This window comes from Halichoerus grypus, chromosome 2 (genome assembly GCF_964656455.1).
Source record: "Halichoerus grypus chromosome 2, mHalGry1.hap1.1, whole genome shotgun sequence".
Taxonomy (NCBI): Eukaryota; Metazoa; Chordata; class Mammalia; order Carnivora; family Phocidae; genus Halichoerus; species Halichoerus grypus.
Window position 1 is genome coordinate 98,273,901 of NC_135713.1, and position 71,893 is coordinate 98,345,793.

The 71,893-nt window shown below is 45.1% G+C and overlaps 1 protein-coding gene and 1 long non-coding RNA gene across 2 annotated transcripts; one reads left to right on the plus strand and one right to left on the minus strand.

Moving 5' to 3' along the window:
- Nucleotides 1–23,298: 23,298 nt before the first annotated feature.
- Nucleotides 23,299–35,385, plus strand: LOC118531592 (uncharacterized). Its single transcript, XR_004915279.2, has 4 exons — nt 23,299–24,168; nt 26,828–26,953; nt 32,459–32,584; nt 35,184–35,385. It is a non-coding gene; the product is annotated as an uncharacterized LOC118531592 (long non-coding RNA).
- A 28,001-nt stretch (nt 35,386–63,386) lies between these two features.
- TMEM174 (transmembrane protein 174) lies at nt 63,387–64,419 on the minus strand. The gene is made up of 2 exons (XM_078066407.1): nt 63,681–64,419; nt 63,387–63,492 (listed from the first exon to the last, which is right to left on the minus strand). The coding sequence occupies exons 1-2, from the start codon at nt 64,304–64,306 to the stop codon at nt 63,387–63,389; spliced, it is 732 nt and encodes a 243-aa protein (XP_077922533.1). The 5' UTR covers nt 64,307–64,419.
- Nucleotides 64,420–71,893: the final 7,474 nt, after the last annotated feature.

Below are 71,893 nucleotides of genomic sequence, written 5' to 3' on the forward strand. Positions count from 1 at the left end.
TGAAGTCAGTGTTGCTTGGGCGCCACTCCTACGAATTCTTTGGCAACCAATGGATTCCTGAAACATGGTCAAATGACCACCAGAGTTCACTTCTGGAATGAATTAATAGTTTTCTCACAGCATCTCTCAAAGCTGTCTCAAAGCTACACTATTTTTGTGACACGTTCTATTCAACTTTGTTTCCAAGGAGAAGCAGTGGGCCACTGTTCTAAACCTTACTTCTGCTCCTTCTGGCTACAGTAGGCCTCCCGTCGGAAGTTTATAAAGCTGTGGTGTGAAGGGCTATTTTGTAACTGAAAATATGTGTTTGGTTTTGACGTTGGTAGAGTGAAAACAACCAGACCCAGAGCCCGAAAGGAGCTGCTCCAGCCCTGCTTTGCAACCAAGAGGCAAAGTAGAACCAGGAGTGAGAATAGAAATGAGGTATTGACCTGACACAGCCATAGAAGTTGCCAAGAAAATCCTGGAGACTCATTTCACTGGAACATGCAGTGACTTCATAATAAAGGGCAGTTACGCTTAGAGAAAGAAGAAAACGTTTGCAAGTGGTAAATTAGTCCAATAAAGAGTAAGGACTGCTGACCCCGGTCCCCAGAGACAGACATTAACCCATTAACACCCAAAATGCATGTGAGCCTCAGAAGTTACTTCACAGAGCATAAGATGAATGATCTCTAGGGAAAGGAGGAGGAAATTCAGGCAAAGAAGATCACCCAAGCAAAGACCTGGAGACAAGAAATAACACAGATTGTTTCAGGAGGGGCTGTGCATTGTTTCTGGCTCACACTGTAGGGTAGGCAGTATGAGGGACAAGGTTGCAGAGGCAGACAGTGTTGATTTAAGAAACTTGACTTTATTCTGTAGGTACGGGAAATCAACGAATGGCCTGATTTGGGTTTGGCTGTTGATGGGAGACAATCCCCCCTGAGTTTCTCACTTTTTTTGCATGTATTGCGAATGAAGTACTAACTGCCCTTTGGTTCTGGATTATTCTTTCAAGGATGTTTGTTCCAAGGATCCTAGGTTCCAAAGTGTCCTTGGAAGATGGAGATAGTGACTCTCTTTGGAGCAAAAGGCAGGCAGCTTTGCTTACAGCTGCTATAAATATTCCCTTATTCCCTAAGCTTGGGGTTTCTCAGTTGAGGCAAAAATCCCACTGTTTGTAGCTTCTGCCTGAGTCACTCTGTGTTGTCCCTGTGGTTCTCAGGGAAGCAAGGGGAACTGAGATGAACACGGGCTTCAAGGTGCTTGCTATGCTGGGAGTTATTAAGCCCTTTATCTCTGACCCAGGAATCTTGTGTATTCTGTCAGCATCCATGAAACTGCTAGAATCCAAGCTAACTTATTGGCTCACAAGTAGGGTAAATCCTAGAACCTTCATGGTTCTTTTTTTTTTTTAAAGACTTTATTTATTTGACAGAGAGACACAGCAAGAGAGGGAACACAAGCAGGGGGAGTGGGAGAGGGAGAAGCAGGCTTCCCGCTGAGCAGGGAGCCCGATGCGGGGCTTGATCCCAGGACCCTGGGATCATGACCTGAGCCGAAGGCAGACGCTTAATGACTGAGCCACCCAGGTGCCCCGAACCTTCGTGGTTCTTGACAGCTATATGTTGGTCCAATATTCTGGAGGCTATTGCAGTGATCCAGGTGAGAGATAAATTCCTTAACTAGGGCTGCGAAAGTAAGTATGGAGAGGAGGCAGTCGATTCCAGAAGTATGTAGAAAGTAAAACTGCTAGGACTTGTGATGGTTTGGATTGGAAGAGTTGGTGAAGGAGGATGGTCATGGATGATGTCAGCTTCTAGCTTGGGTGTTTGAGTCACCTGGACTGGAGCTTCTGACTAAGAGAGTGTTAGGGAAGGAATCTGGCTTCTACTCCCAAAGTAGAATGAAGAGTTCAGTTTTATACAGGTTGCCATTGAAGTGCTCGTGGGACCTTTAAAAGGGGATGGCCAGAAGACACCTTAACGATGGGTGTCTGAAACTCAGGGGGAAATACCAGGACTGTACAAGATTCGGGAGGCCTCAGCCTGGCAGGGGTGTGGTAGCCAGGCTCCAAGATAGCTCCTAATTGTCCCTGCCTCCTAGTATTTTCTCTTGTGTAGTTCATCCTTCATTGTATCGGAACTGGTCTGTCTCATCAGTAGAACACAGCAGAAGCGATGGGGTGTGACTGCCAAGCTTAGGTCATAGAAAACACTGTGGTTTATGCCTTGGTCACTCTCTTGATCATTTGCAAGAGGGGAAATAGGCTGCCACGTAGTGAGGACCGCATAGAGAGATCCATGTGAATGACCCACTGTGGAAACAGATCCTCCAGCCCCAGTGGAAACTTGAGAAAACTGCAGCTGTCTGTCACCTTGATTGCAACCTCCATGAGAGATCTTGAACCTGAACCACGCAATTGAGCCAGTCTCAGATTCCTGATTCTTAGAAAGCAACTATGTGAGATGATAAATGTTTGCTGTTTGAAGCTGCTAAATATGGGGGCAATAGAGTGATAGAGGACTAATACAGGTGGTAACTGAAGTTGTGACCTCGTTCAGCCCCCTTCACTCTCAGCAGGTGATCCCCTCCCTGGCTTCTTAGAGCAAGGATGCCAACAGGCTGTAACTGTCTCGGTTTCCCCCTCCATCACTCCCACCTCTCAACATACTAGCTCTGCGCTATGCTTACCTTGCCTCCGGTCTTAAAGAAGACTCACATGTCTGGCTTTGCAGCAAAATAAAGGCTTTCCCACTCTACTCTGTGTGTTCACTTCCCAAGGCTGCCATCACAAAATACCACAGACTGGGGTGGCTTGAAACAACAGGCGTTTATTCTTTAATAGTTCTGGAGGCTAGAAGTCTAAAATCAAGATGTCAGCAGGGTCATCCTCTCTCTGAAGGATTGAGGGAAGGAGATGTCCCACATCTTCTTCTTGGCTGCAGTGTTTGCCAGCAGCCCTTGAGGCAGCCGCATCGGCCCTGTTTCTGCTCCATCTGCACACAGGCCCCCTTCTCTCTTGAACTGCCTCTTCTGTTCTTAGAAGGACACCAATCATATTGGATGAAGGGCTCACCTGACTCCAGTAGGACTTCATCTTAGTTGGTGTCTTATTTATATCTGCCACAACCCTGCTTCCAAAAAAAGGTCCCATTCTGAGTTTCCAGGGGCTGAGACTGGTTCAGGCTCTCATCATTTGTCATCAGACCAAAGCCATGTTCTCCTCACTTGTCTCCCACCCTCTACCTGCCCTCGCTCGATCTTCCCCACTGCTGCCAGAATCCTCTTGCAACTCATTTGGCCTTGTTGCTCTTGTGCTTCAACCCCTCGCTAGCTCTTCTTTGCCTTCAGGATACAATCCAAAATTTCTCCACAGCCCATAAGGGCTGTCGCTAGATCCTGGCCCACCTCTGTCCTCTGAGGGCCACTTCATACTCATCTACCAATCTCTTGTCCCTCCTACTGTTTAGCCTAATCTCCAGCCACAGGATTACTTACTTCACACATGCTGAGTTCCTTCAGGCTGGGGTGGGGGTGGGGGCTCTGCCTCCTTCTCTCCTTCTTTCAAAACTTGGAGAGGCCTTGAAAATGCACCTCTCAGATGTCTCACGACAAAACAAAACAAAACAAAACAAAGCTGTCTTTGTTTGCAGATAACATAACCATCTATGTGGAAAACCCCAAAGAACGGATAACAGCAAAAACAAACAAACCCTCCCCAAACAAATTTGCCACTGTAGCTGGGCGGCAGAGCTCAAGGTGACTATGCGAAGCCTATCTCTTGATTCTTCCTCGTTCGCTATCAGACAGTCTTAGTAACTCCTCCTCTGGCCCTTCAATATACTTGCACAGATCTGTGTTCTAACACTTTCCACACTGTGAGGTCATGACTCGCTGATACTTGTTAGCGACCCCCCTGGTCTGCCAGGTCCTTGCATGCACGAGCGAGTGTGGCTCAGACCCCTCTCTGTCCAGATACTCAGCACCTTTCCCAGCGCGTACAACTCCTGAACTGTTGGTTCAGTGTTGTGTGCGCGTGAACAGAGAGTGGGTTACTCTTCCAAAAAGCCTCCTGGTGAAAATCTCATTTCACCTGCCATTTTCCAACAAAGCTCTTTTTGCTAAAGGAAAGGAGAAATGCGTATGATAGTCTCAAGAGGGTCACTTCTCTTTTGAGAAACATTATTTTACTTCACTCTTCAGAAACATCAAAATCTGTGCTAGAACCAACTGTGCTAGGACAGTGCTATTCTATTTGATATGTCTAATCATCTTAGAGACGGCCAGCAAACAATTAGAATTCAGCCCCCAAATGTGTATACGACAAATAGATGACATCACATCACATCTGGATTCTAACATCGTCTCAGTCCTAACGTCAACAGAATGGTTTTTGATACGATTTCATGCTGTATGGAAAATTGTTGCCAAGTGCCATACCAGAGGAGCTGCCAAATGGCCTCAGGAAGAGGAATGTGCCAGAAATCATGAGTCCGTGCTGACATGGAAGGAGCCCCGAGAGGGGAGCCGGCCAGGTGCAGCAGCGGAGTCCGTGGGAACAGGTGGCACAAGGAGGGCGAGAGCGTAAGTGCGGTGTGCGCAGCTTCCTTCCCTGACCGCGCGCGCTGCCTGGGGCTCTGAAGGGGCCAACGTGTCTGTTACACTCACCGGGGGCTCACCTTTGCAATCCAGGCCACACTGGTGGAGAGGGACGAGAATGCCTGCATGGGGCTCATCCTTGTCAGCGTCAGCTACTTTACAACTGCCCCATTTCCTCTCCGTGGTAATTCAGGTCAAAAGTAGGACAAGTTTTGGGGCGCCTGGGTGGCTCAGTCAGTAAAGCATCTGACTCCTGATCTCAGGGTCGTGAGTTCAAGCCCTGTGTTGGCCTCCATACCCTACATTAAAAAAAAAAAAAGTAGGACAAGTTTGTCTCCTCCTCCTTCCTAAATTATTCACTTTTGTCCTTTTTACCTAGAATCGCTTTTTTTTACTACCTCCATGCAGTACTCATTAGGCATAGAGGAAAATGGGCTTATCACCAAATGAATGGATACTTTTTTAGAGCAATAGCCTGAAATAAGACCTAATACACTGCCCCATATCATGTCTACTTGAGGTGAACTCCGTGTGGTGGGTAGCGTTTCCTGTGGGGGTGTCTTCTTCTCTCTAGGAACCACATTACCACTGGCACACAGCAACTGTTTATATGAAATTTTGGATTAATACATTTTATTCACTTTTACCTTATCTGCAACAAACTTAAAAATTAAGACTCATTTTTGGGGCACCTGGCTCGTGCAGTCAGTGGAGCATATGACTCTTGATCTCAGGGTCGTGAGTTCAAGCCCTACGTTGGACCTAGAGCTTACTTTAAAAAAAAGGGGGGGACTCACTTTTCATTTGCCGATTACATCATATCTGAGATACTTCCCCACACCAGTAGTTTATGAACACCCAGAGAATGAAAATTAATTTTATTTCAAAACACAAAGACAATAAGCCTGCTGAGCAAAATATGATTACTCTCCCCACCCAAATATAAATTTTCATCTTAATCAGCCCTATTGTCTAACAGCTCTGGTTTTTCAGTTCCCATTGGTTGAACGGTCTGCAGCACAAGGCTTGCCTCTTGGTCTGCGTCCTTGAGGGTTAACTAAACCCTTTATTGGTAGCTTTAGACGCAGATCTTACTCTAGACCTTGGGAGAAGATTTGGCCCAATTTAAAAACTGATTGTAATGAAATAAATGAATTTTTGGACAGCTTATTCTCTCTTAAAACCCTAATCCACCACTTTAAAATTTAAAAGGACCTCACATCAAGAAGTCATGGGAGCTCCTTAGAGCCCCATTTAAACTCTCTGTTAGCATCAATTAGGAGGGGTTGTTAATGTGTCTCTACAACACTGATTTATTTAGAGAATATCATATGTTTGAGAGCTGCCTTGGCAAGGAACTCTTTGCTAAACATAGAGATACACGCTCCATGCCCACTGGGCTCACATAAAAGGGAAAAAATACGCAATAGGGGTTTACCTCAGTGGGGTGAGGCTTGATATTTTCCAGATGGTGACACCACAAGTGAGTTCAATAGAAATATCTTTAGAAAAAGATGCTCGAATATTAAATAAGCAATGAATATACATCAAGCACTGATCTGCTGCGTCTCTTGACATCTGGGCTGGGAGTGTCTCTTGTCCCCAGCTGCAGATGGGGTGGTCTCCTCTGGCAGTGGGAGGCCCCATTAGATTTCCCATTAGGGAGATTATTCTGGCAGGGTAAATTCTAGAACTGGAACGTTGTCCACAAATAGATTCGCGACTTTTCTTGGAGTGAGGAAGGGGGAAAGAGGAGAAAGCTGCAAGGGAGAGATTTTTCTTGATAGCAGGAGTGAAATTGTATGCATCGAGTCTGAAAGATCAGGCATTTCCTTCTGAATCTAGAGAAGGGGTCAGTAAACACAACAGTCCGAAAACATAAAATGGAGTTGGTCAAAATGGTGTTCATGAAATAGCTCAGAAACAAGCTGACCAAGACTCCAGAGAGTCGTCAATAAAACAAGAGACCATCGAAAGGGAACATGAGCGCGTTCTTCGGGAGACAGGGACAGGCAAGATGGCTGCCTTACATCAGGCACCCTATAGGTCTATGTCCAGGGAAATAGAGGCCATGACCATAGTCTCACTGTATCACCTACTGTGCCAGTCCGTATGTGTGCGCGTGCACTGGCAGACAGAGTTCAGGAGGCCCCAGAAGAGGAGGGGGAGGGGGGACGTCCTTGGCCTCAAGCACTGCTTGCCTGGTGCCTGCCCGATCTCCTTCTACCCTTATTAAGAAGGCCTGAGGCCTTTCTTCCGGTTTTTGCCTAAGGTATATAGAACGTTCAAGATAAATGAGTACTGCCAAACTATTGGGTTTTGACGTCACGCACTGTCAGTGGACAGTTTTAGAGTTGTGTGCATGTGCAGTGCTCTCAACCACTCCAGCCCAGTTCCCCTCAAGAGCAGCGCCAATGAAGTTTTAAGGCTCACCCACGTGAGCCAGAGCCAGAAATCTTCCAGAGTCTTCATACCGTCATTGATGGATTGCCCTTTAAGGACCTATTGAAATGTCTTTGAAACCCTGACCTCTAGCAGTATTTCCCAAACTCCCTTTAAGATGAAAATTACCTGGGCTGCTCCTTACACCACAAACTGCTAGGCTGCAACCCCAATCTGGTGAAACAAAATTTTCTGGAAATGACACATGGTAATCAACGTATTTAACAAATGCTCCAGGTGACATTTATCATCCGGGTTCTCAACCGTGAGGGGCTTTTGAAAAATGCCTGGGCCCGAATCCAGTGCCCCAGCGGTGCAGCAGTTCAGCCGTGGGACACACAGCTATCAGTGAGTTTTCCTTGGGGGGTTCTGGTCAGTAGTCCAGCGTTACTCTGGGGGGCAGCCGGCGCCTTAGCTGCGCTTGGAAGGTGCCGAGTCGAGTTGCCTGTGTTTGACTCTGGGCCGCGTGGTGGCTTGCTGCCTGTGCACCTCCAGGCTGAATTCATTTAATTTCCCCAAGCTTCTGTCTCCTCAGCTCTGCCACAGCAGCTACAAATATGACTTCTCTCCTGTGGTTATTTTGAGGATTAAAGAGAGAATTTGTAAAATATCTGGCGCATTGCAAGCACTCAGTAGATTTTTAGCTTTAATTATTAAGAACTGGGGACACAGGGGTGCCTGGGTGATGCAGCTGGTTAAGCGGCCGACTCTTGGTTTGGCTCAATTCGTGATTTCAGTGTCGTGAGATCGAGCCCCGCATCCAGTTCCATGCTCAGTGCGGAGTCTGCTTGAGTTTCTCTTGCCCTCTTCCTCTGTTCTTCCCCCTCCTCTAAAAATAAATAAGTACATCTTAAAAAAAAAGAACTGGGGACACAAAGATGGATAAGATGTGACCCCTGTGCCCTCAGGGAGTTTGCCGTCTCTTGGGAGAGACAGACATATGCCATAGGAGCAATATGAACAAAGCCAGTTGAGCTCAGAAGGGATGGTGAGTTTCACTAGCTGAAGAAAGCGGTAATAGGAACATGCATGGGAGGTGACATTTGAAGAATGGGGACTATCTAGCTTGGCTGAGAAGGTGGCAGATAGGCAATCCCAGTAGCGAGAGCAGACCATGAGCAGAGGGCGTGCATGGTGTCTCAGGAGATGATGTCTCGGGGTGGCCAGCCTTAGTGTACAGGAGATGAGTCTAAAAGGCAGTTGGGATCAAATTATGAAGTCCCATAAAGGCTGTAATGAGAGTTTTGTTCTTTTGTCAATGGGACCACTCACCGGGGGATTTGGGTTTGATAAGTGATGTAACTGGATCTCTGTTTTAGAACCATAATCCTGACAGAAGCACGCAAGATGAGGATGCAGAATGGGGGGATATGGGAGGTGGGGTGAAGTCTGAAGGGAAAATTTCATTAATTCATTCAGCATATATCTTTGAGTGCCTACTGATGCCAAGTACTAGATGCTGATACACAGCAGTGAACAGAACAGAGTCACCACCCCCACGGTTAGAAGGTGGCTGCAGTAGTCGAGATGGGTGATGGGGAGGCCTGACGGGGACAATATATTTTCCTCGGGAGGAAAAGTAATCCAGACAAGACTAATACATCAGAAGACGAGGGAAACTATATGGCATAGCATGGCACCAAGGGGATGCATCCGGGAGACCACAAATCAGCGTTTCCCATTCTAAGGCTCCCACTGATAAGGAAGGTCTGTGAACTATTTTCAGTTATTTAAAAAGCTGAATATAAATACACACTAAGTCATTCGTATTAAGAAGGCACATGCTAACTATGCTGGCTGTATGTGGCTGTGTAACAAACTGCCCCAAAACTTAAGTAGCCACCACTGGCCTAAACAAACCACCGTGATGCTGTATCTCACATTGTGTGGCAGTTCTTCTACTCCACGTGGCCTTCACTGAAGTCATGAGGCAGTGCTCAGCGGGCGGTCAGCCTGGTCTGGAGGCTCCAAGATGGCTTCATTCACATGCCTGGCACCTTGATGAGGATAGCTAGAGGCTGGGCCCCACTGGGCTCCTCTCCTTTTCCATGTTGTCTCTCTGGAGGGTAATTAGACTTCTTCCACGGCAGCTTCTAGTTCCAAAAGGCCTCCAAGAGGAAACTGCTGGTTCTCTTCCAGGTTCAGCTGAGAACTTGTGTTACATCACTGTGCTGCATTCTGTTGGCCAAAGTAGTCACAGGCCAGCCCAGATAAAGCAAGGGGAAGCGAGAAGATTATCAAAGAATTTGTAGCCATCTTCAATCCAACACATCAGTTAAAACTGGTCGTTTCTTTGCCTTTAAAAGCTGGAATTATACTGCCCTAAATTGTAGTCTAAGTTATATACCCTAAGTTATAGAAGCATAAGACATCATCAGTAGTAGTGTCTGATTAATTCAGGTGGACACAAATTTATCAACACATGAGGCCCTTGGAAAACATACTTCCCCCACCATGGTCTACCAACCCTTGCCTATCCCCTCACAACTTGTGCTCCTTCTCTGTCACTGTGACCCAATCCCCATTCCTTCCTTTAGTTCCTTGATCTCTCCAAGCTTTGTCCCACAATAGGGCCTTTGTGCATGCTTACTTTTCTATTTTTTATGGACCAGCCCATCTAAGTAGGCTCCTCATCCAGTCCTACCATCTCAAGTCATTCTCTAAGGCTGCCCTATTTATGTTTCTCTTAGTGTTTTCACAGTGCCTCCTCACACACTAGGATATAATTCCACTCAGGTAAGAGATTTACTGTTTGGCTCCTTGCTGTATCCCTAGCACCTGGCACAGTGCCGAGGTGGAGCAGGCAGTCAATAAATATTTCTTGAATAAATGAGCCTCTGTCTCAAGCGTCCCCATAAAGTTCTGCCATCACCTATCAGGAACAGAGGAGGAGACTGCCATGTTGGAAGGATGCCACTCATGACTTGGCAGAGACCATGCTGAGGGTGCCAAGCCGTGATCCTGGCAGAACATACTCATTGGCCCACAGAGGTTGCAAGTGAAAAAGACTAATGGGAAATGCTATCAGAAATGTCAGCCTGAAAGTTGGGCGTTTATAAACCATAACAGATGGCAAAGCTCCTTCTATACCCATTTCCTATACCCTATTTCCCATAATCATCCCTGTGTTGCCCTGTGGACCTTTGAGTACTTTGGTGTGAGGCTGAAGGGGTGGGAACTGTTTTGGAGGCTGGACTTGACATTTGGTATATGGAGTTATCTTCATCTGGAATCAGCTGGGTTGTAAGGGAGAGAAACCTACCTAAAGAACTTAATAAAATGAGCAAGCAATCTTACAGGCATTCAGAACTAGAAAACCAACGTCATCTGGCCATAGGGGTCTGAACCAGGAAATCAAGAACTAGGCTCGTCCCTCCTTCTCTCATGCCTTGGCTCTGCTCTCCCACTTCTCTGCACAGAGCAGCTTCTGCTGCTTCCTGGGGTTGACCACCTCGTGACTTCAGCTGGCAGAGGGACTGACTCCAGCTCTGACTCCCTATGACCTTTGGTTCATCACCATCCATCAACAGGCTGACTCAGTCTTTGTCACCACATGCAAATGCTCTTGGGAGGAGGATTGGCTCAGCTGGTCCATAAACTGACTCCCCATTGGGTCAGGTGTCTGTCCTGGGTCCCATCATCTCAGGCCAGATCCCTGAGTAAAAGAGGCAGCTGAGGCTAGGGGTGCGGGCAGGGTTTCAGCAGTGGGGAGAGGGAAATGGACCAAATAAAACAAAGTTCTCTTGAATGTAACCCTTGTACCACCTCACCTCTAGTTGTACTGTTAAAAAACAGCCTCAGTGATGTGAGAAGAAAGTAAAAATAGCATTACCATCATTTAAGAACAGTTCCCAAATATTGCTCAGATTTAATAAATCCAGTGGAGTCTTAGTTCAAAATAGTAACTAAAATTTATGATTCTACTGCCCCTAATCCAAGCAAGTCCCATTTTAACCTTCTAAGACTTCTTTAAGACTATTTATCCTGAAGTATCTTTAAACTCCCTGAATGACTCAAATGGAAACAGGCCAAGTAACATTTCATTTGCCTTAAATATTCCATGAACTCTAAGTGATTTTTGTGTTTGAATTTTAAAATAAAATATATTGTGTTTTTTATATGTATTTGCTCAGTAGGCATATAGATTGTACAGTTTTGTAAAGTTAACCAAAACCCTAATGATTGAGTCTAGTGATGACTTTTTACAAATCTGTTTCTTAAAAACCACCTTCAAAAAGAATGAAGTCGTGCTTCAAGTTAAACCAGAACGACACCACAGACAGAGTTCAGTGGCGATCCAAAGCTGAAGGGTGTCATAGTTTCTGCTTCCTTAATGATACATTCACAGGAAAAATAAAGAAAGTTATTAAGAAGGAGGACTTTGGTCTGGAAGACTACATGGTAAAATGTCAGTGTACTTTGCCTGACTCAAAATGAAACCTCCAGAGCCTAGATAGCGAGGTGCCTGTCTCAGCTCTCACGCACTTCCAGGAGCAGGAACTGAGACAGAATGTCCTGAGGAGCAATTGGCAGCACACTCTCACCACTAATCAACTCCTGGAAACTCACCATCAATCACCATTCCACCACCTTGAAACAGATCTGATGAGTAAACCAATACTCAAGGAAGGAGGTAGGAATCAAAACAGAGAATAGCAGCATGGCTGGTAGAAAAGCGCCTTGGAGTTACAGAGGAAGCGTAAATCTCAGTGTTGCTGCTTGCTGGTTGTATTTTTAGAAAACACCTTGTACAAAGGAGGTACTCAATCAATAATAATCATTACTATTATGAAAATGCAAACACAAAGGTAGGTCCATCAGGGTCCCAGCCTTGTTGATGTTAAGACCCTTTAGGTAATGGTTTCTGTCCGGTTGTCAGGTGGCTGTGTGCTTGTGCCACACTTCTTTAATCCCAGATTTGTGTCCTAAAAGCACAGCACCCCTCCTGCCTCCGAGTCTTCTTCACTCCCACCCAGTGAGTCCCTTCATCCAAATGCCTTCCCACCTCCCTGCCCACCATCTTGTGAGGCTCAGCCCAAACCACATATCCAATGGTGTGCTAGTACCCAGCTCTCCAAAAAGAGCCCAGATTTATAGAGTTTGCTGATTTCTATGTTGTACTCTCATCCCGGCTGATTTTTAAGATACCAAAGATTCAACAACTGGCTAACAAAATTCTTGAATATTCTCTTTAAGTGTGGACTGTGCATAATGACCTCCTTTCAAAGAGGACAGCATGGAAAGAGGGGGGAAAGAGTAATTTTACAGTGGGGGAATCTGACAAACACTATCTCAGCAAGGTGATCAAGATCAACACCAGCAGTGATAACCCATGGTGATTGTATGTACCCTTGATATAGTGTGATGAAAACAGCACTTTAACTCTGAGGTCTTCTTCCACAAAATGCAAAACTCCACTCTAATCATGAGGAAAACCTCACAAAAATCTCAGTGGGGAAAATATCTGAATCAGTATTCCTCAAAATTGTCGAGGTCATCAAAACCAAGTAAAATCTCAGCAGCTGTTGTAGTCAAGAGGCACCTCAGTAGAAATGACCACAAAATGTCATGTGGTATCCTGGACGGGATCCTGGCTTTGAAAAAGGACGTTAAGTACAAAGTAAAGAAATCTGAATAAAGTATGGACTTTCGTTGGTAATAATGTATCAACATTGGTCCATTAATTTTAACAAATGTGTCATATAAATATGAGACCTCAGTAACAGGGAAAATGGATGCGGAGTATATGAAACTCTGCACTATCTTTGCATTTCTTTGTCAGTTGAAAACTATTCGAAAATAAAAAGTTGATGTAGAAATATTCCTAAATATTTTAACCATTGGGTCTCAGAGGTTAATATGCCACTCTATCCCCTGAGTTCATCTGAGCCTTGCATCTCACCGGAGCATGAGAACCTGGGGAGCGGAGCATGAGCTCTTCTCAGCGGTGTGACCCCAGAGGTCCTTACAGCTGAGGGCACGGAGGACGTGCCCTGGGTGCTGAAGCTGTACTCTAAACTGCAAGACACCTGGGAGTAACTAACCAAGAACATTCAACTTAACTCTCTCTCTCTCTTTTTTTTTTTTTACATCTTCCCATCTGGATTCTGATCAAGTATTGGGCGCTGTGGCACATTGGAGCCAGTAACATGGCTTCTAACTAGAATGCCCAGCTCTGTTGCTTCCTAGCTGTGTGGTCTTCAGCAAATGAAGTAATCTCTCTGAGCCTCAGTCTCTTTGTCCAGACAAGGGGAGTGGTAATGATATCTTCATCACAGGTTTTTAGGATGACTAAATGAATGAATCCGTGGAAAGTGCTTAGAATAATATTTGGTGCGTGGTACAACTTCTGGGAAAGTTGGCTCCTATGATTCCATTGCTGCCATCCATGCCCTGGAGCTGAAAATGTTTAGCCCAAATGCATAACCTGCTTTAAGCTCTTGGCTCAGCTTCAGCTGGGCTTTGCTCGAACTAACTCTTCTGTTGCTAACACTTGGTGTCCTGACTTGTTCCCTGTTCAGTCAGTATATAGGCTCTGGGCATTCTCTTTTCGACATCTTTGAACCTGCAAACTGCCAACTTCCCTTCTATTTTAGTTTGAAATCGCTGTGTGGCATGAACTGGTGAGAACTGTCACACAAACATGTTTCCGTTTACTCATGAACTCAAATATTTAGATTCTAAAGGAAGAGAGACTTTTCCTTGCAGTCTCTCTTTTTAGCCACCTTGGAGGAGTGGGAGGATGAAGAAACTTGCAGAAGAAAGGAATCCCAAAGAAACAACTTTAGGAGCTGAGATGAGCCAGAAATTCAATATATTTAGGACTCCCTTGTGAAAACACAAAAACAAAAATAAAAATGCCTCCCACTGCTTCAACATCTCTATTCCTCTGATGCCCCCCACCATTCTCTTTAAAAACAAATGGAAAAAGCCAAGTGTTGATGACAGTCGCTGGGGGGTTAGAGTATGTTCCAGTAAAGAAGAGGCAAGCTCTTTCACAAAAGATGAGCTCTTGTCTTGACTGACAAGGCCTTAAAAACAAAAACCACAAGTTAACTCTGGTGTGTGTGTGTGTGTGTGTGTGTACTCACAGATAGGTGGGAGGAGGGTTCCACAAGAGTCTGGATTTGATTTGCAGGATTATAAATTATCTCAAATGTTTTGAGAAAAGTTTTGAGGATTTGGTGGGTATTTGAGAATGAAAAGTTTTATTTGAGAGACATTTAAGGATTAAGCATTGGTTATTTGGGAAACATTTAGGGCAGACTCTGTCCCTAGCTACTTTCATGAGTCTTCTTTGTCTCTAGGAAAGTCTGAAGTTCTTTAGAAGAGAAATTTGCTCCTGAGATTCCGGAGTGGTAACGAGTGTGGTCTTAACTATAAAGAAACAGACAAGTGAAAAAAATCTCAAATGCTGCTTGAAATTCTTGAACTGGATGACCGTATCATCCACTCTGAAATTTGAAGATTCTGTATGTTGTATACATATTTTAAAACATCACACCAACTTTTGGACTATGCGGGACAACTTTCTTCTTTTAAAAATTTTTTAATTTAATAAATGTGATTGGTATTTCATTTTAGTCTTAAATTCTTTGCTTACTAAGGGGCTATACATCTTTTTGTGTGTGTATTTCCTGGCCTGTGAATTGTTTGTTCATATTGTTTTTCACATACATATTTTGGAGTTTTAAGGTTTTTTTTCTTAGCAATTCATAACCCCCCCCTTTTTTATTATGGAATATTTCAGATTTAATGAAAATAACAGATATACTTAGAACTCCTCTATAAACTTCTCAGATCCCACTTCCCACCCCTTCTTTGAGAGTTAACCACTTACAGTTGCTGTATATCTTTCCTTTCCACATGTTAATATTTTTAGTCTTTGGTCATCACACACACAAACACACACACACATAGTGTTGATATTGTAAGTTTATATTTTATTTGAGTGATAATATACTAAGCTTAGCATTCTGCAAATGGCTCCTTTTAAACTCAACATTATATTGCTAGATTTATCCATTTTTTGATGAACTGTGAGATCTAGTTCAGTCATTTTAATGGCCAAATTGAATTCCACTGTATGAATATACCACAAACTATGTTTTTCATCTGAGGAACTCTTTATATGATTATGTATATTAACCCTATTTCTGGCTGGGGTGTGTGTGTGTGTGTGTGTCTGTGTGTGTGTGTGTGCATGCACACACTATCAATGTATGTCTCCATGTCTCATTTTAATTATTTTTATTTATGTAGAAGTGTAAACTTTCTTATAGAGTTAAATCTGTTGATTTGTTTTTCTCTATAATTTCTTCCATTGCCTCAAAGCATACAGTGTGTTTACTCTTCCAAAGAACTAAGATGTATTCATCTTTTCTTGTACTTTTTCTGTGATTTTTCTTTCTTTTTAGTTTAATTCTCTGGTTACGCTTAAAACTAAGGGGAAAGGTTTGGTGGGAACACATACCTAAATTCCCCCCAATATAGTAATCTGTTGTCCCCACAGGGTTTATTAAATTTTACAGTTCTTTGGTTATTACTTTTTTTAATCACATATTACATTTTTATAATACGATTTATTTTGGGACATTCTATTCTATTTAATTGATATCTGTGCTTAGTGTTACTTAGTATTTGGATCTTATTTTATTATTGTTGTTTTAAAATATATTGTCAGAGCTGACAGCCCCATTGCTTCTCTTTCTCAAAATATTCTTTGATATTCCTATCCATTTATATTTCTTATCAATTCTATTAAAATTTCAATTTCTAAAAAATTGTGTTGTTTTTTTTTCCCACTGGGGTTGGGTTAAAAACTAACCATTAATTTTGGGACAAGTGACATTTCCTCTGTTTTACTCTTTACTCCAAGGCAGTTTCCAGTTAGTTCCTTTGTCTTTTCTTCTTAGATAGTCATCTACCAAAAATGACATTTTGACTGATGAAATATTTATTCATTTTGTTTTTAATCATCTTTTATAAGCCAAAATTTCCAAAATGATATTAATGTTATTGAGAACAACTCTGTTCTGGATTTTCATGTGAACATGTCTGATACTTCTTTGCATGAATTTGGATACTGACCTAAGAATGTATCCTTCTCTTCTGTTGTCCTTTAATGTTTTTCTATGAACCTCTATTAAAATGATCATATTCTTTCTTAGTGACTTATATCACTATATTTAATATATTTCTCTAAACTGTAATGTTCTTGAATTTTGGGATAAATATATTTATGTATTCTTTTTGTATTCAACATATAATATTCAATTCTGTTTCCCAAATTTTTCCATTTTCAAAATATCTAGAGTTTTTGTCTGTTTCTATTTATTGGGTTTTGTATCAGCATTGTGTTTCCTTCATCAAATAATCTGGGTAGGCTTGCATGCACATGGAGGGACATCCATCAGTGTGACAATGTGGCTTCCTTCTGCCAGAGTCACTTATCTTATTGGTGAGTTTGGGGTAGAGCAGGACCCTGCCTCCCGCCCTCCTCTTCGGAGCCAGTCTGCCCACAGAGAACGTGATTTCTCATCAACAACTCTTGGCCACAGATTTTATGGGGCAAGTTCCACATGGGGAGCATGTGGTAATCCAGTGCTACCTGTGGAAAGGATGTGGGTGATTCTAATTCTAGGGTTTAGTTCTGAAAGATCTAAGCCACATCCTTGCTAATAAATGCTGTAATTTTGATTTCCATGTGTTTAGTTTCCTTGCCTATCTCTCAATTCTGACTTTTAGTGGGAAAGGAGAGTTATAGATCAGGCCCGTTCAAACCCCAATAGTCCAACATATGTTTAAAAGAAATTCTTAAATGAGAATAAAATGAATGGAGGAAAAGCAATATTCAAAAGATAATGGATGGTGATGGTTGCACAATTCTGTGAATATACTAAAACCATTGAAGTGTACACTTTAAATGTGTTAATTTTATGGTATGCAAATTATGTCTCAATAAAGGTGGTTTTTTAAAGTATAACAGCTGAAAAATTTTCACAAGTAATGGAAGTCACTAATTGTTTCAGAAATTACAGTATAAATCAACATGAAGGCATCCCCAGACATATCATAATGAAAGAGAAACCCTTAAGACTTAGAAAAGATATTAAAAGCTACCAGAAAGAATGACACATAATCTGAAAAAATAATGGCAATTAAGTTACTGGACTTCTCAACAGAAGCCAGAAGACAATAGAATAATACCTGCTAAGCGCTGACCACTAGAATTCTATACCCAGCTAAACTATTGGGTCAAAAGTCAAGGTGAAATAAAGACTTTCTTATCCCCTCTTACCTTTCCATCTCATTCACTGTAGCACTCTGAATTCAGCAAACCCTCTGACCTAACAGGACCTCCATTCTATTCATCCGGGCACCTTTTTCCCTACCTCTCATACCCTGCTTTCTCCTCTCTTTCCACCTTACCCAGCTGAAATTCCTCTATGTCATTGTCCCTTTTTTCTTAGTTCCATTTCCTTGGCCAAACCGTGATCCTAGGTCAACTTTCCACCTTCTCTGAGCCTACAGAAGGGACATGTACTGTGAAATGATGCAGTAATCTGACTGGCCCAATTTAAATTCAAGACCATAAACCTCAAGTGAACCCTTGATGTTCCCTGGCAGACATGTTATATTTCTTATCTCTTATTGTCATACTTGACCATTTTATACCCTTTTCTTTGTTCTCAAATTCCCAACACCTCTTCCCACATCCTCACTCACTGAAAATCTTGCTTTGCACTTCACTGAGAAAACTGAAGCAATCAGGGGAGAATTTCCAGATTCCCAACACTACCTTTTCCCTCCTCACAGTCTGAGTCCACATATTCTCTCTTCTGACCTGTTACTATTCATGACCTAGCCTTGCTTCCAACTAGTCAATCTCTCCACCTCAGAACTAGGTATTATTTCTTCTAGTAGCTTACCTAAGGCTACTAAAGGACATCTCTCCAGCAAGGCAGAAGGCTTATACCATCCCCACACCCTCCCCCACACCTCACTTTCCAGCATACTATCTCATTTCTTTCTTCTTCTTCTTTTTTTTTTTATTGTCTCTCCACTACAATGTGACCTCCTTGAAGGCAGGGATTTTTGCCATTTCTCATCTGCTTTGTTTACTATTAAGAATGCCTGAAACATAGAAAGCACTCAACAAAGATATATTTTTTAAAGTTTTATTTTTTGTGAATAACCTCTACACCCAACATGGGGCTGAAACTCACAACCCTGAGATCAAGAATCATATGTCCTACCAACTGAGCCAGCCAGGCACCCCCACTCAATAAATAATTGTGGATTGGAATGGAATGTGTTTAATATAAATAATACCAAACTAGACAACAGAGTGAAAAGGGGAAGTATGAATGAGTCTCAGCAGAATCAAAAATTTAAATAAAACTTTAATAATGAAGTAGATTAAGATGACAAAAACCATGTGTACCTTAGATAGACAATATAAGCTAAAAAGAAAAGAAAAGGAAAAACAGACAAAGCTAGCTACAGATTAGCCAGCTACTAGAGACACAGGGCCAAAGATTCTATGGTAGTATAATCAAAAAGTCATAACTGAATTTTGCATCCTACAGGGCCCATAGCTCATTAACTATGAAAGAAGCAGAAAAACAAATCAAGGGACCAGTTTATCCTTCAGGAAGCCAGCAGACCAAATGGGGGCCAACTTGGCACCAAGTTTTGTTATAACTTGGGCAGATTCATGTGCAGGCTTCTGCACAGGGTCTTAGCAAAGCGAGAGTGGGAAGGAAAAGTAAACAGGAAGGGGACGCAAGGGTGGGGAGCTATTAGCCTAGAGGCTTGATGCAATGCAGAATTCTAGTGAACTTTAGTCAGCAGCTGGTAGGCCATGGGGTCCAATCCAGTGTGGGGTGTGGATAGAGTCAGGCAGTCAGCTCTCCCAGTAACCAGCTTATTCCCAATAGGGTCCCAGCTACTGGCCAAGGTATAAAGAATAGGATCCTGTTCCCAGGGTTCCTGGCAGGAACTAGGCAGGGTGTCAGACCAACCAAATGGGTGGAAGGCCAGGTTCCAGTCCAGGGGTTTGGGAGGGGCAGTGGATGGGGGGGGAGGGATGAAGGTGGCAATGGCCAAGAAGTCTAGCTATGGAAAGTGACCAATAGAGTGTGGTATATGGAACACATTGGAGGTGGGAAGGAGAGGACAGAGGACACAGTTTTATATACCTGACACTTGCTTTTTAATATCTTATTTTTCTCAAGGGGAGATGTCTATCTAGCTCCTATAGGACTTTTACAGTCCCTACCTAAGTTTTGCATTCCCCACTGCACCCTAGCAGGGCCCTTCAGAATACCCAATAAGCCTTTGTAATTTATAATTGGGCCCCATTCCCTGAATAAAGAGACTTTCCACCGTGCAGAATTTACATCCACACAGTCCTCCCAACACTTGCTTTCTTCCTTTGGGCAGCCCCAGATCGCCCCCAGGGCAGGACCGTGAGATTCATGGGACATCTGAACTCTGCCCAAACACTGTTTAACCCCAGGGCTACCCCTCTGACTGCGCTGACCTTTGGGGTGGGGGGAAGCAAGAAAACCACCCTTCCTTTACTCCTCGTTATCCCACCCTGTCACCACCGTTTTCTACAAAACACATGCACGTTTGAAAAAAAAAGAAAGAAAAAAAGAAAAAAAAAGTCTTTCATCTGGGATGTGTTTTCTTTACCAGAGCGAGTGGGGGGAGAGGGGCGGGGGAGGGAGAGAGCGGGGAAGGGGGTACCAACGTGCCCAGCAGCAGGAGCACCTACAAAAACAATCCTCACATGGTGAGGCACGGAGGGAAAATCTTACTAAGGAAAGTGTCTTGCAACTCCGGGAAGGCTGGGCCGCTCACCATGGGCAGTCCCGGGCGGCGTAGGAAGGCGGAGGGATGAAGGGAAAAGAGATGGAGAGGGGGAAGGGCAGGGGGAGGGGGCGGGGGCGGTCCGGAGCAATTCAATGGCGCTTTGATTTAACAACTCCAAGCCCTTTGAAAACATTTTGCCAAGAAAAGCTTGCCATCAACACGTATAATCTCTTATCAGAGGCCCCTGAAAGCCCGGGCCCTGGGGTTAATTCCCCCATCGCAATGAGTTTGAATCAGCTCTAAACCCGCAGTGACATGAAAGCGCCCGAGCTTCGGGCCGCACAGAACCCACTGCGATCCGCCGACCGGGGAGGATTACGGGGCCCGTTCCGCGGCGAGCTCGCCGGCGGGACGGGCAGGCTCAAAAGAAAAAGAATAATTAGGGATAATTGCTTGTGTCCAAACACAAGCATTAAGGCCCCCTGTTCCCCTTTGGGACTTTGTGAGCCAGAATGAAAGAGACACCCCCTGTTTTGACAGCTGGACCAGCGGCCTGGATCCGTGACCGAGCGGGGAAGCGCTCCCGGCTGCTGGGAACGCGGCCGAGCCGGGCCGCGGGTGGGCAGGCGACCGGCCGGGCGGAGTCCACGCGCGGGGCCCCGCTGTCGCGCTCAACCCTCCCGGCGCTCTGGGGGAAAGCGGGTTGTCTCCCCCGCACGCGCGGCCCCCGCGGCCTCGGATGCCTCCTGCAGCCCGGGGACCCGCCGCGGGTCGGCAGAACCTGGCGCCCGAACTTGGCGCCCGAGCCGCCCGAGGCATCGAGGCAGCAGCCCCCGGGTCGTTACTGTACTAAGTTGGCACACCGAGCCCCACGTGGTCTCTTGAGACCCACCACCGCTGACAAACGCGAATATCGCATCCCACCTCGCTCGGCATGGGGCGGCATGAGGCACATGGGGAGACACCCGAGTCCCGGGGTGGTTCTTGCCGCAACCGGCTGCGCCCTTAAAGCTGAGGCCAGTGTTCAGGAGGCCTCCTTTTGTGGCTTGGAAGTAACAAGGAAACGCAACGAGGGAAACGGGCTGAAGGTACACCCGTTGCGTCAGGACCCACAGTCCTGAGACTACCTTGATGTTGGGGTTTGGGGCGAGGGCGTTCCGGAGAGGAGACTGCATAGGCCTCGGCCAACAGTCTCCCGGGGCCAAACTTTCTAGAAGCTTGGCCAGTTTCCCCTGCGAAGTCCAGTAAACCACAGTACCCGAGAAGGCCAACGCAGGCCTGGAGGGACCCTTGAAGGAGTGGGATGGGTATTGGGGGGCAAAAGGTGGCTCCTGCCAGCGCGATGCCAGCTCCTAAGGCGAGGGGAGGGGAGGGAGGGAGGTGGAGAAAGGAGAGAACCTGACGGAAATACGGTCTTCCAGACCACCCGGAACACCTGGACCACCCAGGCCGAAGCCTGGAACCGCGTGGCCAACTGGCGAGAAAGTCCGGGAGCCGGGTGTGGATCTTCCAGAAAGCCTGCCTTACGGAGTACCACGAACTGGGGTCTCTGAGGGTAGCTGGCAGCCCTGCCGCCGGCGGAGTCCACACCCACGCCGCCCCCAGTTGCTCGGCCTGTGCTCCGGCTTCCAAATACGGATCATATGCGGGACTGGAGGAAGAGTGGGGAAGCTGCGCGGCCGACACGCGGGCATGAGTGATTAATTAAAGGGAAACCACATCCGACAAGAAAAGAGTTTTCTGAAAGAAGCCGAGTCTGAGAGGAGCTCCCGACCCTGCAGCTGTGGCCCAGACGGATCCACCAGCTGCCAGGCCCTCCCCACGCAGCTGAGGCCACGCGCTGGGGCCTGCTGGTCTAGAGGAGAGAACCTGGCTTGTGAAAACTGTGTGCTTTAAATAAAGCTCAAGGTTACATGTTTCCCCGGTTAGGCCTGTGACTGAGGGAAATGGCTGGGGTGATCTCTGGGCTTCCCACTGGCTGGCTGGGCCACCTGGGTTCTCCACAGGCGCTTTAGACATAGCACCCACCCCACAGGGATCAGCTAAGCGCACTGGTGGTTCTGAGTCTATACAGCAGAAACCCAGGTTAGTAAGCCAAGCACAGCCAGCTTTGATCTAGACAGGACTGCGATGGAGACAAAGATTTCAGATCAGAAAGTTTCAGAGGCAAGCAAAACGCACACTTGCTCACATTTTTCTCTTTCCTTCCACCCCTATGGTTTTGGAAAAGTCCTGTGAGAAGAACGTTGCTAACAAATAGAGAAAGAATGCTATTTGCTGAATATCTATTTTCATCTTTTATTAAAATACCCTCAGCTTGTTGAGGATAAAGTACAAAATACAGTTTAAAACTGTAGGTAGATTTCTAAATTTTTGTAACTATAGGTTTCTGATGATTTCCTTGGCCAGAAAATAGTTGGGAAGATTCTAAATGACGAAAGGTATTGTGTTTCTTTGTCTTATAAGGATGACCTATCTCACCTCCCCCAGACCCTCCCCCCCCCCCAGTAGAAAGTCAGGAAATTTAAAAGCCTGGATTGCAAGTACTGAGCCGTTTCCTTGCATAGAAATGGCGAAGCTCTCTGAATTTGCAGACTGCCATCACATTTTTTTTTCAGGCGAGGCCTCAGGTTTAGAGGCAATCAATGCTTTATTTATTTGTTCTAGAAGTCGGTGTGTGTAATATTCTGATGACAGCAAGGGAGACCTTCCTGCTCCTTTCTGGTGATTCTGAAATCCTCCCTTTTCTCTCTCCGACTGCTTAATCAGGCTGCCCTAAAGAGAAGCCTTTGGTTGGGGGTATTGTTTTGTTTTTGAGATTTAATACTGCATAGACTTCATCACACCACACTGGTTTCAACAACATATAAAAGCTATGATGTTTTGGGGCTCCTGGGTGGCTCAGTCCTTAAGCGTCTGCCTTCAGCTCAGGCCCTGATCCCAGGATCCTGGGATCTAGCCCCCCCATCGGGCTGCCTGCTCCGCGGGAAGCCTGCTTCTCCCTCTCCCACTCCCCCTGCTTGTGTTCCCTCTCTCGCTGTGTCTGTCAAATAAATAAAATCTTAAAAAAAAAAAAAAGCTATGATATTTAATATTCAATTTCAGAACCTTAGCCAAAAGATGAGATTATTATACGAAGAAACTAAAAATGATGTTTAGGAAAATAAGAACTTCCGCCGAATCTACACTTCCTCGGAATTGTAACACTTTTGCTTAAACTGCAGTGCGGGCCGTTCCCCTGGTGGGCTCAAAATACGCGAGACAATCCGAGACAGGAGGTGTGAAAATGACGTCATACGCCTGCATTTCTGCCCCGCGTAACTCAGCGTGGCGTTTCGGAGTTACTCGTTGGCTACGCCTTTAGGGCGCCCCCGGAGCGCGGTGGGGGTGGGGGGGGGGTGGTGAGCGGTTTGGGCGGGCGGTGGGGCGGGCAGCAAGGCGGGCCGCCGCGGGGAGTGCGGGCCTGTGCTTAGACGATGGCGGAGGAGAACCCGCACAGTTCGGCGTCTAGAATTGCTAGCGCCCCTCCCCGGGCTTGAGAAGGGGGAGCGCAGGGAAGGATAGTGAAGGACCGGGAGCCTAACCTTCTTGAGTTTACGATACAGTCACTTTGGGGTTCGAAACACGTTATCAGTTTTGCTCCACAAGCCGCTGCTAGGGCCGCCACCGAACCGCTCCGGCCCTCGTGGAGGCCAGCTAGTGCTATGAGGCGCGGGTCCGCGTGGACGCGCCACTTGGGCAGTGAGGACAGTCTGCGTCGTCACGAATGTCCTCCAGTTTAGGACTTAGTCTTCCTCGAAGGTCTGAGTGGGGAGACCCGGGCGTGAGCGCCTCCAGCCAGGAGCCAGGGGCTTCGACCGGCTCCCCTCCCCTTGTGACCCCGCGGCCCGAGAGCGCTGCGCGGACCAGCGCCCGGAGGGCTGTGAGGACGGCGCGGGAGGCCGCGCCCCGCAGTCTCGGTCTCCCAGCGCGGGTCGGGACCCGCCGCGGTTGCTCTTGTGCCCCACGAGTCGCGGCGAGAAGGGCGCAATGTCAAGATACCGCACTTCCAGCCGAGCGGGCAAGCCAGGGCCTGCTCCCGCCTCCCGCTGGGGAGGCGCCGGGCGCAGCGGGCTCCGGGGCCCGGCCGAGGGCGCGCTTCTCGGGATTCGCGCCGCACGGTTGGCCTGGGGGTTGGGAGAGGGCAGCAAACAAGATCTTTCCCGGGATGGGAAGCCCCCCTTTCCGCCAGACCGGGCCGGGTAAACAGGCCACGCGAACGTTCCAGAGAACTGGAAGCCCAGGGACATTGCTGGCAGCCGCCTGCGCCGGCCAAATGGGGTGAGTTCCAGTTTTAAAGCAAATCTCAAGCTTAGCGGTTTAGCTGATGAACTCAGCTTCTACTTCTAAGAAGCAAATCAAAATTCGGATGGAAAAGGCTAAAGGAGTCCCCCTCTTTCTCCAAAGAGCTGCACACACCCCATCCTTCGCACTGCCTCCACCACTACAGCGATGAAACGTTTCTTTTGTGGGATAGGTTAGAATAAATCTCAACCAAAGCTATAATTTAAAAAAAAAGATATTTTTGCCACTGTCCCTCTGCACATTATGTGCTTGTGTGCTGTATCTGCCAGTCTGTGCATAGATAGATGCATATATATTTGCTGGAGTGTGTACTGTGGGCTTAAATTTGCATTCTAAAACTCAGCAAAAATTGTCGAGGATCCCATCACATATGCTGTGCTTGAGCATGCTGGCCTTCCCAAAGGCCAATTAAAATGCTGTTTTATTTAGAATCTCCAAAACAGGAGCAAACTTTTAAAAGAGTGCTTTTAGATGAAGCTACTCTACATGTGAAAAAATGATGTGCATACATTGTATTTACAATGGAATGTTTAAAATTCATTTATTTCTCTAATGTAAGGTGACTTCAGGGTATGGGGGTTTGTCTTCTTGCAGGGGCCTTTAGGCCAAGTCAGTTCTTGGCTCCTAGAGTAGTGCCTAATACTGTAAAACACTAAATTTGGACAGATTTACACAGAACAGAAGTTTTACTCTCACCCTTCAAATTCTAGCTGAACAGCTTTAGGGGTTTTTCTATGTTCCAGACCACCTGAATGTTTTTCCAGGTTGAATGGTTGAGCTTTAGCCTATGGCAGCTCAACTAAAACCATGACATATTCGGCACAGAAATGAGATGTGTCCTCAGGGGTGTGTGTGTGTGTGTGTGTGTGTGTGTGTGTCCACATTGTGGAACAAAGACGTTCTATTTTTAAAGATACAGCTACTATAAACTTGATGAAACAGTGCATATATACATATATATGATAAAAACTTGGAAATGAGTTCTATGTGTAAGAAAGACATGTTTTATGTGTAGTCCTTTACTTGAAACTGTCTTCACACAGTTTTTTTCTCTAAACAATATTTTTATGAAGACAAGAAATAAGGAAAGAAGGTATTCAAGACCATTTTTCCAGACACCATCTGAATGAAACTGATTTCTTCCCATTGAGACAGGCATGGGTTTTCCTCTAACTTGAAAATAAATGCCTACTATTTACCTTGGTAGGAAAACCACTCAGAAAACTGCTTCCCCCCCCAATGAAAAGTATGTTACAGTTCCCCCAAATGAAACCCAGAATTCTTTAACTGGACTGCCAGGTATATCACTATTAATAAATAGCATGTAAGTGCTATTTTGGGAGATGGGAAGCTCCTCTGGTAGGTTCTGGCTGCACAGAGTTATGCTTATAACAACACAAATATACTTCAGGACATAAACTGTGAGAAAAGATTCAAGTCAAATACATATGTACATTCTGCAAAAGCAGAGAAATTTGCATTATTAGAGTTAGGGCAGAGAATAGACTAAAAATAATGCTCCCCATTGCTAAATCCATTCATAGCTGGTAAGATCATTAAGGACTTTTTTTCCATATAAATGTAGTCGCATATAGATGAAGCTTGGTGTAAGTATGAAGTGTACCTCCAAAGCACCCAAGAAACCTGAAATAGTTAAGGCACCCCCTATATCTCCCTTCCCCTACAGGTCTTGCTTATGGAGAATCGTGGAAAGTACAATGTTCTGAGTTAAACAAATATTTAATTTGCTCCATGTCCAAGGCAAATCAGATTTCAGGCCAACATATGGGCTCCAGCTTAGTGCTGGAGACATAGCCTCAGGTTGGGCCCAGGAGTGAATGATGCATACGGTCATTGTCAGAGGTTTTGGCTGAGCCAAAAAGACTCTCGGTTATCCTCCTTCCCAAGGAATGGGGAGAGACTGAGTTCTGCTTCGTTCTAGGACCCATCACAGGTGAGAGTTCCCTGAGGTGGGCCCAGAATGGTTGATCTGTATTTAGAAGTTAACTTCTTTGTCTGGCTGAGTTCCTTTAGGGCAGGCACGATGATTTACTGATTTGGAGTTCCCCATATTTAGCACCATGCCTGGAACATGGTAAACGCTTGGTACAGATCTGATAAATCACTTCAGTTTTTCAGTTCCTGGTGAAAAAGCTCCCCTTAGTTAGGGTCTCTGAGTCTTTAGGTGGCTGCAGAGCATCTAGATACATCCTGTGCTATCGTAACTGTGAGCCGCATGTGGTTACTGGTGCTTGGGATATGGCTCATCCAATTGAGATGCAGTGTAAGGATAAAATACATACTAGATTTTGAAGACTTAGTATGAAAAAAAGAATATAAGGTATCTCATTAAAAATTTTTATATTGATTATGTAACAATACTAATACTTTAGGTATATTGGGGTAATTAAAATTTGTGATAGACTACTTTTAAGATGACTCCCAATAACCTATATGTGTAATTCCCTCCCCAAGAATGTAGGCTGGACTTAATGGGTCAAGTCTAACAAACCAAATATGGTAGCAGTGATAGAATATAACTTCCAAGATGAGATTACAAAATGTACAGAATGCAGCTTCTCTCTGGGGTGCTCCTTATCCCCTACATTAGTTTCCTCCCTCTCCTCTATTTCAGAGCCCTGTCACCAGTAAAGGACATGCTGAAGATGCAAAATGGAGATGAGAGAGCCTGGAGGATGAGAAGTCATGTGGAGGAGAACTGAGGCACGTCAGCCAACAGCCAGCACCAAGTGCCAGCCATGTGAGTAACACTATATGGAAGCAGACCCTCTGGCCCCAGTCAGTGTAGCCCAGCCAATAGCTTGACTGCCAACTGAAGAGAAACCCTGAGCCAGAAATGATCCAGCTAAACCGCTCATGCACAGCAACTATAAGATAATAAATGTGTGTTTCAAGCTAAGTTTTGGGGTACTTTGTTACACAGCAATAAATAACCAATACACAATTATGAAAATTAATTTCAGTTTTTACATTTTACAGTGTGGCTGCCTGGGTGACTCAGTCTGTTGAGCGTCTGACTCTTGATTTCAGCTCAGGTCATGATCTCAGAGTTGTGAGATCGAGCCCCACGTCAGGCTCTACGCTGGGCATGGAGCCTGCTTAGGATTCTCCCTCTCTCTCCCCCTCTCCCCGCCTCTTTAAAAAAAGCAATGTGGCGACCAGAAAATTTTAAATGGCATGTGTGGCTCACATTGTATTTCTTTTGGACAACATTGGTCTCTGTGGCTCAGATGGGACACAAGTGCTCCATGTTTAATTTGGGACTCAAGGGAGCTGGACTCTAGTTTATGATTTGGAAAACCATGAACGATTTAGGTGTAAATCTTACAAAATATGTTAAAATCTATAACCCCTTGGCTAAACCAATTTGTGATATATCCTTATTAAACAACTGTGGCTTGAGAGTCAAGAGTTACTCTACTTCCAGTTTAGCCCCTATGTAGCTGGAAACTGTACCCAGAGAGACTCTGTGAATGTCCCCTCCAGCTCTAACATCTTACGATTCAACAACTGCTCACTTCAGCATTTTCTCGCTACCAGGGAGCAATGGTGACGCTGGTGATAGCAAGTTCAGCGTTTCTTGTGGTATGGAACCAACATCAGCCACTCCACTTTTTTGAAATAGCCAAGAGTGTGGCAAGTGGATCAACATGAGGAGTAGACGGTCTGAGACAAAGGAGCACTCTCCAGCACACCCCCTAATTGCTCCCACAGTCCTCTGCGCCCCTCCACAGCCTTTCCTGGAATTCTTACATCTCTGGTCTTTACCACTCCTGACTTCGACAACACCAGAAAACTGTGTTTTCATTTAGGAGTTTTGTAGCTAAGCTGGGACTTGGGAAGAAATGAAGAACTTAGCTTTCTATTTATTTGTATTTGCAGAACCACAGAGAGCCAAGGTGATAATTAGAAAAACATTTTAGAAAACTGTATTTTCTATTGGATTTTATTTTGCCAATACAGTGACAAGTTCTTATAAGTTTTCAATGGCTAAACATATCAGTTTCCATCTTTTGACCAGACGGCCACTTATTTGAGTCTCTTTTGCTCTGGCTCTTTATAGATAGTCATGGAATAAGAGCATGTTACAAAATGAACATCACCTTCTGTGCTTTTCTTCTACATTTAATTAAGAAATTCTCTTCCTATGTCTTAAAGGCACTTTATTTTGACAGCATGATTGCAGATGTAATTAATACATAGCACTTCAAAGGGGGATGATTTCTGTAGTAACATTTTGACCAAAAGTAGATGGTCTTTTAAAAGGCTATCATTGATAGTTTCAGTCACTTAAAAGTGATCCCTGATGAATGTTGTTGAAAATATTCCAGCTTTGGATTTATTGGGTGATTAAGTGAAGGGCAAGGGACTGCTACACAGGCCATCATTCTATAAATATTAGTGGATAGTGGCTGCCCTGAAATTCTGTATAAAAAAGCTGAATAGATTGCTAGTATATAAATTAGCATTACTTTGGCAGATGACATGTATTGTTTTATTATATTTATTTCTATTAGGTCTTTAATTTCAAAATTTTTATAACACTATTTTCATGGAATTTAGGTTTTCCTTTGGAGATGAGTTATAATCCCATGAGGGAATGGTGAAGTGATGTCACTTATATTGAGACAATTACAAATCAGAGCTTTATATTAAGTAATGATTTCAATTCTAGATTTTGATTTTCAATTTTCTAAATCTACATAATTTTTTCCTAAAAAAAATTGTTAATGTTCGTCTAAGTACACAAAATAAGAAAAATCAGCCATTTCAGATGATACCAAAGCTTTTCCAAGTTTTCAAAATAACGGGATTAAAATCGTGTGTGTGCTCTTCTGTTTTCCATAGGCACCAACCCAGACATTGCTTCACAGAACTAAGCAAGTTGGCTTTCGAAACATACTGAACAGATGCTTCTGATAACTTTCTGAAACAAGTAATAAACAGCATAGTATGTTAGAGTATGCTTATTTAAATGAAGGTCTAAGAAGTGATGGTTCTTGGTTTTTCATTTTTATTCTCATTTATTCTCATTTTAAAATCAATTTTCTGTGCTTTAGCATTTAATATTAAGCAGCATCCATCCAACTCTAGGAGAGTGCTTTTTTTTTTTTTTCACATTTACAGGCACAACATAAATTTTTTTTTAAATAAGGAAAGCCATGACTTTACCAGTGAAATTCTATTACTTTCTTCAGGAAATGATGATTTATATTGTAAGGGTTTAGAACCTGGAATTTTATATCTTCAGCTTTGGAAATCAATCAAACCATTTCCAGACCTTTGGCTCCTCTTTTAATCCTCCTCCTTCTCCACCTTTCCTCCTTCTCATCCACCTCCTAGATCATCTCCCATCCTTCCCCAACCACACACGATCTCATTATTCTGCATTCTCTGTAACTCTCTCTCTCTGAGGTAGATCCTCTTATCTATGGTGATTGAGCAACATCAGCTGGCCTGTTCTGGTTCCTGAGCCTTAGCCTGATCCAGCCTCTGGTGAATAATCCTGTTCCTCCCTCCCCCCCCCCACCCCAAACACATTCAGCTGTGTGATAGGATGCTCTGTCTTCCTCTCTTCCTTGCTGATGCCAAAGAGGACTCACAAGGAGCTTGCCAGATAGACCTAGCTTTAGCGAAGGAAAGTACTTACAGAACAAGGAAAGGAAGAAGCAGTTCTTCTCAGGACTTAAATTAATGTTAAAAAGAAGGAAAACAGTTGACATGCAGTTTTCAGTGTGTGCAGGATGCTTCCAGTTGTCTTTCTAAAAGCCTTGCCTGTCCCCAAGGCACTCCCACATAATTTGCTGTTACCGGCCATGCAAATATTTTTCTAAATCGAAATTCAAACTCAGCCTCACAAACAGGTGCCTTTTAGTGCAATCAGGATAAAATACACATGTGGCTATTATTCTCTTGCTTTGAAAAGGTGACGAAGGGCATAAGGGACTATTAGGCCAGGCCATCCCATCCCTGGGTAATTTGCCATGAGCCTCTGTGTGGATCCAGACCCTCCCTTTGTTTGAGATCCAGCACGTGATCTTGGGATGACTGACAAGGGCAGACTTGTAACAACATTATTTCAGGAGGATAATAACCAGCCATCATAAATTCCTTTTTTAATAGTTTATTGCAGGTTGTAGGCTATTAACCATGGCTTTATTTTACGGCACCAAAGAAAGTAGTTCCTTGTTGCTGCTAGTCTCTAAAACCACTGTAAGACATTATAGTACCCTCAGAAATAACCTAGCCTTTCATGAAATGAATCATAAATAGTTGAGTTAAGAGAACCACTGTTAAAGAGGAAAAGAGAGGAAGGGAAGAGAAATAGAAATATCTGTCTGAGATACAAAAGAGGTGTTCTGGGAGCTGCTTCCATGCAAATAAAATTGGAACCCAACCTTCATGGCCACCCTTCTAAGTCTTAGTTTCCTGAAATTGAACAAAGAAATCTCTCAGATTTCTAACTCTTTCTAGAGTTAGCTTTAACTCTAACTATGTAGAAAAATGAAAATGAGTTAGGAAGTAGCTCATTCTGAGATTTGAATGAGGAGCTCCTGGTTTCGTTTCATTTCGTGTTCTGTTGGGGGTACACCATTTCATGACTAATTCCTTGCAGTGAAAGAGAGACATTACAACTTTCATTAAACATCTCATGTTTTCTTAGGATTTTTACATCTTGACTTCAAGTCACTCTGCAAGAGGTCTTCACCGTGAGTGCTTGTAGTTCCGGACCACACAGCAGTACCTATGCTGTCAGTGGCCATCATGAAACAGAAAATAATTTTATAGACGTTGAATTAGAGGAGATAGTTTATAAGAGCATGTATATCTCTTTTTCTTTTCCTTTAAAAATCTGTTAGCTTTCATTGGAAAAATATATAAGCCCTGAAATACCTTTTTGAAAAAAACAATTCTTGTGAAACACACATAGAGTTAAAGCCATGCAAGTCAGGTACATATGTGACTAATCATATTTTTGATATATCTCTCTGCCTAATCATTAACTTGAAATGCCATATAAGAATTTGTAATCCACAGTAAATTATTTCACAGAAATAATTTAAGAGGGCTGCTAATGTGAAACATTCTAGTTTCTACCAGCAGTTTGCTGCCAAACGCTGTAGAAAAAAAAGGAATCCCAGATATAAGTTGACATAAATTATAGTGAATATAAATCTCTAATGATCAAGTGGCGGTTGGAGATTATTGCATTTAGAAGATAGGGAAAAAACATATTATACACCATAAAGTCTTTCCAGGGTCCATTTTACATATTGGGAAACTGGATCTTTAAAAATCCCCTCAAAGCCTTTTAACTTCTTCGTTTAATGCCCTAGACTCAATGTTGTACATTTCAAAATATAATGTAATAGTTGAGTTTATTGAGCATAGAAAATAGAGGGGAAATCATATTTTAATTACCAGAGAGACTGCCTAAGCTCTATTTTTAAAATGTGAAAATTTAGCTTTCAAACTAAAACCTTTCACTTTTTAGTTTGAAATTTAGCTTTCAAACTAAAACTTTTCACTTTTTCACTTTCACAATGACAAACCTGTCATTGCCTTTCACTTTGTCTTCACAAATCAGAATAACTCCAAATGATAATTATCCAAGTAATAGTTACGAGAGGTTTTTTCCCCCCCTTCCAAATCCTTAGGTTTTCTGCAAAGCTGGAAACATTTGAGTGGAAATAATGTTCAGATTATAAAAAGCAGCAGCACATGAGTGAAATCAGGCAGAATTGGCCTGACAGGGGGTCAGAAACCAGAAACAGTGACACGCAGCCACTCAAATGGCAACATATTCAGGTAGAAATCCATAATTAGCTGAATTTTTTTGAGTTTAAAGGATTACTGTAAAGTACAGAATGAAAATAGTAAGTCTGGTTGAGAAAATTAATTCCCTTTCCAAATCTTCATCCTTTCCTTCAAGATGTGACTCCAAAGAAAGACAATTACGTCAAAGAAGGTTAGAGGCCTAATTCTGAACACTGCCTTTTAAGCACATTCTAGAGACCTATTAGACATCATGTAAACTGTAGACAGCAGCGTTTCTACCACCCCTATACTGAACATCTGTACACCAGCTTCTTGAGAGCAGAAATGGAGACATATACATTTAACATATTCCAAGAGTATAGTCACAAGGGAAAATCTACCTTTCACCATATATGGCCATTGTGCAACTCTATCCAAGAACTCGTTGCAGATATTTATGTAATATCTCCACTCTTTCTCCCTGCAGGTTGGCAGAGGTTTAAGGAAATTCTTTGGGGAGGCCCCTGCAAATTCAGTCTTCTAAAATATGAATGGTGTTGATGGAAAAAGCTGAAGTGCTTTTTTGAGCATGAATCGGACTATTGCCACGTGGGTATGTCAGAGAATTTCTTATCAATCTTTCTAAAAACATCTATAGATATAAAATTCATAGTTGTTATACGTACCAAACATCTTATTTGTGCCAGAGTTTTTTGCTTGTTTTGTTTGCTTTTGGTAAGGTGTGATCTTGACCCATTCCTTTGGGGAATATCTTAGTATGCACTCAGATTCTAGTAATGGAAAAGAAAAGCCATGGATAAAGTGAATACTGGGTGATATTTTGTAAGTCAATTTAAGTGACTTTGGGAAATTGTCCCACATGGCTAGATTAACACCTTGCTGATTATTAAGGAGGGGAAATACAACTAAAGGGCAGAGTTGCAATCATGGTATTCTGAAGGAGACAAGAGTGTTAGAAATGACACAATTTTTTCATGAATGTAATTTGCTTAATTAAATCAGTACAAAATGGGCATACTTGAATACAGTGTATTTAATGAACACAGAGCAGGCGTGATAATGCAGTCACATAAGAAACTATGATGTTTTAGTACAGAACTTTATTTTTAAAAAGATTTTATTTATTTATTTGACAGAGAGAGAGAGAAAGAGAACACAAACAGGCAAAGAGGCAGGCAGAGGGAGAGGAAGAAACAGGCTCCCTGCTGAGTAGGGAACCTGATGTGGGGCTTGATCCCAGGACCCTGGAATCATGACCTGAGCCAAAGGCAGACGCTTAACCGACTGAGCCACCCAAGCGCCCCTAGTACAGAACTTTAATGGTACATCAGAAAGGCATGTCAGAAAGGCTGGATTCTAATTCTGCTCTGCTCTTTACTAGCTTTCTGACTGTGGCTAAGTTCCTCATCAGAAAGAAATGGAGGTGATCATACCCATCCTTACCTCACAGTTATTATGAAGATCAAATAAGAGAACAAATACAAAATTGCTTTGAAAACTGTCAAACCCTCAGAAGCACAAGATACTATTATTACCATATTCTCCACCATCCTGCAATAACAGGATGCCATTTTCATGTCACTGCTAATGTAGGACTCCTACTGGGAAAAAAAAAATCAAAAGAATGTCATTGCCTCCACTGCTGCTCTCTGGAAGGAGCCCTCTGAGCATGGAGGAAGGGCCCTGCTCCCTCTGAGTATCACCCAGTGCTCTGTGTCTAGGGTGTTCTCCAGGAGGAGGGGCGGCACACTCATGCCCACAGAGAGGGCACGGCTCTACAAATCATCCTCCACCTGCCTGTCTCCCACATAGGTTGATAAAAAAAATCCTCTCAAACTTCGCGCATCAGAATATATGTTCGATGATAGAGAAGTTTCAAATCGCCGAAGCTGCCTGGCCTATTCTCTCTTTCATGCAACAGTAGTGCATTTACTGCTTCTCTACTCAGCTCACTCTTCCTGCGAAATATATTTAAAATGTGTTCAGTAAATTGTTACCTAGCAGTGATTTAACCACGGGGTCCTGGGGGCAGGGGGGAAAGGCCTTAAAAATGTTAATTATCTGGAGCATAGAGCTTAACATTCTGGACTCCAAGATGGCATTTAAGCCTATTTAGATTTTCTCCAAATTCTTTAAGGCTAAAGCAACTTCTGATTGTATCTAGTAATCTCTAATTATTTGTGGAAATGGTAGATGTGAGAAACCCAGATTAAATCCACAGATAATCCCAAAATCTCATTTTAGCCAACAGTGTGGCTCTTTTCCCACCAAGCCCAGCACTAGAAGGACCTTTAAGAAGAGCTGAGCGGCGTTTCAAGCTCCCTATTCTCCAGCCCACCCTCTGATGGAGATGTTAATGAATCAGCCAAACTGCCGGAAAAGAAGCCAGAAGAGAAAGTGAAAAATCAGGAGCCTGGGCCACTGCCAAGCTAGAAAAGCAGACACTGAGGAGCTGGAAGGCCCTGGAGTCCCAGCATAAAGGAGCAACCCACAGAGCCACGCCTTGGGAGCCCTGGGCCGCAGCTCCTGAAGGAGTAGGGCTGTCCTATTTGGCAGTGCTGCCACACTCAGATCACCCTCTCTGCCCAGTGTGACCAGGGTGAACAAGACCAAGCTATAATCAGGAGCCTGGTTTCCTGGCTCATAGTAGGAAGGACCAGGCAGTGGACTGATCCAAGTGCTCTCCCCTCACTTGAACACAATTTGCTAACAGGATGAGGAAAGGAAGAGGAAGATAAAGACTTTGTTTTTAGGACCACTTTGTAAATCCCACTGGCTTACATTTTATTGTTTTCCCCCACTTGGTGCTTTCTGGTTTTTCTAACACAGTGGCTTATTAGGGTCACAACAGCAATGTCTCACAATCCTTTTGAACCCAGGTCTTTTGGGGAGTTTTGGTTCGGATGTGTCAGGAATTAAATTTGGGAGCAGGAAGAGGAGAGGTGGAGACGATTTGATGAAGGGAAGAGAGCCCGTTTACTGTAACGTTTTGGGGTGGAATGATGGAAATCTGTGGAAGTCTGTACTGGGAGATAAAAGAGCTGGCGTGGAGGAGCTACGGTTGGCCAAAACAGAACAAGGAGTGGTGTCCAGCCAACTAGATGTAAAAAGCTGCTCCTGAATTTAAACTCTCTGAACCACAGAGCTCAAGATTAGCATAATTGATTTATGTTCTAAATTATGTCCCTTAGGCGCACAGCACCTCCAGGACTCGATATCTGCAAACCGAGGGTAATGCCCAAACGCCAGAGGCTGGGAGGGCGGATATGGAGCTTCGGCAAGAAGGGACGCAGGGCCCTTCCCTTGGAGGCTGCCGTGATTGCCCCCCGGCTCTCGGGGGCTGCGGGGCCCCTCGGCCATCACAGCCCTCCGGCTCCCGAGCGTCCCTCGCGCGGCGTGGGCAGCGGCGGGAGGGTGCGGCGCCTCCAGGGCTCCGGGGGGTGAGAGCCGGGTGTGGAGGCGGCTGGCAGCGGGTGTCTCGGGCCGAGCTCTTTCCGAGCGGCGGTTCCCGCGCCCTCCGCCTGCCGGGGTCCCCACCGCCTACGCCCCCCCCCTCCCCCCGGCTCCCCTCGCCCTCACCCGCGCGCCGCTGGCTCTTCGGCGGGCGGGCCCCTGTCCTTAGTCCTTCTTTCCTGCCCCCCTGCGGCCATCGGGGGGAAAGCAGCGCGACCTCTCCTCGGTCCTGGCAGCCAGGGCCGCCGCCGCGGCCACCTCGACAGTGGGCCCCCGGGTCGCGCGCGGATGTGCTGTGCTTGGGCGGGCGGGCGGGAAGGGCTGCGCTCTGGGGTCGGGGGGGACAGAGGTGATTCCTGCGGACAGGGACCCCCCTGGGATCTTCGAGAAGGTTCAGGCAACTCCGCACCACCGCCCCTCCCGGCCCATCTCAGAGTAGGGAGCCTCCCGGCCCATCTCAGAGTAGGGAAGACGCGTGGGGACACACCCTTCCACAAGGCCAGGGCTGGCCGCTTCCTCACAGTAACTTGATGAGCCGGTGAGGGGGTGGGGGCAGTGGGTCTGCAGTGTGGACAGAGGAGGTGGGGTGGGAGGGGATCGCAGCCTGGGGTTTAAGGCAACAGGAGTAACTTGTGGCCACCACCTTTGCAGATCCGGCTTAGGGGTTTCCTTCATTCGAAGTCCCCCTTTCACTGTCTGCTAGCCTAGAGGGACTCACGAGTGATGGCCACATCCTGGCAGTCCGAGGGTGCGCGGCCTTTCTCTCGGCCCACGCAGCCAGTGAGGCTATGGCTGCCAGAAAATGTGTTTCCTATCCAGCATTTCTCTCACAAAGGCAAAAAAATAATGCAGCTAAAAATGGTGAACTTCCTGTCTAGGCTTCCCTTACCCACCCTGGTTCCTCACTTAGGAATAAAGACTTGAGTAACAAAGATTACTTGGAGACCTCTTTTCCTTTGTACATCCCAGATTTCTGCTGGTTCAGTGTCCTGTGTCAGGTGAAATTATTCATGAGGCTCTGCACAGAGTTGATAAGTCTTCCTCTTTCCTCCTAGAAATTCCAAGTGGATTTAAATCACTCCCTGGTTGCTGCAGAGGGTCTGTGTTTTATGGGAGTTCTCTAGTGAGCTTTGAAGTATTTGCTTACCAAATCTGTTTCTCAGCTTCCAGCTCCTGAATAAATTACTCATCCCTTCTCTCTGCCGCCACTCCCCCTGCCCCCCTCAAGTGTGAACAGTGGAGATGTTCTCTGGACAATAGCTTGGAATGATTGCTCTGGGACCTATCAGTCAGTTGCCAGTCCTGGGACACCCATTTGCTACATGCTTGACTGAGAGATTTCAAATGTCTGATGGAACATGCAGGGAATTGGGGCCCTTGGACCTTATTCTGTGCACAGATTTATCTCTTTCTCACAGGATCACTCAACTAATGTCACCATTTAGTATCTTGAGCCCGGTCGCCTTGTCAGGAAAATGGCCATTAGAATATTCATACTTTAGAGAGCACATAAAAATCCTCGTGTTGAAAACATCTTGGAGCTTCTGTGAGGATTGCCACTTGCCAGAGGTTAGTGTTAATTGATGCCAGGCAGGTCTGTTGCAAAGACTGTAGACTTCTATTTATTTTTTTGTTGGTATAAGGGCTAGAGAGGGTAAAGAGAAAATGGGCAGCTAAGGCCCTTTGGGGAGCCAGGCGGCATTTTGCATGATCTGCCAAGCTACTTAAAAAAGCATTGTCATCCAGCCTGGTGATCAGGATGGGACATGGCTAAGTTGTGCGTTTCAGGGCCTGCGCTTATTGTCCCCATGCTTAACGTGCCACTAAAATCACCATTTCTGTCATTCACACAATGTGTTCAAGAGGTAATTAAAGACTTCCCGGGAGATTCACAAGCAGGGCAGCCACTGCTGGAGTTGAGATTGGTCACATTCCTATGATTCACCTCACCAGGGGCCTCAGCTGCGCAAGGATTCCTTGATTCTCCAGCTGGGCCTTCCCAGGAAAGGACAAGGACTCTGTGACCCTCTTCTTATTTAGAGTTTTACCAAAACAATATCATCAACAACAACAAAAAGTAAAACAAGAAATCAAAATATACAAAAGCATAGACATCTGGCAAGTTTACAAAACACAGATTTCTTACCCTAAAATAATTAAAGCCTGTCAGACTTGGCTGATGCTGCCTCTGGCTGGGCTCATGGCTTCAGATTCCTTGTCGCCCACGTCACTGCTGATTCATCAGAGGAAGGAGTTCTTGCCACTCTGCTCCCTGGTCGTCTTCAGGGGCCTCAGCTTGGCTGGACTCCCACTTTTGAGCATTTCCCAGTCTGGAGTCAAGGTTCCTCCCTGAGCCTCTTGGCAGTCCCAGGATTTTCCGGAGCAGCATGCAGGGAAGTTTGGGCCCTCACCTGGTCACTCTCTACTCTCAGGCAGCCAGCCCTGGCAGCAGGCCCCAGCCCTACCCATCCAGAAGCCTGCCTACTTTGTATTCACCCCTCCCCTCCCCACCTCTCCCCAGCCAGCCAGCACCGCTGAAAACCACCTGTTTTGTGTTTTGAAAGCCTGGAAGCACCCCCATCCTCCACCCTCACAGACCTCCCACTGAGTTCCAGTTTCCTGTCCAAACTCCAGATTTAAGTTCTCTACTCAATTGAAGAACATAAGAGCTTGCTGCATATTCAGGCCTTTCCTTCCTCCAGCAGAAATACAAAAACCCGCACAGGAGGAGTTGCCAATGGTCCCCCTCTCAGGGGAAGAGTGGTCTTGTAAAGTTCTAAGCCTGGCAGCCTTGGGGGGGGGGTTGGTCCTCAAACTTGTCAGAGGTCAGAGGTCCTCAGACTTGTCAAGGTCATCTCTGCAGGGCACCATGTCCCCGATTAGTCCCCTCAAATGTGCTAGAAACAATTTTACAAGCAAAAACTATGCCTGTGCTCTGGCATGTACTATGAAATCACAACCATCAATAAACAGATGCACGTATACACACAAAGGAAACGATTGAAGTTCCTGACTGGCAGTTTCTGAATGTCTGGTGATGCTAATTTGTTCAATGATGTTTTTAGCTGTCTGTCAGCGTTTGCTAGCAGCTAAGTGGGAGCAGGTGTCAAAGACTGGAAGAAAACTTTTGGAAGGTAAAAAGCTTAAAAGTGACAAAGCTGTCCCTGTGTAGTAGGCGAATGGTGGCCATCCAAAAGTTACTTCTTCATCCACACAGAAACTGTGAATGTGTTGCTTTACATGGCAAAAGGGACTTTGCAGATGAGATTAAGTTAATGATCTTGAGATGGGGAGATGGCCCTGGGTGGGCCCAGTGAGATCACAAGTGTCTTTATAAGTGAAAGGGGGAGGCAGGAGCATCAGAATCAGAGAAGGATTTGAAGATGCTGGCTTTGAAGATGGAGAAAGAGGCCAAAAGAATGCTGGAAGCCTCTAGAAGATGGAAAAGGAAAGGGAATGGATCCTCCTCCAGAGCCTCCAGAAGAAATGCAACCCGCCCACATGTTGATTTTAGTCCAATGAACCCCATTTCAGACTTCTGACTTCCGGAACCGTAAGATAATAAATTTGCATTATTTTAAGTCACTAAGTTCATGGTCGTTTGTTAAAATGACAACAGGAAATCAGTAGTCTCCGCTAACTAATTGTTTCTGTGACTTGCGAGTAGAATCCTCTCTTTTGGATTTGATGGGAACACTCTGGTACAACACGAAGAATAAGACAACATCCCCATTCATTTGTTTCAAGAGCTGTCATTTGTCATTAACTTACCACCAACGCTAAGCCAGGTCCTGTGCTTAGTCACTGATAAACTAGCAAGAACTTTTTGTGGTAGGTGTTGTTATGCACCTGGTAAAACTGAGGCTCAGCGTAGTTCACACACCAGGGCTGACAGGTGAGAGAAAGCGTACACCTTCTACTCCAGCGAATTCCAAAGTCCTTGCTCTTTCCTCCAATCCATTTGCTGCCCCCTCCAAGCCACTGCTCTTCATCCCCAGGCTGTTCCACCTACAGGAATGCTCCCTCTCATACAGTCAAAGAACTGCCTTTTTCTGCCATTGTAGGTGGCAAGCCACAGTCAAAACTGCTGCTTGGAAAGCTCCTTTCGGTTGCAAATAAAGTTTGGGTTGAACCTCCAGCGAGTGGCATAATTGGACATTCTTTATGTGCAAACTGGACTTGGGTCTATCAGTTACAGGATAACATGTCCATTTCAAAGTCCAAAAGTGGGGAGATTTAGTAATCCTCTCTCCGGACATGACCTCGGCTGTGTCGCCAGCTTTGTAAGCCCCACACATACTCGCCAAGGGTCAGGAAGGCACCAGGGAGTGACCTGGCTGATGGACACTTTGCCTGGATTTAGTGACTCTCAGTCCTGACTGCATTCAAATGAGCTCAGAAGCTAGAGAAAGCTGTGAATGCCAGGTCCCACCCCAGGCAATTAAACCATACTGTGTATGGTGGGGCCTGGGCATCAAGGTACAGGCCGACTCTAAGGTGCAGTCAGGACCACTGTAGGATCCCTACCCAGTCGGATTATATCCCTTACCCGAGCCTGCTGTCACTGGGAGGACTGTCTGGGTGTGTCAGCTCTGCCAAGCCAGTAACCATGGGAGCTGTCAGGGCCCCAGTGCGCCTGGCAGGAGAGCAGGTAGACCCGCATTCACAGGACCCTGCATGGCTGGGAAAGCATATTGGGTCTCTGCCTGAGCAGATGCTTTTTAGGGTGACCAGCCATCTCCATTTGCCCAGGACTTTAGGGGAGAGGGGTGTTCCCAGACATGAGACTTTAAGTCCCCAAAACAGGAAAGTCTCAGGGATTTTGACAGGCAACTGGAAGTCAGAAGTCCACGGGAACAAGCTATCATGGTTGGGTGGTGCATTCTGGCATGAGAGGAGGGGTGTGTCTGTGTGTGTGTGCAAAAGTGTGTGTGTGCACACATGTGCATATGTGGAAGTTTGTGTGAATGTCACATGAGTGTGTGTGAGAAATTTGCCCATTCGTTTATGGGAATGTGTGCAAGTATATGAGAGCATGTGCGTGCGTGTGGATGGGAGTGTGTGACTGAGCGTGTGTGGGTGTGTGTTCGAGTGAGAGTGTAGGCATTCTGGGGGCAGGAGGCCTCACCAACCCAGAATCGCCCACTACAGTGGCTTCTAAAACATCTGAGCATGGGCCAAGCCAGCTGGCCCTGAGTCCTGCCAGAAAGCAGCCCAGAAAAAAATTTGCCCTGAGTGGTTCAGTGAGCTCAGGGGTAGAAATTGTACATTTATTTTGCTCTATGACAGTATAATTAGCTTTTCCTCTTGTGAGGAATGAAAGGGCAGTGTGCTTTCTGACAGCTGTGGGAGCTGCCTTCCTGCCTGGATAAATCTAGTATCCCCCGATATTGCTACACCTGTTTAAACAAGGAACAAAATAGGTATTTATTTGAAGTTCAAGAGGCCATGTGAGCCATGGCCTAAATATAGGCCTGGATATAATTATAAAGATACTTAATTCTTTGTTCTGAAAGACTTTTGCAGCCTGCTGTTCTTGCAGAGGCTCTGGCCATTTCCTTAAACATGTGTCCTTCTCAGAATGAGCAAAGGCAGGGGTGAGGAAGCCCGGTGGAAGGTAGGGTGCAAGTCTGGGGAGCAAGGCAGAGATGACTCCCAGACCTTGTTGACCATCAGAATTATCAGGGAGGAGGCTTGATAGAGATGTAGGTCTCTGGGTTCTCTCCTGGAGATTCTTTCCTTGGGCTTGGAATGGAGGGCAAGAACCTGTATTTTTAAAGCACCCCAGGTGATTCTGATGATTACCCAAGTTTGGGAACCTCTGACCTAAGGCATTGGGTTGGGGGACTCCTTCCTGTGAGGAATTTCTGGGACTAGGTCAGGAATACTAATAATTGCCATTTCCTGGGCACCCCTCACATGCAGGCATGCATCTCTATTCCCATTTTGCAGATGAGGCAACTGAGCTCTTTCCTTCATTTCTGTGCTATACACTGGAGCACCTCAGGGCAGGACTTCATCATTTTTTTTAGGTCACAGGCCTTTGAGACTTTGATGAAAGCTGTAACTCTCATCATAAAGCAAAACTGCACATGCACAGAAGATTTTGCCCAATTTTGGAGGGTTCATGGGGAGCCCCCTGAAACCTATCCAAGGACTCTGGTTAAGAATGTCCATCCTAAAGGACATTCCCTAAGGAGAGTCTACAGACAGGCACGATGAGCTTGATCCTCAGCAGGCTGAGTTAAGGCTTATGGGGCACTGTGGGGCTTATGGGATTTCAGGGCACCTGGAGGGAAGCTGTGGATCCAAGAACTGAGAATGAAACATGGGCCCTGCTTCCAGTTTAGTTGGAAAGACATGACTGCGCAGGATGAAAGATAATCTGAGGTTCAAGGTAGTGTAGGGTTGACACTGTGCTGCAGCTCAGGGAGGTGAGGCTGTGTGCTGTGGCAAGGCTAAGAGGTGAGGAGGTGAGGCCTTGGAGGAGCCTGGCCTGAGCTCGGCAGGAAGAAGTCTAGGCACGGGGAGCTTAGAGATACTTTTGGGGAGGAGGGGAGAAAGCCACACCCAAGGCAGAAACAAGGAAAACCAAGCCATTAAAAAAAAAAAAAAGATCTTGCGTGCTAAAAAATGAACCTCTTCCCTGCCCCCCCAAAAAAAAGGAAGGAAGAAAGAAGATGGTAAGAGAAAGAAATGCTCAACAGAATGATAAACTTTGTGATCATTTAAAAATATATTACACTGAACAATTAAACTATTTTAACACAAAACATAATGCTAGATAATTATGCTTTACAATTACAGAAAAAGATAATTACAGAATAATTACATCATTTACTTAAAATATATTAATTTATGGTTCCCCACAGATAATGTGGCCCAGTAACAGGAGACGTACGATAAGGTTGTGTGGGAACATCTGTTCGTCTATCTCTGAGACTCTATGCATAGCCTCATTTGCAGATTACGGTTGGAAGTCTAAATTTGAAGCTCTTTGTGAAAATGAGGTTTGAGCCAAAGGCACTCCTGCCCAGTGATAGACCGTGTCACAGTGTGCTTGAAGGTCTGTGCAGGGTAAAGTGGGGGAAATGGAAATGTCTGGATCCCATTGGAGGAAGGCTCTGAGGCCCCACTGCGTTTCCTCCTTTTTCCTCTAGGGGGAGCTGCTGCAGTTTTGAGGGAAGGTGGAGTCCCAGTAGGGCAGAGGGCAGAGGGCAGAGGACTTGGGGTGTGGAGAAACTGGAGCCTGGGAGACTAGCCAAGCAGCAAGTGCAAAGAGGCAGATGCAAGGAGGAGAGCCTGGACAAGGGCCAGGGGAGGGCAGATTCCAAGAAAGCAGGATCATCTTCCCCTAGGAGCCTGGGGGAGAGAAAGGAGGCAGAGAGGAGCTCTGGTTTTGCCAGAGGCTGCTGGACAATGGTGGCTCCGCGGACAGAACTGGAATTCACAGGGTCTGAAGTGTGAAGACAAGTTCTGGCGGGAGGCAGGGAGGCTCACCCCCTAGGTTATCTCATTGATGCCTCCTCCCAGTAAGAGTGTCCTGGTAGTTCCTTAAAAGACAAATGCTGCAGGCAGGGTCCCCTGCTGGCCTGGCACTGTGTTCCCTGCTTCTCCAGCGAGGGAGGTCCCTCTGTCTGCTGTGCCCAGAGCATGACACCATAAGGTGAGATTTGGGTTCTTTAGGTAGACAAGGCATTTCAGCAACTGCAGGGCAAGATGCCTTGCAGATATTTGCCGAACGTTTTAATGACAATTAAACATATGAAAATGAGTAATAAAAAACAAAGCCAAGAGTGAACTGTAGTTAGATGGAGGCAGAAATAGAGACATGTGCAGGCTGAGAGGGACTTTTACTTTTCGGTAATAGCAGGAATTAACAGTGAAATAAGCTTACGAGAAAGGAGAAGAAGCATGGAGTCAGAGACCTATTTCCCACAGTGGTTCAGTTCCGTACAGGAACTATGAGTTTCAGAAATGTACATTGCCACTGTCTGGGATAGTGAAATGATTTCTTAGACAAATAAAGTAGTTTCCTGCTTCAGAATGCAGTTTCTTTGCATAACAATGAGCTTACTGAACCCACCCAGAAATCATTACAAGATTTTTTAACCCATTTAAAAAAATGATTGAAAACATGCGGGGAATCTGATTTCCCATGTTTAGACAAAGCTGCATATGACCCCCTTTAAAGAACAATTGCAACATAAAGATACATTTGGCTCTATTCCTATTTAAAAGGACTCCTTGCAGGGACACGTGACTAGTTCTAGCCACTAAGGTGCAACATGTCTCCTCTCCCAGACACTGAATCTGCTGATGCATGATCTTGGACTTCCTGGCTTTCAGGCTGTAAGAAACAAATGTTTGTTGTTGGTAAGCCACCAAGTTTAAGGTAATTTTGTTATAGCAGCCGAAGGGGACTCAGACAATGGATGTCTGTAGCGTTTCTAGTTTCCAGAGCTGTGCCTGACACCCTTTCAGTATCTCTTTGTGTTCATGCGTGCGAGTTTCTCCAGAGAACATAACAAGAGGTGGATTTACTGGGTCACGGAGAATATCGATTTTCAGTACTGCTTGATATTGCCAAACGATTCTTAAAGTGGCTGCACAAGGTTGTACTGAGGGCAGCTATTTTTAGAGCTTACATTTTACGCTCCTGGCTTTGCCCTGGGTCCTCATGTAGACAATGCCATGCATTCACCTTTAGAAATCTTCTAAACTCACCACTCTTATCCTACATAGCTGTGTGTTACGACACATTAAGGGTTTTTTTTAAAGTCATATTCCTTGCAAAAAATTCAGGCGATTCATAAAAGTATAAAGAACAAGGTAATAATCACCTGATATCCTAACACTCAAAGAAAACCACTATTAACATTTTGATGAATATCCTTCCAAACATTTCTGGTGCAAATGGATATGTGTGCAACGTTGCGTAAATGGAATCAGGCAAGCTAGTTTATCCCTGCCTTTTCACTCAACAGTCCGTTATGAACACCTTGAGATAGTTTTCCGGATCTACAAAACTCCTTGATTTCCTCTGGCTTGGAGTCGCTTTGAGGTTAGAAGATGAGAGGAAGGGAAGGGAGGAGAGAGAGCTAATAGTGGCAAAGGGCTTGGTACATGCTCCATCTGATTTCCTCATCCCCACCATCGGGGACGCAGGCGCGACCACCCATCCTACGGATGGGGAAATTAGGGTCATAGCAACAGAAGCAATGGACTCGGAATTCAGTAATGTCTCCCCCTCATCCCCCTGCAACTACTCCACCTGCTCACCCCTCCTCATCTCTCACGGGGCTCCCTCAGTCCTCTACAGATGCAAAGGGTGAAAGGCACTTGAAGACCCAGAAGATGGGAGGCCCACATCTCACCCCAACCTTGGTGAAGCCAACAGGGTGAGAGTATAAAAACCTTGCCTCACTGAGGTAAGCATCTGCTTTCCCTCTTCCCACCTCAGGCAGGGGGGCAGCAGTGTATTCCTGAAGGTCCTCGGAGGGGCATTAATTTGGAAATATCTCAAGAGGAGAGGGCAAAGGGCCATGCCTTGACCAGGTGGAGGCAGCCACCAATCCCAGACTTGCAAGGGGTAGGAGGGTCAAGGAACACCGGGAGGCAGAGATTGGGGTAGCTAGTGGTTGCCAAGTCTGTGGTAAGTGCCTCTCTGAGCTGCCAGGAGTGCCCAGAAGACAGATGGTGAGGAGCTTGGGTCAGCTGTGGCTTCACATAGCCAAAGGAGCAACGGTAAAGAGGGAAACCACCGGGGCCCAAGGACATGGCCTCCCTTCCCACCCCTGCCATTGGGTGGCACCACATAAGCCCACATTTCTAGTAGGCTCCCAGGATTGGGGGAGGGAACACCCTAAGTTTTGGGATGCTAAGTTTTGTTTTGGAGCAATAAAGGAATGTGCCATTCCTTGAATTGGATATTGTGGCCTAAAACTCGGGGCTGATGATACGGGTATGTGACCTGAACAGTCACCCAGAGCCTCATACTTAGAAGAGCCCTGCCCTTGGCCCTTGATTTAATGCTCTGCCGTCACCATCTTGAAACTCTTGGTAAATTTTTGAAGAAGGAGCCCCACATTTTCATTTTGCACTCATGTGCAAATTACGTAGGTGGTCCTTGCAAGTGTGTGCCTACTGCATGCCCACATGGCAGAAGTTTCTAAAGTCTTCCGTCGTTAGGAGAAATCCTCACCGAAACCTGGAGCAGTTAATGAGAATGCTAACCACTGGCCAAGCCCACTGTTGGGTTGGTTACATACATCTCTCCCATGAAAATAGGGCTAAATATAAACTGAATATGTATGATTATGACACTAAATATGAAAACCATGGTGGTACATAAAAGGGGGTAGCCAAGATGAAAGCGAAGCTGCTGCGGGTGGAAGCTGTGGATGGGGTGTGTTTTCGGTGGGTTTCGATGGAGAAGGCTCAAGAAAGGGCCAGGGAGCCCTAACCAGTAATGTGTGTCTCCAGAGCCCCAGCCTGCTACCAGGAACGGACGCTCGCCCAGCGCTGACAGCTCCCAGGAACACGGACGGTTCGGGGCATTTCTCCCTGCAGAGTCCCCGCTTGTTTTTTGGCCTGAAATTTGCACAGATCTTCAGAAGTTATACATCAGTCTGGAGTCTTTGTATATATTTGGAACTGAATAATTTGCTTTTGAAGCCATCAGATCGTGATGTTTATGATGTTTCTCAGTTGGTTCCCAGGTTCTTGGGGCTTAAATGACTGCTTTATGGAGAGAGGATGCTTTTTTCCAAGGTTCCAAAATTCGCACTGCTCTAGTCGGAAGCTCCCAGAAGCACCCTGCAGGTGTTTAGGTGTTCGTGGGTGCTGGACAGAAATGTCCCCCCGAGATGAAGGGTCTGGTGTGTTGGTATGACCAGGGGCTAGGAGACCGGGGTGCAGCGCCCCTGGGACGCAGACTCCTTCACACCCCCACGTGCTCACTCTCCCTCACTGCAGTGCACTTTCTCTGTAATTAGCACGGGACAGAGGCCTCTGGTTCTCACAGGTAGCCTTCATCACCCACCGCCATGTATCAGGCACAGACCCAAGTGCTCAGGGGAGGGACATGGCAGTGTCTTCACGCTGGGTTTAGGTGCTCGCCGCGTTCGGGGCATGGCGCTAAGCCTCTCTCATGGGTGATTCTGTTTAACTCTCAGAACTGCCCAATGGAGCAGGCGCTCTTACTACCTCCTCTCAACAGATAAGAAAAATGAGATGCTGAGAGGCCAGAGAAACTGACGCAAGTTAGCAAGTGTTGGAGCTAGAGTTCAGAGCCCAGCGGAGCCTGTCAGTGTGATCTCATGCTCGCTTACCCAGCAGGTAGGGAGAAGAGGAGGCTAATTACAACAAGGACCCCAGAGCAAAGGTGCGAGTTGACACCCATGAGAAATGCGGGGCGTTTGGGCATGAGAGAGGCCAGGAGGCAGTAGCTTCCTGGGGGAGATGGTGCTGCCAAGCAGCAGGGAAGCAGGGCACCCTTAACCCCCCAGATGGTGACCATGGATGGGCTCCACCCCTGTGGGGCCCAAGCCGGCCCAGGCTCATAGGTGTGCAGTGAGTGAAGAGGGACCGTTCTGAGCACTGCCCAGTGCAGCTCACTCAGCTTGTCTTCTGGTTCAGCTCACCCAAAGGCACGGGGGCAGCCTCTACAGCAGAAGGTACTATCACCTGAAAGAAAGACCAGGTTCAATGAAAGACCTGGTCCCCCAGAAACTTGAGGGAAGCCCAGAGGAGAGCTTGCTCTGCTTTGAGCCCTAATGATGGAGTACGAGGCAGGTGGGAAGAGTCTGCTCTAGGTCCTTGGAACAGCTATCAGAGTTCAGCAGAGGAGTGGTCCCATCCAGTGCAAGAGTGGGAGCATCTAGGTGAACCTCATGAAAATGCCAGGGAGGTAGATCAAAAACAGAATATTGGCAATTTCATTTGTTAATTCTAATCCAACCCAGCCAGGAGCTGACTGTCCACGGTGGCCAGGAGGGGGTAGGTGAACACAGTGGACAAGTTAGTGCAGGGAGTAGGGAGCAGCCAGCCTGTGGAGGGCAGACACACTGGATCATAGCAAAGGACAGATAGGACACATGTGTGAGACATTCAAGAGAGCCCTTGAACCCGGAGGAAGAAAGTTGTTGTGGCTGCAGCATTCCCATGAGCGGAAGCTGGAGGTCAGTGTCCTGTGACTATCGTTCAGTCCTTGTTGTGAGCTAGGGTGGCCCAAGAATGAGGGTTGCACTCACACCCGGGTAGATGCAGCCAGGCTGTCAGCTAAGCGTCGATGCCGCCCATGGGCCAGGGGTGGGGTGGGGGGGTCAAGGGAGGCTTCTTGGAGGGAGTGAAACTTGAGCTAATCCTTCAAGGATGGGTGGGAATTCAAAACACATGCAGAGAAGGGGAGACGGTGAGAGATGGAGAGATCTAAACTTCTAAAGGTATTTTAAAATAGGGAAAGTCACAAAATAGTATGGAAACCATGATTCCTTTTTTTGTTTAAAACGTGTGAATAGGGGCGCCTGGGTGGCTTAGTGAGTTAAGCATCCGATTTGATTTCAGCTCAGGTCATGATCTCAGGGTCCTGGGATCGAGCCCCACATTGGGCTCCCTGCTTAGCGAGGAGTTTGCTTGTCTCCCTCTGCCTCTGGCCTTTCCCCTGCTGTGCTCTCTCTCTTTCTCTCTCTCTCTGTGTCCAATAACTAAATAAACAAATAAATCTTTTATTTTATTTTTATTTTTTTAAGATTTTATTTATTTATTTGACAGAGAGCGAGAGCAGGAACACAAGCAGGGGGAGTGGGAGAGGGAGAAGCAGGTTTCCCGCAGAGCAGGGAGCCTGTCATGGGGCTCGATCCCAGGACCCTGGGATCATGACCCGAAGGCAGACACTTAACGGCTGAGCCACCCAGGCGCCCCATAAATAAATCTTTTAAAAATTATGAATATATACATATGCATATAGATACTCATAAATATTAAAATAATGATATATGGAAGAATATTTATTAAAATCTAAACTATGCTGGCATTATTGGGTAGTTTTTACTTCTTTTTGCTTATCTATATTTTCTAATTCTTCTACAATAAGCATGTGTTACTCATGTAAGGTATGGAATATAGGCTGCCCTAAGTCCTGTCAATATGTAAATGTTTCATGTAGGAAGCTGTACAACTTACCTGACTGTAAGTTGGAATTCTTCCAAGGTATTACTGGAATAATAGATTTCTACAGTTCCTGGTGTATATAACATAATGGTTTATGAGCGTGCACCCTGTAGGTTTGATTCTATCTCTGCATCTTGATAGCTGGTGAAATAGAATAATGATAGTACCTACCGCCTAGGCTCTTTTTGGAACTCAGTAAATGTTATATTGGCTTCTCTCTCTCCCCCCTCCACACACACCAGACCCTTACATGAACAGCCCTCTTGACCATCGACATGAAGGTGGTGTAGACCCACCAGGGCTTCTCAAAATTTAATATGCATGTGAATGACCAGGAGATCTTGTTTAAATGAGGGTTCTGACTCAGGAGGTCTGGGCCTAAGATTCTCCATTTCTAACAGCCTCTAGGTGATGTCACGCTGCTGATCCATGGACCATACTTTGAGACAAGAAGGTAAGGATGAGTTAATGTCTTTTTACAATGTCCAGGAACAAAATGCCCTTAAATGTATTCAGATGTTACCTGTTGTAAGGACTCTCTTCTCCCTTGGGCAGTACCCTGTCATTCTGTCCATCAGTAAACATAAACACCTACTTCTGTGTGTAAGACCCTGTGCTGGGTTCTGGGAAATCAAGGTATCTGTTACAAGAGAGGGCCCCTGCCCTTAAGGAGCTTGCATTCAACACCTAAGCATAAAAATGTCGGCAGCTGTGAAAAGAATTTATCCTGGGTGCTGAGGGCTCCAGACAGTGAGTGAATGAAAGCAGGATTCCAGGGTCTATTTTAAATGCTGTAGAGAACTCAAGTCCAAATACTTACTTTGAAACGTTGAGGATTAACACATGCTCCAGATGCGGGATTGCATGAATAAGTCTTAACAGTTAATGTGAGTCATGTCTCTCTATATAAATATATGCTCCCATAGGATCTGTGAGGTTGTGGTGTATTGTTTTCATAGTTGCAAGTCCTCCCCATTCCTTGTTGAATGGAAGAACCAGGGGTTGAGATATGGAAGTCATCTGGAACATAAATACATAGGCTTGCGGCCATACCACACCATTGTATCCATTGTGTAAAGAACATGTTTGTCTCATTTGGCTGCATTTTGTGGGGCTTTCAGCTCCTGCTGTATTCCATTTGAAGATTAATATTTACTATGGAAACAGTGATGTCAAGTTGATGCGGATGGGACTTGGGCCATGAATAAACACAAAATAGTTCATCACACAGGGTGCAAATTATTATTAGGCTTAGGAGTTTCCAGCTTGTGCAGGCACCCCCCCAAGTTTGTGGGGAGTAGGCTGGCAGGCCGTGGGCTGGCACACTTGGGAGAAAGTGTCCATTTTAAATGGAACAAGTGTCTTGGAATAAAGCTATCAGCCCTGCTGAAACAGGACATGGTCTGCCCACAGGAGCAATGGGAAAGAAGAGGCGATTTAATGGCGACACATGAAGATAAGTGACCCACTGTGGGAAGATTTTCTTAAGTGATGATTGCCCTAGGAAGCAAGAACTCTCTTTTACATAAGGAATTTCTATCAGGTGGGGACCCTTTGGAATGGGAACTCCTGGAAAATGGGGCTCTCTGGGAGTACTTGGAGTTGAGCAGGTCTGAGGTTGACAGGAACTGCTGTGGGAAGCCATGGGGCCGAAGAGATGGGGCTAGCTCATGGGGACAGGAGGTGTAAATAAGAATTTCCAGTAATATCAGCTGTTTTTATCAGGTGCTAGTTATGTTCCAGGCATTATATCCTTCGGTTCTCTCCATAAGCCGTATGTTTGACCTGAATAGCAGTGTTGCTTCCATCTCACAGATGTGGAAACTGAGACTAAGGGAAGGCAAGAACTCGATGATGGAGTGAGATGAACCCATTCTGACTCCAGAACCTACTTTTTTAAAACACCATTCCATGTCCTTAAAGAAAAACATGGAACCACAGCCTCAGAGTTTACCGTATTCTGCTCAAAGTGTTTTGTTATCTCTAGATCCACGAAACACACACCATGGTCTGGTGACAGAGCGCCCAACCGATCATACGTGCTGGGACCTGGTGACTGCAGGTGAGCGGGAGGGCCACCTGGATTGCATGCTGGTTCAGCAGGACAGTGTCGGAGGCCCCTTTCACAAGGCTGAGGGGGAGATGGAGGCCAGGAGAAGCCTCAGCAAGATTTACAGCTAGTTAGTACTACTTCTGCTGAGACATACTCTTCCTCTCAGCACCCAGAACCTTCTTCTCCTCTCATGGTTTGCCCCTGCATTATTCCCCTACACACATGTTCTCCTAAGTGCCACTGAGTGTTTCCCTTGTGCCAGACATGGGGCCTTTTGGTGGCAGGGAGGGGTCAGCGGGGCCATCCGACCTGAGGCCCCAGCTTGAGGGAGAAGTTTGCAAGGAGAAGCCTACATCATAAGTGCTGATTTCACCTGCAAACTCTAGCCTCTAAGACTTTGCGTAGGAACTGAAAACTCAAAGAAGAAAATGAAAAGAAAAAAAAATTCCCAGCAGACAAATAAATGAAAAAGCTCTGTGTAGAAGCTCATGGAAAAACAGTCCTCTGCTTCTAATGGTCTCTGGGTCTGAAAGGGAAGGGGGCTCAGTCCCCACAGTCTGGGGCCAAGTCTGGTTGAGTTACATGACCTGGTAAGAGTGATGGGTATCGAAAAAGTGCTTTGTGAACTCTGACGTGATATTGAGTGGGAGTTGCTGTTTTAATTACATAAAATATGAGTCTTAGAAAATACCCAAGAAAGGAAGCTCAGGATCTGGGGAAGATTAGAAGTAAAATTGAGGATCATGTAAGCCATCCCAGGAACCCCAAATTATACAATGTCTTCATTTTTTACCCTAGGCACAGATTGCTGGTTTGAGGTCCAATTTCTAGATTTCCTTTTCAGTTTTTTTTTTTTTTCCAGGAAGGCATACTCATCTCTCTACTGTCCTCTGCCACCCAGGGCTGTGACATAAGTCTTTGCAGGTTACCCCCAATATAGCTGCAGGGGACACCATTCACATCAAAGTCCATGTGAGTCAGACCATTGGTTCTTAAACTTGGTTGCACATTGGAGTCACTTGGGAGACTTTAAACATTATTGACATCTTGGTTCCTCCTCTAGAGAGTCTGATTTAATTGGTCTGAGATTCAGTCTGGGCATTGGGATTTTTCAAGCTGTTCAGGAGGCTCTACTAAGCAGGCATGTTTGAGAACCACTGAATTAGACTATGCTGTGGATGGTGGCCACTGGGGGATGTGTGGTGTACAATGTCTTAGCCCTTCACATTGGCCCTGCCCATACACATATATCATCTTCAATGACCTGAACTTGCTAGTAGGAGAGATCACAGACTAAATACATACTTCTCTGTCTTTTGAGTCACAGTTTCCCTTGGGTTAGGACTGAGGTTGAAGAGAGTGTAGGTACTGACCTCTGAGCCTTTGAAGGCTCTCTTAAACTTTCTGCATCCTTCTGAAGAATGAGGGAGAGGCAGGGGTCTAATCCTGCTGAAAATGGGGAGTTTGTCAAGGCCGGTTTTGGAGCCTGCATAACTCTGGTGCTCTGCCCAGCGTAAGCATGCTGTTTTGATCTCCTGGCTGAGTGATTTAGGCCTTCAGAAGAATCTGGCATATTTCCCCTGGTGCCTAGGTTATAAATCAGCCCCTGTTAGCAGCTGCATCTTACTCTCTCAGGCCACAAGGGAACTGTAGTAGGTTTTACTGAATTAGCAACTTAATTGCACTAAATATAGCTCTAATGCCCCAAAGAAGTTATGGCAGCTCCCAAAGGGGTCTGGCTTCCTATACTCTCCCCCCTCTCTGCCCACCCCAAACTCAGAGAACCAGTTAAACTCTGAACAATTCAAGTTATTAAATCCCAGCTTCTGGAATGAACGCACTTTGTTTTGAATATGTCAGTATCATTAACTCCTGCCACGTGAATTTAATGTCACTGTTTCCCTAACAATTAATGTCCTTCAAATGTGAAGATGGAGGACACCGAAAATCCCACAAAAACCCAGAGAAATGAGACAAATATGTGACACAGCAAGTTCTTGGTGTCGTGGTGCAGTCAAAAGCTTGCCTGTTTTATAAGTTAGATGCTCTGTAACTCATTGATGCTTCCTGCGGATGAGTGCATCTGTCGTCCTAAAATTACAAGGCAAGCTTCTTTGGCTGAAACCTTGCATCTGGCATGTGTATTTAGACTTGGCATTTCAAAGTTAATGTTTTTGGTTCAGCAGAGGGATTCAAAACAAACATTTTCTGAAAAGTTCCACATTCTTGAGCAGATAGTTGAATCTAGACTGAGTGAAAGAGAGAGGACCAAGTATGGAAGAAGCTGCTAGTTGCTACCCAGCATCCATTCTACTCTTTTCCCTTTGCAATAGAACAGCAGTAACAAAAAACAACTCTGTTTCCCAGAATGCCTTGGCAGCTTGGTGAAGCCATGGGACCAAATTCTGGTTGGTGAGGTGGAAGTAGAAGTATAACATGGAGCTTCCAGGAAGGCTTTCTTTAAGAGAATTGAATGAGGTGTGAGGTGTGTCCTTTTTTCTTTTCTTTTTCTCCTTCCTTCAACCTTCTAGAATGGGGACATAATGCCAAGCTTCTGCAGTCACCTTGCACCATGAGATGACTTTGAAGAAGAAAGCAAGGTGACAATAAAAATGGCGGAAAGATAGACATCTGGGCCACCAATGATAGGGATCAGCAGCCCCGTCCTACCTCCGTCTGGGCTTTTTATATGGAAGAGAGAAATAGACTTCTCCTGTTTGAGTTAATGTTATTTGGGGTTTTTAATGATATGAAAACAAATCTAATTCCAAGTGATGGATAATGGTAGGGCAAAATTAATAGAAAAATCATTTCTCTGATGATGTTAGCACATTTTGGCCTATGTTTGTCCACCTGCTAGAGTGAACAACATTATTTGAGAAACCGTACATTTCTTGTGCTCAGCCAGGTTAAGCAACTTGCTTAAAGTCACCAAGCTAGTAAGTGGCATCCCATCTACGCTTGTACTTGACCCTGCTTTCCCTGTCAGGGGAGCATGCCTTACTAATCACAACTCTGCAGACTTGCAGTTTTTGATCAACAGTGTCATCATGTCTAATCCCCAGCCGGCTGTGCAGTGGTCAGGTCTGGCCTGAGTCCACCCCAAACCCGAGGAGCCTGGGAGAAACCTGGTTACTCTGGAGATGCTACCCCTTCTGGAATCTGCATTTGGAATCTGGAATTTGGTCCTGTGGCTTCACCAAGTTGCCAAGGCATTCTGGGAAACAGAGTTGTTTTTTGTTACTGCTGTTCTATTGCAAAGGGAAGAGTAAGGCTTTTGTACGTCTCTCCTTCACCCAGTCCTCACCTATGATGCTCCCAGGAAATGGTAATAGACTTTGTATAACAGGAGGGAGGAGACTGCTCTAAGTTTCCCCAGAAAGTTACCTTTGCTTAGAAGATGGGCAGTTTTGTTGGCCTTCTACAACTGTATGTTCAAATCAGGCCAGTTACTATATTGATAGTGTAGCATGAGAGAGAGTGCTGAGTAGCTGACGTGGCTGGTCATGGAAATGAGATTTGTCAACCCATCCACCTTAAGGAAAGGGGAGAGGGGAGAGGGAAGCCTCTTTGTTTATTTGGGCCATTCTGGTTCAGTGAGTGTGGGTGACAGTGAAATTTGCTCAAGAGAATTTTAAGTCCTGCCCCAGAAATACCAATTAAGGGACAAGTTGTCCACTTCTCTCACTTTACTGAGAATAGTCTGTTATCTTACCTTGGGGCCCACAGCAGAGCCTCAAGGGCTGTACTAGTTCCTGGGGCGAGGCGGCTCCCTCCATGGACCCCAAGGGCTCTGAGGGTGTGTATACCCAGCGCCCGGCTCTCTGCCTGCCAAGAGCATGAGCCTCCTGAATGTTTGCTGATTGAAGAGCTGAACGACTTTCTGAGTGCCTGTAATGCTAACCCTGAGTAATGTTTTCTCAATATCATATCTTGATACAATGGTTGGCATGGGAGTGAAACCCAATCTTAAAAATACATAAGAAATAGTTACATAATCCACATAAAGATGGGCCCTTTGTGGCTACTTTTAACACACTGTCACACTTAAAGGAGACACTTAGCTTTCCCTACATGTAACAGAAAAATCAAAATAATGGTGGCTTAAACAAGATTTAAAACTTTTCTTCCTTTTCATTCAAAAGAAGTCTAGAGTAGACAATCAGGCAGCATCATAGTCATTGAGGACTCAACCTCTTCTGTCTTTTTGCTCCATCTTTGTAACAAGTAGCTTCTGTCCTCAGGGTCACCTTGCGCTCTCAGCTGGCTGCCGGGTGTTCTGTGACAACATCCAAGTTGTAGTCTTTCAGAATGAGGAGAAGCAGAAAGTAGAAAAAGGAATTCCCCCAGCCATCTGTTTTCCAGGGAGCCTTTCTGGAAGCCCCACCCCCAAACTTCTGCCTACATCCAGTTGGCCAGAACTTCATTACATGCTCAAACTTAGCTGCAAAGGAGGCTGGAAAATGTAGTGTTTTAGGTAGGCTCATTGCCACTCCTTCTTCTCTGCCCCTAATCATATAGGCCAGCCGTTCTCAACACTTTGGAAATCATTTATACCCTTGAAATATATTGAGGAACCCAAAGAATTTTTGTTGATGTGATATCTATTAGTACTTACCATATTAGAAATTAAAACCAAAAAAAGATTAAATATTTATTTGTTTAATCATTTAAAAATTACATTATATCAAATCGTTTAGTTTAAAATCTTATAATTTTACTTGTCAGTTATACCTCAATAAAGCTGAAAAAAATTTAAAATAGCTCCAGGACCTCCAAAAAAATTAAAACATAAAAATAAAAATTACAGGGGCACCTGGGTGGCTCAGTCAGTTTAGCATCTGCCTTCGGCTCAGGTCATGATCCCAGCAGGGAGTCTGCTTCTCCCTCTCCCCCTCCCCCTGCTCCTTCTCTCTCTCTCTTGCTCATGCTCTCTCTCTCAAATAGGTAAAAATCTTTTAAAAATAAAATAAAATAAAATAAAAATTACAGGGGCACCTGGCTGGCTCAGTTGGAAGAGCATGCAACTCTTGCTTCATCTTAGAATCGTGAGTTCGAGCCCCGTGTTGGGTGTAGAGATTACTTAAACAAACAAACAGACTTTAGAAAAATAGAGAAAGTAAAAAATAAATAAAAATTACAATTATATGTCCTTTATGTGTTAAATAACGTATTTTTTTCCAATGTGGAAAAAAAGGTGAGAAGAGTGGTATTTCTTTCCAATTTTACAAATTTTTAAAAAATATCTAACTTAACAGAAGACAGCCATAGTCTCATATCTGCTTCTTCATTGAATCTGTTGCAATGTGTTGTTTTGGTTGAATTATATGAAGAGAATCTGGTTTCACACAGATGTGTAAGTTGGAAAATATAGAAGTATTTTTAAAGCTTTTCAGATAATCGTAGATATTATTCTTTGATACTACACCAAAACTCACATAGCAGTTTCTTAAAGGCTAGTTGCGAAGTGGAATCGGAAATCATATCAATGAATATTGTGTACTCTATTACATGAAAACCCACTGGTCCATCTAGCATGTCGAACACATGTTGTACATGCACATGATTTTGTAATATCATCTAGTGCTCATGTGGAAAATTTTCACTGAGTTATACAGACCTTTTCAAATGTTGACACATCTCATTATATAATATTTTTTCAAATCACATTTTTAAATACCACTTCGATCTCAAAACCAAAGTCCACTTTTGGGGAAGTTGTCAAGCTCATGATGACAAAAGTTTTTCAGAAATTCTCATTTTCACTTGAAAGGTTGAATGTTATTGTGGGCCACACACACCGTCCGTCACTTCCCTTGAAGTGACAAACTCACTTTGTTGAGGTTTGAGATGTCTGCCAAATACGCAAGTCCAAGTAGCCATGGTGCCTCCTGCCACGGGCCTTCGAGAACCACAGAGTAAGCTGGGGGGTCAGTCAGGGGCCAGCCGAGCACAGGGACCAGAAAGGTGACCCCTAAGGGTGAGTCCCTGTGGCCTCGAGGGGCCGAATGAGACGCAGACACACTCTAGTCTAAACCTGTTCTCTTTGGAGCTTTGTAGACAGAGCTTTTTGTTTTCCCTTCATAGTCTGTTTGCCTTCTGAGAAATTCCAAACATGTTTTTGTGGCTCCTGTTCAGACAGTTGAGGGATCAGGGCGTCCTTCCTGGCTGAAGTGGGATCAGGCCAGGCCCAGAGGCCCAGAAGGAGGCTGGATAGCAGGAGGGCCTGGGGGGCCCAGGAGGGAAAGCACCGGGGTGGCTGCCACAGGCCCTGATGTCCTTGCACACCCATCCAGAAGGAAGGAGGAGGAAATGGTTAGCCCCCAGCAGCTTCTGCTGAGGAATCAGGTAACTTAGGTTTCTCTCCATTTCACCTCCGAAGGTACAGAGGTAAACAAACGGCTGCCATGGTGAGCAGTTTTTCCAGGTGTGAAGGGGGAGGCTGGGTTGAGAAAATGATCAAAAGAAGAACCTGTGGAATCGGCCTCACGACTCTCTGTGCTGCTCCGTTGACGCTGGTCCGTGTTTACCTAACACTGACCAGTAGCCCGCAGAGGACTTCAGCAACAGCAGGGATGTGTGAAAAATCTTTCACACTCAGGATGAGCGATGGACAGAGAACACTCTGTTCTCTCCCCCGAGCCCTATGTGTGTGTGTCCATGTAAAAGTGTTGTTCATATTCCAAAGTACTTGCGTCCACATGTCTATATACACACCGTATTTGCAGCAATGTGTCCTGTGTGTTTATCCGTGGGATAGATAAGCAGCAGTGACAATGAACATTATTTACCTCAGGACTCAAGAAGATGATGCTAACAGTAAAAGTACGTGGAGAGAGATCATTTCCTTCTCTTCTTCCTCCAGTCTAAAAATAATTTTATGAACACATAGTAAATGGACTTGGTAAAAAAAAATTCATTAATTAGCATAGACTAAAGTGAAAAATGAGCCTCCCATCCTCTGCATCAGAAATGACTATTACCAGTTCTTACGTATTCATCAAAACATATATATTAAAAAAGTGTACACACACACACACACACACATTCCTTTTTAAAGTTTATTTCTTTAAGCTAATAAATGTGAGGATTCCAACAGGAAGATCGCGGACTTCTTACATAAGCTTCATTTTCAGCCCCTTGTGTATCAGCAGACTCCGGCACACATAGTTGTGTCTATGATTTACACAAGTGTAAGTTTTGTGCCAGAGGACAAATTCTTTGTTTCAGGAAAAAACTTCTGGAACCCAGAAAACTGATTTCCTTCCCAGTTCATCTGGTTATTAATCTTCTTAAAAGCTCAAGACAAATAAAATTCCCGTATCTGAGACCTTTGTGGTATCCCAGAGGCAGGTGAGAATCATTCCCATGGAGTTGTCTTCACTTTCTGATTTGTCATCAATTCTTAAGAGCAATCCAGGAAAGGTTTATTTAGTACAGCTCTCTGTTGATTTTATAACCAACTGCTGACTGCTTGGGACATAAAACTCTTGATGATTTACAGGTAGTAAATGGGCAAGAAATCCATAAATCACATTCTATAAGAGGGATAGGTGAACACACACGCACACACACACTTATACTTAACCACCTTCAAAGGAAGAGTTGTAGGCATGTCCAGAAAATATATTCATTTTTAATTTGAGGAGAATCTCATCGGTGAGAGGTCCATAATCAATAACCTCTGTGAATTAAATTGTACCAGGTAATATTTTAATGTTCAGCAAGAGGCTTAGCCCATCATTTACTTATTTATTTATTTTAAAATTTATTTATTTTAGAGAGAGAGAGAGGGCGAGCCAGAGGAGTGGCAGAGGGAGAGAGAGAGAGAATCTCAAGCAGACTCCCCGCTGAGAGTGGGGCCCAACGTGGGGCTCCATCCCAGGACCCTGCGCTCATGAGCTGAGCCAAAATCAAGAGTTGGAGGCTTAACCAACTGAGCCACCCAGGCGCCCCTGCCTATTAATTCTTAGAGGAGACTCTGGTTCCCACTTCTGAAATGTTCAAAGGAGTTTTTATGATTTCTAGAGGAAAGAACCTTTTTTTCCTACCAAGTCAAAAATGCTAAAGGTCGTCAGAGTTTTCAGATACTCTTGTAACTATTCTGCAGCAGATATTTCTCAACTAAACATTCACTTAAAGATCTCCTTTTGTTTTCATGTATATATTTCTTCTAGGCCTGTGTTTAGGAAAATCTCTAGTAATGTGCTAAAATCAGAAAAAATAAGTTTCTAATTCCAGGGAACTGACAGAGAAGGAGATACAAAGTGAAAAATCTTGAAAAACATTTTTGCTTGGAAAGTGAAATTTAATAAATATGAATCTGCTACCGTGAATAATTTGCCAACTCTCTGCCTCCCAGAATATAGTATAATATAACTAGAAATTTAGGATGCATTTAGCAAAAAGCTAATATCATTTGGATCCTGATTCAAGCAAAATGAAGAGGTAACAATAAAATAGAGAAAACTGGGGAAAGTTGAACACGGACTATTTGATGACATTAAGTAAGTATAAAGTTTTTAGACATACTAATGGTGTGATTTTTTTTTGAGTCTTTACCTTTTAAAGATACACAATGAAATATTTTAGGATGACATGATTTGCTTTTTAAAAGTCCAGTTGGGTGATACAAATATCAAATCATTATGTGGTACACCTGAAACTAACAAAATGTTGTATGTCAATTACACCTCCATTTAAAAAAAGAAATCTTTAAAAAAGTAAAAAGATGAAAAACCCTGAAAAAAAAAAAATCCAGTTGGGGGATTGTGGGTGGGGGTGTAAATGAAACAGGATTGGTCATGAGTTGAGATTGATGAGGGCCACACAAAGTTTGATATACTGTTCTCTCTACTCTTGTATTTGTTTGAAATTTTGCATAATGTAGAAAACACCAGAACAGCTAAGTTGCACTAGAGTGGTCCTGAATTATCTATTTGATAGATAATTTCTTTATTTCACATTTGTTGTTCAACAGGAGCCGGGTGCTGGTTGTGTGGAGGGGTCTGTATGAGGCCGAGTGGTGTGAGTTGCGGTCTGCAGACAGTGCCCTGGTGACCTTGACAGGTAGGGACACTACTGAGAACCAGGCCGGAAGCTCTCTTTGTTGGTAAGAAGTCTACTCCTCGGTTCCTATGAGGAGCTTCTGTTTGGGGGCGAAACACCAGCCATCCTGGGGAGGGGGCATGGGGCTTCAGCCGGCCCTTCTCCAGGGATCCAACAGTCAGCAAGGCCAATGAGGCGCCCCAGAGGTCAGAAGCTGAAAACAGACACCCACAGCCAGCTCTTCACAAACAAGAGGCTTTATTTTTATGCTGTACCCCCACCCTCTGCCAAATAAGTGGGGAGAGCATTGAAAGGGCTGACTTTGCTGTCGAGGGCCACTGAGTGCAAGTGAAGCTTAGACTCGTGCCTAGCGCAGTGGAGCAAAGGGAGAAGGACCTCGGTCTCCAGGGAGTGCCCCACCTCAGCAAGACACCTCCCAGAGTTCTGCAGGAGGAAGTGAACGCAGACCCACACTGCACAGGAGATCCATCGCTCTTTTGGCCCAACGGCAGAAAGAAGACGTCCTAAGAGCTTTGTGAAAACATCTTCCCCTTGGTGGCGGGTCACAGGCCTGGATAATCCCTGTCCTGCCCTGTCAAGATGGTCAGCTGTCATCCATCTCTCCAGCCAAAAGGCCCGTCCCCAGTCGGCTCCTGGGAGATCTTTCCAGACAACATTACATTCTTAAGAAGCTTGTCTCCTTTGGTTAATTAACAAGACCTTTTAGCTTTCATTTGAATTCTATATAGACGGCCAGAACATGCCCACACACAACGCCCCACTGAAGGCTGGGGGTGGAGGAGAAGGATGTTCCCTGGTGTTGTGGTCACTTAGGTCTGAGCTTTGCCTGCGAGGTCCCTATTGCCCCCTATGTGACTCTAGATCTTGCCTGAACCAGTAAGTGTTCACAATCAGATCATAGCTCCCTCCTCATTAAGGCCGTTCAGTGGCTTTCCAGTTGTTCTCCAGACACAGACTAAAACATTTGACAAGGCTGACCTGGCCCCTCAGGTTCTGGCCCAGGGAACTGAACCTTTTAGCACATGTCTGAAGCCGGGGCCGCTTCCCCCACTGATAATCTCAAGGTGGATAGCATAGCCTGACCGGGACAGACAGACTCTAATTCACTATCTCCAGATCAGTCCTCCATTCATCCCTGATAAGATACCGCGAGAAAGAATGATAAAAGGCAGATTTCTGGTTGACAAACCGGAAACTCGGCCAGGAATATGTCCTTGCTGGTCAAAGAGACCAAGGAAAGACCTGGTGTTGGAATCAAAAAGCCATGCAGTGGGCTTCCCATCATGCTGGTGCCTGCCACCCCCAAATAAAGATAGAGAGCATGGTGTCTAGAAGCCAGAGAGCAAGGGGATGGGATTCTCGGGTAGCAGAAGGGGGCTCTGTTTGAGCACGGTGGCAGCAGGGCGGTACGGTTTACACAGCCTGCAAGGCGCCCCCTGATGCTCGGAGGGGTTGCCAGCCATCTCCCTCCTTCTCTTTGACTGGGTATCAGCTACTGTTCCTTCAGCTCCCAGCACAGTCCTCAGAGGTCAAGAGACACCAGTCGCATGGTGACCCAGTAGGAACAGTGCTCCCTGGGGTTATGCAAGTCAAGGGCCTTCACTTCACTTCCTCAAGCAAGCCCCCATGACCCTCCTGACCAGTCCAAATCCCTCTTGAAGCTATAGGACCCCTCATGGATGTCAGAGAGTGGTCAGATCTGTCTCTCTCTCTCTCTCTCTCTCTCTCTCTCTCACACACACACACACACACATACACACACACCCCGACTAGAAGCTCTGTGAGGGCGTTTGTTGAGTGTTTCACTGTTATATCCCCACTTGATGGCCCATGTCCGGCCACAGAGGAGATACTCAATAAATGTTGAATGAATGAACACATTCCCATCCCACCCCCTTGACTCCCAACTGTTGTAGGCCAGCCACCCACCTTGAGCCCCTGAAGATCTGATGCAGTTTGGGAGGCATCAATTATCTCTGTGTTAGCCCTTTTTCCCTCTGAGAACAGGGACAGTTGGTGCTGAATCATTCTGCTGCCTGGAGCTAGAGACTCCCCAAGGCCACTTCCCTGCATGTGGGACTCCTGGCATCCCCGGGAGAAATCTGCTGCCACACGTGGACACCGTTTCCTAACATTCTTTTCCAGTTTGAGCTTCCCTCGATGCTCGTTGTAACCCAAATCCAGGAATCTGAAGCTGTGGGGTGAGTGAGGATGAGCAGGGGAAGGGGTCAGGGAGGCAGGCATGCAGGGCGTCCTTACCAGTGGGTAAGCTGCCGGTGATGCGCACGGCTATGTCCCTGTCACCACACTTCCACCCCAGAACTGATGGCCCTCAGCTAGGAATCCAATATTTGATGAATATTGCTTCTGTAAACGGCATCCTATTTTTCCATCCCCTTCTATCATCACACATCAAAATGAATTCTCCTATGAAAATGTTCTGTTCCTAAGATAAAACACAAATCACAATAATCTACCAAGCATATTTTAATCATATCCTTGGAAAACTAGATGCTTTTGATAAAAATTAATTAAAATCACTTCCTATATACACATGGTACCAAAATTTTAAGGAATTGCTAAATCCTATCTTCCTCTGGGATGAGTGTCCCTTATCTCGAGTGGCAGGAAAATAAGGAAAATATTTTCTTTTAAAACCCGACAGTTGTAACTGTCTCTTCTTAAGTCTTTGATCTGTTGTGATTGTTTATTATACAGTTCAGATTCAGGAAGATTAAGGGCACCAACTTCTTTTATAAAGAAGGTGAGCTTGTCTTGACCATAAAGATCATTTCCATGATTCATGATTTTCCAGGTATTGACATGAGGCTCTATTTTGTCTAATTCAGAACTCATAGATAGGTGCTTACAGAAGTCCCCATGTTCTGTTGGTCACTGGGCCCAGGTAGCTCCTGTCCAACACAGATCCCAGTCTGGGTGGGCAAACCAAGCTTTGGCCTTGCCGAGAGTCACTATGACCCAGTGATAACTTAAGGATTTATTGACATCATTGCCCTATCATATTTATTTTGTACAGTTTATTTTGTAGCCAGCTACTTTTTTTTTTTTTTTTAACAGGAGACATTATTTTATTTTATTCCACTAAAAAAATGTTTTGCAGCCTTTAAGATACCCAGAGTCCTCAAGGGACACCAGATGGCAAACATGTTGTTTGGGAATCTGCAAACCCCCTCCGGGGGTGGAGAACAGGTACTAGGAAATCTCCAGAGGAGCCTATTTTCTCTTCCCTGCTCCGTGCCCACCCCCTTTCTCACGGCCATGGAAACTCCCAGGGCCACAGCAGCAGTGAGTTCCCCCTTGGCTGCTGGAGTTAAAATTGAGACACCAGTGCCTTCCAGTAGGAAAGAGGTGGGTTGTGGACCAAGTGAAATTCCTGCCCATGAGCCATATGCAGGGGATGTCCAGCTGTACCAGAAGGAAATTTCCCCACCCCTGCCTAATTTTTACCCACTTGAGCTATTTTCCTTTCCAGTTCCCCTCCCGCCCCACCCCCACCGTGCCCCCTTCGAATGGTATCTGTCAGGCTGCCTGGGCTGCTCTGCTGTCTGACCTCTGAAGGTCACAGCACTGAACACCTCATTTGTCAGCAACAATGACTTGAATGCTGTTCCCTCGGCGTCATAGTCTAGCGAGGGAGGGAGTATATTTCCTCATAGGGGGGAGGAGAGAAGCAGGCGGAGTCCTCGTCTCCCAGCTGTGTCTCTTCTAGCTGGTCGGCGTCAGGGCTGGATCTGAAATGGGAGCAGAAAACACAGACCCGGTACAGTCCACGCCGCCTCTCTCGGAACAGCGCCGCCATCTTGGCAACAGGCCACACGGACGCTTGCCTTCTCCCAACACCTTCTTTACACACCAGACAAAGCCATGGGCCGCGACTGTGACAGCTGGAAGGGGAGCATCCCCCTGCCACACAACATACCTGTCATTTCCACCGGCCACAAAGGAAGGGTAGTCTTGGTCACCAACAAATGCAGCGTTCTCTGGAGGATAGATGGTATAGTACTGAGGAGGGCTTGGCGTGGCGCTCACCACCCCTCCAGGTGGTATGAGACCACAGGGGTTCACCACTGGCTGCAGGTAGGTGGTGTTCATCCCAAAGGGCTCTTGAGCACCGTAAGGAGGAGGGATATACTGCACCACAGTGGCCCCGTGGAAGGTGATGGGTTGGTTGATACCAGTGAAAACAAATGATTGTCCTCCTGCCGTCTGCTCCGAATCCAGGACCCTTTCCTCACTTTCCTTGCACACCTGGCAGGAGAGCATTTTGAACTTGCACACAGCAATCAGGATGAATGTCACCCCCACTGACAGCAGGATGGGCCCAAGGAGCTGGGTCCATTCAAAGTGGGAAACACCTTGGTATTTGATCCAGCCCATGACGGTGAACGTGATCCCCACCAGTCCCAGGAAGATGCCTGAGAAGAGCAAGGTGGCCCCTGCCTTGTCATCATCAGACACCTGGATGTCAGCAGTGCTGGGTGTGTAAGGAGTGACGGAAAACACGTTGAGAGGGGAGTCCTCCAAGCGGCTGCTGCCTTGCTCCATCGTCCGCCTGTGATCACCCTGCTTCCTGGAGGGGAAGGGAGTGTGAGGGCTCCTAAGAGCCCAGCGGAATAATCATAGGCTCTGGTTAGTTATGGAAGAACTTTGGGCCTCTGTGGTTAACAGAGTATAACATGCAGAGGCCTGAACTTTGTTTAGAAGAATAAAGGTCTGAGAAATGAAGCTTGAAGTTTTCTAGTCGCTGTCAACAATTGGAGGTTTCTCTTTTACAATTCAGTGACAAGCTCTCTCTCATTCACATTCCTTCACTCATTCAAAAGTATTTGAGCCTGTCCTCATGTGCTAGGAGGTGCTTTCCTAGATGCTAAAGGCATTGCTCCAAAGCCGTTTACATCCTACCAAAACCAGGACTGGAGAGATGGCGGAGCCACGTCTGGGGCCTCTGGTGGAACGGGGGCCCTTGATGTACCCATTACATGTTCAGACACCTCACCCACTTTTCCTGCTGAGTCAGCTCATGGGAAGTAAGCAGACACCCATTTCTTGACTATGTGTTTGTCCTTCCAGGAGCTTGAGCTGGGATGACACTTAACCTCCCACACCTCTCACTGAGCTCTGAGGCGCTGTCTTCTGGCCAGCCAGTGTGCCTTTTGCTTTCAGCATGTGGGGAATAGCTCCAGCTGTGGGTGAGGAAGGACAGCCAAGGAAACGCACCACATCATTGGCAAAGGTTGAATAAGCATCAGGTATGACCTGGCGTCTAGGGGACACCTGCTTCGGACCCTCCCTCCATGGTGGCAGCACAGCCCCTGGTCTCCAAGGTGAAGTCAACAGCTACATTTTCAAGGCTGCTGTGTTTTGCAACCAAACCCAAGCTAATTTAGAGAAGAAAGCTTGTCTTCAGTGACATTATCTGTCATTCATAACTATGGAATTGCAAAGCAGCCCCATGAATTTCTTCCTCTGCAGAATAGTAAGTATAGCCCTTTTTTCCTTTCCTGCACAAGTCTTATCCAAACAGATGTCTTTCTTCAGTGGTTAAATATTATATTAGCTCCCTTTGCCAATATTGAGCAGAAAGTCCAGGAAAACAGTTGCCCTCTTGCCCAAGGCAGGGCTTCCCAAACTTTCCTGATGATAAAAATCACCAAGTCCACTTTTTTAAAAGGCAAGATCTGAGTTCCTTACTCAGACCAGCAAAAATAAAATTTCCAAGGAAGTCTAAGAGCCCCAAGTGGCTTTTCTCATCAGGAATCTTTGTAAACCCTACTCCAAGTTAAACCCAAGTGCTCCTAGGAGACCAGGAGACTTTGTTCCCCACCAAAAATGCCTCTCCCTGCTACAAGATAAGGCCTGTAGTCTCCAACTTCATTTCCAGATGGGAAAGCAAGCAGGTGACCCCCTCAGGTATCTTCTCAGGTGTGTCCCTGAGCAGCCAGGATGGAGTGGTGGTGCAGTTGGAGTGGTCTGCCCTTTTCCCCACTGAGCTGAATCAAAGATCCAGGGAAGCCAGCTTTTCTCTTTAATCATCAAAATTCTGCTCAGCTAGCCTGACATTCTTTTCATGCTCTTAATCCCTGAGTTAACAGCTGAAACAGTCCCTGGCATTTAGAAAAAGCTAGGCTCTCAAAATTCTTCTTTTCAATCACTCAGTAAATGTTTCTCATTTGTCTTAAGCTACATCCACTTGCAGTTAAGAGAATGACTGGGAACACTCAAGGAGCAGAGCAGAGAGATCACGTTAACGAAAATATCCCATGAGAGCAAAACTGGAATGACTTTTAGAGCAGACAGTTCAGGAAATTCTCTAAATTTCCAAGGTCACCTTGATTTAGCTTCTCACTCCAAAAGCTCAAACTCTGTCTATATGGTAAATAACAATTTTTAAAAGCCTAACAAACCAAATTAAATAGGATATTAAAAGGATTATATGCTATGACCAAGTGGGATTTATTCTTGGAATGTAAGGATGGTTCAACATTCAAAAATCAATCAATGTAATCACAATGTAATCACATCAACAGAATGAAGGAGAGAGAAAAAACCCTATGTACTTAACTGATATCAGAAAAAAAGTGTTAAGGATTTTTTTTTTAGATTTATTTATTTATTTGAGAGAGAGAAAGAGAGAGAATGCACACCAGTAGGGGGAGGGGCAAAAGGAGAGAGTCCCAGGCAGACTTCCAGCTGAGCATGGAGCCTGACTTGAGGCTTGATCCCAGGACCCATGAGATCTCCACCTGAGCTGAAATCACAAGTCAGAAGCTCAGCTAACTAAGCCACCCAACTAAGCTCAACCAACTAAGCCATGGCCCCAAATGTTAAGGATTATTGAACACTTATGATGGACCAGGCATGATTCTAGGTATTTACTATACATGGTATCATTTCATCTTTTCAACAACCAGGTTATAGTCAATCACGAAAACTATGCTGACCTCCAGGGCCTGGGGTCACCTGCAGGTTTGCCCATGGCAGCCTCACGGCAGCTGGGCCTTGGACACCCACAACCACAAAAGAACATCGGACTCTGCTTTTCCCTCTAAAATCATTTTGATTTCTCTCTTCTTTGTTTAGATCTTATTTATTTAACTAATGATGTGTTTAATATAATTCATATATATATATATACATACATTATTTCCACTTGTAGATAACTTCTAGAGTTATGTCGTGTATTACATTTAAAATTTAGTAGATTGCATATTATTTCAACCATTAATGTATTTCAGCATGGGAAGAGACCTTTAAAACAATAAAATTATTTTAGTATGAAAAAAGAAAAGAAAATTATGCTGATAATTAAGCTCCAAACCATCCTTAGATACTCTGCTTTAGCTGAGACTCTATGTATATTTTTCCTTTGCCAGGTGGCTCCATGTCAGGCTCTGGGGGCCCTGGAGGGAGACTGCAAGGGAAGAGCAAGGAGAAAGAAATCACTGTGTCCTATTTTGCTTGCCCTTATTGTCATTGTCACTGCAGGAGATTTCATCATCCTGTCGGTAACAGTTCCAGTTTCCGGGGGGTTCCCCCCAACACACCGAGACCAGCCTCACTGGCCCCTTCAGAAATACCAGCATCGTATTTTATATTTGAAAGTTGCCAAGAGAGTAAATCTTAAAAGTTCTCATCACAAGAAAAAAAAATTCTGTAACTGTGTATGGTGATGGATGGTAAGTAGAATTATTATGACTATTTCACAATATCTATAAATATTAAATCATTATGCTGTTCACTTGAAACTAACATAATGTATGTTAATTTTTAAAAATTACCAGCACCAGTCAGACAGTGGCTCCCCCCAGAGGCTTTTGGGTTTTGGTTTTGTCTACTAGATCACCAGTTTATTAGAAAATGATGTAACTCCGTGACAGGCAGATGGTCTGGGGAAAGGGCAGGGAGTTTCCATGCTCTCTCAGAGCACACCACTCTCCCCAAAGCTCCATGTGCTCACAGCCCTGGATGTTCTCCAAATCCATCCTTTTGGGTTTTATGGAGTCTCCCCAGAGCTTCTTGGCCCAAGAGCCTCCGATGTCAGCACTAGCTGAGTGGCATTTTCTATTCAGAAAGCTGGGTCCCGACTCCATGGAGGTGCACTTACCAGATATTTTGGATTCAATATGTTAATTTGTACAGCTGAGAGTGGCTCTAAAGGTGTACATGATTGGTTGATTGAAAGTTGGGCTTTCTGGTGGCCTATATTCAATGAGACTGAGATACCAGAGTTTCTGTGGTATAACGTAGACGAATTCAAAGACATTGGGAGAGATGTTGGAGTGAATTTTTCATGACTGATTTGCACACCAATTTCCCACCGCTTGATCCCTTCACTAAGGCATTGACAAATACCCCAGCACGGAGAGCACCAGCGCCCTTGAAAAGCTTTCTGATGGCTGTCTTCTATAGGCCAGGTATGATGTTAAGAGATTTTGCCAGTGAGGTAGGCTCCCTGATTTTAATGGGGATGACGTGCAAATTTCAGACTAGTAGAGGCCAAGTGAAAGCACTAATGGGCAATAGAGATGAAGGATTACCAGAATATTTTGACCCACAATAATCTGTGTTTATGGCAAACTGATCATAGCATCTCTAGGAACAAAATGCATGAGCATTCTATAAAAATGTTACTGGATTTGTAGAACAGGAAAAAAATCCAGATCTGGGGTCCAAAATCCTGACTTGTGTTATCATCACAGAGAGTCAAGTTTTCTTAGCAAGTTTTCATACTTAAGCTGCTCAGAGACCTGGAACTCCATGACTGAAGAGGAAACTGGGATCCCTCCCTTTGAGAAAGAACTCTGCAACACTGTCTCAATGATATTCTTTAAATCGTCCTCCAACTATTCCTTCAAGGACCTACAGCCATTTGACCTTACTTCTTGGGAATTGATATACATTGACTCTGAACTGATACTCATTTCTAGGGACCCAAAATGCCACTGTGGTCTAAAAGTCAAAGTGGAGGGGGGCTTTTGATGGTTAGGTGATACATGGAGTTTTGTCTTGTTTAAATGACAAAGGGGTCAGTAGGTCTATGAGTCCACCGTGTGTTTATTTCACTAGTTCTTGAATGTACAATATTCGGCAACTGGCAAATCCCCAATTGGCTCTCTAACCTATGGAGTGAGGGCTACTCTGCTAGGAAGAGCCAAGTAGAAGTCCTTCCTTATTATGATAGACATACAAAAGTAATTCCACTTTCCTGGGGGAATGGCAGAAATGAATGTCACCATCAAAGACACAGGGGTGAAAGAGTCGGGGTGATGACACCTATCACATCCCTGTTGAACTCACCTATTTGGCCTATAAAGAAGTCAGATAAAACTTGAAAAATGATTATGTACAGGTTTAATCCAGTGGTGACTCCAGTTGCAGCTGGTGTTCCAGATGTAGATCTCAGCTGGAACAAATCATCGTAGCCCCCGGCACCTGGTATGCAGTGATCATTCTGGCAAATGACGGTTTTCTTTTCCTTTTTTTTTTTAAAGATTTTTTATTTATTTATTTGACAGAGAGAGACAGCAGGAGAGAGAGGAACACAAGCAGGGGGAGTGGGAGACGGAGAAGCGGGCTTCCCGCGGAGCAGGGAGCCTGACGTGGGGCTCGATCCCAGGACCCTGGGAGCATGACCTGAGCCGAAGGCAGACGCTTAACAGCTGAGCCACCCAGGCGCCCCTGACGGTTTTCTTCTACATCAAGTTATAAGAACCAATTCTTTCTCTACTCTCTTCAAAATTTTTATCAGTTTAAATGAACGGTCTCAAATGGCTTATAGTCTCTGTGATCAAGCAAGTCTCTTCCTTCAATTTTTAAATGTAATTTTTGTTGCAGTGACATCATGTACAAGAAAAACATCTAATTTCCCCCTCCACTTGTTTTTCAAGAATATTTAGCATTGAAACTTGAAAAGTATTTGTTGACTAAGCCAACGTTGTGAGCCCTTTGTCTTTAAGTTGAACAATTGATTCATTCATTTTATACAAAATTTGACCCTTTGTACCATAGGATATTTCTTCAATGAATAAAAATAATAGTAATTCATAGAGCAGTGGTTTTCCAAACATGATCTCCAGATTAGCGGCACTGGCAGCATCTTACAAGTTGATAGAAATGCAAATTTTTGGCCACTCCCTAAACCTAGAGAATCAGCTCTGTGAGTGAGAGCCAGCCCTTCAGATCAATCCCATGCCTGTTGAAGTTTGGGAACCACCACAATCAAGAAATATGTTGAATTGAAAATGACAATGCTGTGACTGTCTTAGAGAAAATGATTTCAAGTACATTCAACTCAAAACATATTTCAGGTTATGCTTCATGAAAAAACTCTCCGGTCCATAGTGTTTCTTAGTATTATCCTTTGGCTACCTAAGAGAAAGTAAATTTCAGCATATATAAAAAATCCTGTTAAGACCAGACAGTGGAGAGGAGTGCAGTCAGCATTCCCTACACAGAAGTACCGGGCCTGGAGGAGGGAGCAGCTGCATCCGTACCACTGCTCTGTGCTTTGTGGTGGCCCTCACTGCTTGTGCAAGAGGTCTCTCACTCCACTGGGGTTTCCATTCATTGTAGAATCAAAGGTGGCAGGACCTTCAAACCACAGGCCTAACCTTCTAACTGAGTTTGCAGAATTTCTTAAGAAGTCAGGGGCAGGGACGCCTCGGTGGCTCAGTAGGTCAAGAGTCTGCCTTCGGCTCAGGTTGTGATCCCAGGCTCCTGGGATTGAGTCAGTTATTGGGCTCCCTGCTCAGTGGAGAGCCTGCTTTTCCCTCTTCCTCTGCCCTCCCCCTGCTTGTGCTGTCTCTCTCTCTCATTCTCTCTCTCTCTCAAAATAAATAAAATTTTAAAAAAAGAAGAAGTCAGGGTCAGAAGTAGATGTCCCTGTGCTCCCAGACATGGGAATGTGAATGCGGAATGAGAACGCCCTCATCTTGCCTTCTGAAATGTGCTTCCCCAAGTGCCCCGCAGCGGATCTGACTCAACTTTGGAGGGTGAGGGGCAAGCGAGGTAGTGGCAGGTGGTGGGGGGAAGTGACAAAGGGAAACTTGGAGGTTGGTGGCAATAGCAGGAGTGGTGACGAGTGGTGATGGTGATGCAGGGAGGGATGATGCTGTGACTGTCACACCCCACCGTGACGGGCGCCTTGCTGGCCACAGCTTTATCTGGGATAGGGGCAGGCAAATTTGGGCTATTAGTTAAAAAAAAAAAAAAAAAAAAACTACTACTAATAATAATCCAACTCTGAGTTCAGAAAATCTGGCTGGTAAGTTTTCACAGTTATTGATCACTCATTTTAAATTTGTTGGAAGTATGTACATTCAATATGCTATTTCCTCTTTCAACAAAATTGACTTCTGTTTAAGAAAATGCAGAGGCACATTCTTTGGGATGGTTCTCAAGGAACACAGTGGCTGCTTTGGGATGGTTCTCAAGGAACACTTCAGGACCCCATCTTATTGCAGATTTCTGTGTCCGTTGTTATGTGATCACCTGGGCACATCCTCACAGACAGCATTATAAACTGAAGCTGTCCCCCTTGGGCTCCCCGTGCTCTGCCCCCCCTCTGTCTCCACTTGCAGCAGACATGAGACTAAACGAATCAGAGACAAAATGACTTTCCTTAAGATGCAGTTATAATGACAAATGAAAACTAGTCAACTAAAACTAAATACTTCCAAGAAACAACTAAGGTTGCTGAATAGGTCATTTAGCAGATTCGTTATTTGGGAAATCAACCCAGATCCATGACCCTGTATGTATCTTTTGATAAGAGCACTCTTTTCCATATGGCTGACTCTTTCAACCTAAACTTTTCCCAGCCACATCTAGGAAACAGAGCCACCTCCTTCCAAAGCAGTCGTGACACTGACCTTGCAGGAAATTCCAGGCTGTGTTTTATTTGCTGTTTTGATTGTGGTTTATAATCACGATGGACCTTGCTTCTTCTTAACACTTTGTGTATATATACTTCCAGATTTTTTTTTCCCCTTACAACAAGCTTACACATTTTATGGAAATGAAATCACATTAAACTTTAATAGTCTTTAACTCTCTTTTTGCCTAACGGCTCATGTCATCCTTCCCAAATCCATGTAATTTATTTTTAACATTCTCACAAAAATGACTGCTTGG

Bases quoted from the DNA above. Each gene is read 5' to 3' on its own strand.
- TMEM174 (XM_078066407.1), bottom strand. From the start codon at position 64,306: ATGGAGCAAGGCAGCAGCCGCTTGGAGGACTCCCCTCTCAACGTGTTT. The intron at 63,493-63,680 runs GTATGTTGTGTG...CTCCCATTTCAG, and splicing joins GTGGCCGGTGGAAATGACAG to ATCCAGCCCTGACGCCGACC.